The sequence below is a fragment of a genome, unplaced genomic scaffold, assembly GCF_019419815.1.
Source record: "Pyrus x bretschneideri cultivar Hongxiangsu unplaced genomic scaffold, Pyrus_bretschneideri_v1 Contig11, whole genome shotgun sequence".
Taxonomy (NCBI): Eukaryota; Viridiplantae; Streptophyta; class Magnoliopsida; order Rosales; family Rosaceae; genus Pyrus; species Pyrus x bretschneideri.
The window spans coordinates 8,189,645-8,259,780 of NW_025999402.1; the positions used below are offsets into that span (position 1 = coordinate 8,189,645).

General features: G+C 37.3%; 7 protein-coding genes across 10 annotated transcripts; 4 read left to right on the forward strand and 3 right to left on the reverse strand.

Annotated features, from left to right (window-relative positions):
* Window positions 1-16,465: 16,465 nt before the first annotated feature.
* On the forward strand, window positions 16,466-17,572 carry LOC103961355 (aspartic proteinase CDR1-like). Its single transcript, XM_009373898.2, has one exon. It carries the CDS (start codon window positions 16,466-16,468, stop codon window positions 17,570-17,572), a length of 1,107 nt encoding a protein of 368 aa, XP_009372173.2.
* A 508-nt stretch (window positions 17,573-18,080) lies between these two features.
* LOC103961342 lies at window positions 18,081-22,107 on the reverse strand. Of its 2 annotated transcripts, none has more exons than XM_009373885.3 (2): window positions 21,693-22,107; window positions 18,081-20,660 (listed from the first exon to the last, which is right to left on the reverse strand). In XM_009373885.3, exon 2 carries the CDS (start codon window positions 20,539-20,541, stop codon window positions 18,316-18,318), a length of 2,226 nt encoding a protein of 741 aa, XP_009372160.2. In that variant the 5' UTR covers window positions 20,542-20,660; window positions 21,693-22,107; the 3' UTR covers window positions 18,081-18,315. The 2 variants fall into 2 exon arrangements, with proteins under 2 accessions (XP_009372160.2, XP_009372162.2); XM_009373887.3 differs by having other exon boundaries at window positions 18,081-20,670.
* A 2,521-nt stretch (window positions 22,108-24,628) lies between these two features.
* Window positions 24,629-27,568, forward strand: LOC103961341 (myosin-binding protein 1). The gene is made up of 4 exons (XM_048577203.1): window positions 24,629-25,222; window positions 25,405-25,503; window positions 25,627-26,940; window positions 27,007-27,568. Exons 1-3 carry the CDS (start codon window positions 24,739-24,741, stop codon window positions 26,916-26,918), a joined length of 1,875 nt encoding a protein of 624 aa, XP_048433160.1. The 5' UTR covers window positions 24,629-24,738; the 3' UTR covers window positions 26,919-26,940; window positions 27,007-27,568.
* Window positions 27,569-28,137: 569 nt separating this feature from the next.
* Window positions 28,138-32,739, forward strand: LOC103961338 (phosphoribosylaminoimidazole carboxylase, chloroplastic). Of its 3 annotated transcripts, XM_009373880.3 has the most exons (16): window positions 28,138-28,478; window positions 28,607-28,822; window positions 28,933-29,044; window positions 29,303-29,365; window positions 29,483-29,621; window positions 29,709-29,764; window positions 29,908-29,981; window positions 30,119-30,266; window positions 30,402-30,575; window positions 30,728-30,815; window positions 30,903-31,019; window positions 31,423-31,520; window positions 31,622-31,739; window positions 31,829-31,923; window positions 32,114-32,220; window positions 32,311-32,739. In XM_009373880.3, exons 1-16 carry the CDS (start codon window positions 28,249-28,251, stop codon window positions 32,402-32,404), a joined length of 1,929 nt encoding a protein of 642 aa, XP_009372155.2. In that variant the 5' UTR covers window positions 28,138-28,248; the 3' UTR covers window positions 32,405-32,739. The 3 variants fall into 3 exon arrangements, with proteins under 3 accessions (XP_009372155.2, XP_048433161.1, XP_048433162.1); XM_048577204.1 differs by lacking the exons at window positions 28,138-28,478; window positions 28,607-28,822 and having other exon boundaries at window positions 29,479-29,621; XM_048577205.1 differs by lacking the exons at window positions 28,138-28,478; window positions 28,607-28,822 and having other exon boundaries at window positions 28,982-29,044; window positions 29,499-29,621.
* Window positions 32,740-32,766: 27 nt separating this feature from the next.
* On the reverse strand, window positions 32,767-36,358 carry LOC103961340 (putative GPI-anchor transamidase). The gene is made up of 10 exons (XM_009373882.3): window positions 35,977-36,358; window positions 35,258-35,299; window positions 35,015-35,159; window positions 34,698-34,927; window positions 34,363-34,420; window positions 34,128-34,205; window positions 33,884-33,972; window positions 33,686-33,767; window positions 33,111-33,302; window positions 32,767-33,018 (listed from the first exon to the last, which is right to left on the reverse strand). Exons 1-10 carry the CDS (start codon window positions 36,153-36,155, stop codon window positions 32,878-32,880), a joined length of 1,236 nt encoding a protein of 411 aa, XP_009372157.2. The 5' UTR covers window positions 36,156-36,358; the 3' UTR covers window positions 32,767-32,877.
* Window positions 36,359-37,875: 1,517 nt separating this feature from the next.
* Window positions 37,876-48,778, forward strand: LOC103961337 (myosin-11). Its single transcript, XM_009373879.3, has 38 exons — window positions 37,876-38,344; window positions 38,995-39,123; window positions 39,302-39,445; window positions 39,557-39,702; window positions 39,790-39,946; window positions 40,077-40,135; window positions 40,282-40,441; window positions 40,543-40,692; window positions 40,779-40,915; window positions 41,009-41,155; window positions 41,256-41,357; window positions 41,526-41,583; window positions 41,694-41,795; window positions 41,977-42,014; window positions 42,220-42,346; window positions 42,426-42,596; window positions 42,766-42,897; window positions 43,001-43,110; window positions 43,217-43,277; window positions 43,480-43,657; window positions 43,774-43,979; window positions 44,092-44,211; window positions 44,441-44,539; window positions 44,753-44,974; window positions 45,181-45,320; window positions 45,580-45,691; window positions 45,768-45,815; window positions 45,919-46,170; window positions 46,275-46,430; window positions 46,524-46,730; window positions 46,837-46,980; window positions 47,146-47,216; window positions 47,316-47,415; window positions 47,494-47,550; window positions 47,667-47,723; window positions 47,816-47,896; window positions 48,033-48,115; window positions 48,392-48,778. The coding sequence occupies exons 1-38, from the start codon at window positions 38,342-38,344 to the stop codon at window positions 48,513-48,515; spliced, it is 4,590 nt and encodes a 1,529-aa protein (XP_009372154.2). The 5' UTR covers window positions 37,876-38,341; the 3' UTR covers window positions 48,516-48,778.
* A 3,313-nt stretch (window positions 48,779-52,091) lies between these two features.
* LOC103961336 (GRF1-interacting factor 1-like) lies at window positions 52,092-55,739 on the reverse strand. Its single transcript, XM_009373878.3, has 4 exons — window positions 55,433-55,739; window positions 53,490-53,566; window positions 52,864-52,948; window positions 52,092-52,753 (listed from the first exon to the last, which is right to left on the reverse strand). The coding sequence occupies exons 1-4, from the start codon at window positions 55,511-55,513 to the stop codon at window positions 52,346-52,348; spliced, it is 651 nt and encodes a 216-aa protein (XP_009372153.2). The 5' UTR covers window positions 55,514-55,739; the 3' UTR covers window positions 52,092-52,345.
* Between the last annotated feature and the right edge of the window lie 14,397 nt (window positions 55,740-70,136).

A 70,136-nucleotide genomic window follows, 5' to 3' on the forward strand; every position in this document is an offset into this window, starting at 1 on the left:
TTGCTAAACCAATTAGAAAAACTCACAGATTTTGGAAAATATAAAACTTATTGAACTTTTGCATGCATGAAAAATGTAACAAACCATGTGATTAATGAAATAACCCAATTTTTTTTTTATCGATTTCAAATTAGAAAAAAGGAAAATCAAATAAAAATAATAGCGGGCCCCTTTACAAACCACAGAGGAATTCCGTCAGCTTTAGTATCTCGAATATAACACCGCCCTTTCGCAAAACCAATTAAAAATCTGACTATCTTTTACATATTTTATGAAAAATGTTGCTAAACCCACTCGTCGTTTCCTCACCAACTTCATTTTTCACCCACCAAAAAAAGTTGAAAGAATAACACTATTTTCACACCAACCATCATACCTAAAATACCCTAATGTGATACCAGCGCTTGACACCTCAACTCCGCTGCAGTGCTGCACCGATTCCCAACGCCCAACCCAAGTCCATAACAATCATAGCACCACCATGGCAACAAAATTCCTCACCTCCACCCATTTTCATGTTCCCTGCATAGTCTGGGTGTTTGAATTTTCTATGGATTTGAAGGATTGCAATGGAATTCAATGAGTGGATTATGTACTTTAAAAATTTAGAAAGAGGGGAAATGAGAGAGAAGGGAGGTGAAGCTAAAGATGAGGTTGGGGTTGGGATCAGAGGCAAATAAGGGCATAACTTGGCGAAGCTAGAGATGAGGTTTTTTAAGGTCCTTTTAAGTCATTTTGCAAGAGGATAACTTGGTACATAAAAATATTATTTAATAATCGGTAGAGAGATAAGATAGAGGTGTGAGAATAATAGTACTGTTTGCGAAAGGTAGTAATAACATTATAAAATTTTGAAATCTTTTCAAATAAATGTTTTTAGTAAAATCAAGTTGGAGAATGCCTATTTTCCTTTGACAATTTTTCTTGTGTTATTTAGCAGATGAATACATTGAATAGGTTGGTTGTTTCCCACAGAAATCCATGATGCTTGCTTTAGATTTTGAACTATAAAAACAATGGATTATTATTAATAGTGTTAAGAATTATTTTTAAGGTGTCACCAATTTAAAAGAGCTAGGGTTTTTGTCCGTGCCAAAATTTCATTCTTCAACCTGATTACAACAAGTACCATCCTAGATTCTCTATGTTTTCTTCCTAAACTTTTCATTGCCTTTGGAAACTAATTAATTAATTAAGCTTTGATATGATGTTAATAAATAGCTGGCCAACAGATTACATAATCCTTTCAATTTCTAGTGGCTTAGTGCTGTATTAGTTGCGTTTAAAGCACGGTTTTAATTTCAAAACCGTTGAAATTGGAGCTGAAATAACGTGGGAATATTTTCCCAACATCACACCCTTTACAAAAAATTTGAGAAAGTTCCTTCATTAGGAATCCAGACCAAACTGGCCTCTCCCTTCATTCCTGCAGAAAAAACAATTACCGTCCGGAACTTTGTCCTTAAATTTTCGTTCAAGCAGACTATAAATATCGACCTCTCTATCTTTCAGTTACAACACAACCTTAGATATTGTCCTTGGTCACCACATCTTTTCCTTCACTAATCTGTTGTTTTTCTGTAGTTCAGTCACTCGTATTTCCAAAATTTGCTCCCTTTTCGAATTTCTAACATATATCAATGGGAAATTGTCAAGAAAAACCGCAAGCGTACGAATTTCCGGCCTCTACTGCTCCAAACGCTTCACTTCCGAGTCATGATAATACTCGCAATTCGAATAGTAACCAGGTCAAACTACCCAATGTGTCTGGAGCTGAAGCTGCACAGACTGGAATGGCACGAGTGCACAAGGTACAGATGAGAATGGAAGACAATGATGATACATTTTCTGACTTCATTAACCGCACAAAATTTAAGAACAGAGCTACAACCTCGAATGCTGGTATCAAGAAGGCTGCATCCGCAGCAGAAGGTGTTTATGAAACAAGGCAAGAAGATAATGCATATGATATGTTTACGGATTTTGTTAACCGCTCTAAGTCTAAGATTAGAAAGACGTTCAGCGTCAGAAGCAGAAGCAACACCTCCTTAAAGAAGTAGGAGACTCAAAGTCTACAACCATATGCATGGTGGTGATTGCCGGCATGTTCACGCGGGGATTGTGTGCTTTCTCTCTATCTCCCTTTTTAAACTTTTGTCATATTTACGTCCTGGATACACAGGTTATGTGACGTTGTCGAATTGTCCTGTATGCATTTCTGAGTCAATAATAAATTATATCATTTTTCTTTCATGTGTTTCTAAAGCCCATGTACTATTATAAATATGCTCTTTTCGAGCAATTTTAGCTAATGTATGAAACGATGATGTTAAAATGAAGAAAGATCCCATCCCACAGGGATCTTTATTGTGCATATAAATCATGTGATCCAGGAAAGTGTGAATTCCTAAAGGTGTGACTTCTATATGCATTGCAGCAAGCTTCAGACAGTTTTTGTCCCAAACCCTTGACATTTGGCATATATTTCTTCACCTCTTCGAGAGGCTACAATTTAAAAGGCCAGACTCCTCTGCATCTATATTTTTGTATGCGCAAATTGGACCGAGAAAATAGAAACTAAATCTAACCTAAGCAACGCAGTTGCTGGATCCCATTTTTGTGAAGAAATTATGCGCTAAGAAGCTGGGCATATGATTCCCATCCATCACTTCAATTGTAGAATATTTCTCCTTTATGAACAGTTTTTTACCATTCAGCCAACGTGGTTTTGCCTTCGTTTCTGTTTCTATTTTTCAGTTTTCGGGCAAAGACTGCAAAGACTGTTGGGCTTAAAAAGAATTCACTACTTTGGAGATGTTTATCTCACAAAGAAGAATGTAATGCAGGGGAATTGATAGACAAGAGAAACAAAGAACACTCAAAGTATTACACAAAATTTTTATTCACTCACAAACTAATACAAGGGGAAACACTCAAACACTCTTAGAAGTTTTGTTGCTTCTTCTTTCTTCTTACTTGACACTCTCACTTTTTACTACTTGCTCTCTTGGTTGTTACAAATGGTGTGGATGCCTTCTCCTTTTATAGCCATGGATGGAACCTTGGAGAAGCATGGAAGCATCATGCTAAAGATATCTAGATAATTCTACTACCTTCCTAAGTTAGAATTATCTACACTAATCTTGTATGTTGGTGGAATCCTCACCATTCTTCTAGACTCTTCCACCAACTTGAACTTTGCTAGAATTCTCTAGCATGTGCAGGGATCTTTCTTTGCGTATGGGCCGGATCAATTATCTTTGGACCAAGACAAGATTACAATTCAACAAAGACATGCTTTCAAGATTTCTCATTAATTCATGTCTAAAACTTATTACAAGCTTGCTCAATTATCTTCTTACATACCAATGGGAAAGGGTTAGCATATAGCTCAAACTCAAAGCATTGTTGTGCAAGAAAATCTTCAGTTCTCCCAACCCAATTTATAGATTGGCAACAGTACCAACTCATGTTTCAGTGCTGGAGACAAGCAAGACTGAGGCAAAGATGACTTCACCAACAAGGTTCTCGCTGGGTCGAGTTGAGAAGCTATCAACAGTCCAAACTAGAGCCACAACTTATAGAACTGTAAGTTTGACATACAACGATGCATTATCTGACGACATTCATCGCGCATAAATTAAGATCCGAGCTATCTGCAATGTCAGCTTGTAAAAGATTGCCTCCAGACCAAGAGATGATGGATATTGGATATGATAGAAATAAAGAAGACAGTGCCTGAGTGCCAAAGATACATTTTTAAGATTATATAAATCGTGCAAAGATGAGGATCAGAAAGACATCAAGTCTTCGAAGCAGAAGGATTATCTTTTTCAAGCGAGAGTAAGAGAGTGAAAATTAACGAGGGAGCTCTAATGATTGCTGACAGGATCTTCATTTACAATGACAGCATCCGTAATGACTATGGTTCTACTTTAAAGTCTTGATGGATAACTTAGTAGGAATGGGCTTGGATAAGTCCGATTTCTGGCCTTAATTTTGTGTTTACTACTATTGGAATTATATTTACTTCCTCTACATTTACTAACACATACTGCAGGCAAAAAGCATATGGCTATCACACTTCAATTCTTAATTAATCCAGTTCTTGATTATTGAATTAGATTGATTAGGGTTGATGTTATTTCCTCTCTTTATTTTTCTATTCCTGACTTTTCCGATTCATAACTTTCTCCACTTCAAAACAATATGCCATCAATGAAGCTTGGCCATACTATGGACAAGAAAGAAAAGTTCAATGGAAGGAATGACGGGAATAATTTGGTTGCAAAGTTAACTACTTAGAACATTTCCAACCCGTGGGTTAAAACTTAACATTTTTAACCCAGAAAATTTATGTTTTAACTTAGAAACAATTTTTTTCCTCCGACCATTATGGGTTAAACTTTTAGCCCGAGATTATTAAAGAATGAATTTAGGATAATTTGTTTCTTGTTAAAGTAACATTTAAAAAACAAATTATGTAGACTATCCTAATTTAATTTTATGAACATTTTAACCTAAAAATATTTAGATTTCGATAAATATTGAAAAATCACTAAATCGGCACCATATGAAACTCGTTAAACACTACGAAAAAATATAAAACACATAATATTTTTTTAATTACTTTAGCTGTTGGATTTAAATTTGGACCGTTAGATTTCTTTATTTATTTATTTTTATAGTTGGATTTGATCAAATTAGTTCTTAGTCATTGGATTCAATGAATTTATAAATATAAAACTAATAAAAATATACACATATGGTGGGCTAGCCCCACTAATACAAGGGGGAATCCTGAGCTAAATTTGCCTTTGAAATGAGTTTTAGGTTTTAGCTCATATTTGTCCCAAGGGTAGGAGCAAGTTGGAATAAGTCTATAACCTAAAATTTGAGTTTTACTTTAAGGGTTGAAGTAGGTCTTAACCTATGAGCATGCACTAGGTTGACAGAGATGAGTAGAATTCATCCATGCGAGGTGACAATATTGTTGTATGAGATGGTAATTTGTATGTTTCATCTTAGGGCTGCTAAATGCTAATGTGAAATTTCTAAGGAGTAAGGACATATTGATTTTGGCATTAGGGTAGTTGGGAAACATCTTTCTAGGAAGGAAATCTTTTCTGTAAAATCAAGTTAAAATGTCTTTTCCCTTACATAATTTCCCTTGCGTTCTAGATCACAAAATTTACTCATTTAGTGTATATTATTTGTTGAGAACAACAAATTTTAAACTATATACTCTAAACCACGGGTGGACACATTAACAGACTGCCATGGCGAATTGGTCTAACTCACAAATGTACCCATTTAGAGTAAATGAATAGGGGTTGGTGGTTTCCCAACCGAAACCCACTATGATTCTTTCGGATGGACTTAAACAACAAATTAAAGCTGTGCGCGTTATTCAACATAGAAGAGCTAGGTTTTTCTGGATATATCGAGTTTCGTTATTCAACCTGATTCCACATACGTACCCACCTAGATTCTGGATCTGCGCGCCTATATACTTTTCATGCTTTTGGAAACTCATGAAGCTTCATATAATGTAATACAGCTGGAGAACGTCATAACCCTTTCAGTTGCTAGTGCTGTATTAGGTGTATGTATGTGTTAAAGCAAGACGTTATTTTCCAAACCAAAGAAATTAAATCGGAGCTGAATAGCGTGGGAATATTACCAAACATCACATCCTTTACAAAGAAAAAAGAAAAGTTTTCCTTCATTATTTGGAATCTAGACCAAACTTCTCCCTTCATTTTTTTGCAAAGGAAATTAATTTCCGTGCAAACAATCACTCCTAGCTAATTACACATGCAGACTATAAATGATGATTTGTGAGCTATCCATCTCTCACAACTTAACCCCTTAAACTGTTAAGAAGTTTTCAGCAACAGTCTAGTCACAACACCTTTTTCTCCACTACCCATTTAGTCAGACAGTTTATACTTTTCGTCACACTTTGATTGTGACTAAAAGGCTTCTAGCGTCTGTACCCTCATATTTTCAGAAGTTGCGCCGGTTTCGAGCTTCTTTAGGATAGCAATGGGAAATAGACAGAGTCAAGATGGATCCAACTCCAAGAGTGTTTGTGAGAAGATCTTCAGCTCTCTCTGCTCAAATTTTCAGACAAACCAGCACGCACACCACAAACAATATTCAGTTCCGGCCTCTTCTGCTCCAAACACTTCACTGCCAACTCATGACCATACTAGCTTTTCGAATAGTATCCAGGTCAAACTGACCAATTCGTCTGGAGCTGAAGCTGCGTCAACTGGACTGGCACGAATGTCCAAGGCAGATATGAGAATGGAAGACAATGATGCATTTTCTGACTACATTAACCGCACAAAGTTTAAGATCAAAGCTATGTCCTCCAATGTCAGCATTGAGAGGGTTGCCTCCATAGCAGATGATGCTTATGAAACAAAGCAAGAAGATGATGAAGGAAACATGTTTATGGATTTTATTAAGCGCACTAAGTTTAAGATTAGAAAGACATCCAGCATTGGAAGCAGAATGAACATCTCCTTTAAAAAGTAGGAGACTTGCAAGGTCATGTTGAATAATGGTGTGGTGATTGCCAGCATGTTTGCTCGCTCTCTCTCTCTCTCTCATATTTCTGCCCTGCTTGTGATGTTATGAATTGTCCTGTATGTTCTTCCTGAGTTAATAATACAGTTAATACTAAATAATTTTTCTTCATGTGTTTTAAGAAACCTTAGTGAACATACTAAGTAATGACGGTAAAATGACAAAGAACTAGTCAGTTTTACTCATTTAGGGATCTTTAATATGCATAGAAATCATGTGATGCAGGAAAATGTAACTGAAGTTAAAGAGTTCCTAAAAGTCATGACTTTTAACTTCGAAAAGGAAGGAATCAGATAATAAGTTTCGGATAAAAGGAAAGACTTGATTATGATTGAACAAACCAACACAATGTCTTAAAAGCTACAGCTTGATGTAACATATATACATTTCCTCCAATAAACTAAGATCCATCCTCAGGAAAATGACCGTATCTGAGCTAGTGTTTAAACAAATTTATCTCTAAAGTGCGTATTCATCTCCATTTTCGTGTGCGCTTATTGAACGAAAGAATATAATCCAAACTCAGCTGCAGACTTTATCTGATTCCATTCAGACAATGAAACATATCTATATTCTAGTTTGTCTCTATAATAATGATCGAGAGTTTGGAAACCAGTAGCAATAGGGTGCGCTTTACTAAGAAATTAGGGGCAAAATAAACTGGGAATATGATCCCATACATCACTAATTCATTTCCAAAAATCAGAAAGTTCTCCTTTATGAAGAGCTTTTTTTTACTATTTTAGCCAAAGTTTTCCCTTCATTTCTACATATTTTTTTAGTTTTCGAGCAAGCATTGCAAGAACATGCTCTCAAGATACCTAACTTCTCCACCTACAAATAAGTTTAAGGTCTCTCTTCTTTCTATTAAAGCCAGCGAAAAACACTTCTCCAGCCATTCTTCATTAAGCTATCAAATTATTTCATCTCCTAAAAACCAAATGGGAAAGAGTCAGCATAGCTCAAACTCCAAGTGTTTGTGCAAGAAAGTCTTCAGTTCTCCCTGCCCCATTTGTAAATTGACAGCAGCACCAGATCATGTTTCAGTTCCGGGGAAAAGCGAGCTTAAAGAAAATATGATTCCAACGAAAAAGGTTCCTGCTGAGCCGAGTCATGCCAAGGCTAGTTCAAAAGTTGAGAAGCAAAAGTCCAAACTAGTGCCACAACTTACGAAAACAAATAGGACAGTAAGTCTGGGTTACAATGATGCGTTTTCCAATTACATTAATCGCGCGAGACTTAGGATCCAAGCTATGTCCAATGTTGGAATGGAGAAGATTGCCTCCAGATCAACAGATGATGAATATGATGCAAAGAAAGAAGACAACGCAAAAGATGCATTTTCAGATTATATAAATCGTGCAAAGATGAGAATCAGAAAGACATCAAGCATTGGAAGCAGAAAAATTTTCTCCTTCAAACGAGAGTAATTAAGGAGAGTGCAAATAAACAAGGGAGATTTGACGTATGTGTTAAATAATGATTATGGTTATGCTTAAGGTCTTCATGTGAAAAACTTAATAAGGTTGTGTTGGTGATTTGAAGTGATTATCTTCCTAGTTTGTTTTCAAGCTTAATTACCGTATCATTACTTGTAATTTCTGTATTCCTCTGAATAATATGGTGGTTCATTTTGTTTTTTATTTGAGATTTCACTTTGTGGTTATAGATTTCAGCCTCGGGCGTTAAATCAAAATCTTCAGGTTGATTTTATTTAGAGCAAAGCTAATGTCTTCTGAATAATATAATGCCTAGAGAAATTTGGAACATGTAATATGGTGTGCTTGGTGGATTCCACTTCATTTAGAAATTAGGGGTAGAGAAAGCTGGGAATATTATCCAATCCCACACATCACTTCATTTGAAGAAATCAGAAAGTTTTCCTTTATGAGGAATTTTACTATTTCAGCCAAGGTTGTTCCATCCATTTCTGCATATATTTTTAGTTTTCAAGCAAGGATCAGAAGGACATTTGCGCGCATGCTCTCTAGTTTCTCATTGCTTCATCTCCTAAAGTTACAAAAAGCTTGTTCATTTCGATTTCTTGAAAAACCAAAGGCAAAGAGTCAGCATAGTTCAAAATCCAAGTATTTCTGCAAGAAAATCTTCAGTTCTCCTTGCCCAATTTGTAAAATGGCGGCAACAGCTTATGTATCAGCCGCACAGGAGGAAAGGAAGACCAAGAAAAAGATGCCTCCGCCAACAAAGCTTCTTGCTGAGCTGAGTCACACTAATGCTGTTTCAGAAGTTGAGAAGCAAATCCCAAAGTAGAGGCACAACTTACGAAAGAAATGGGACAGAAATCTGGATGACAGTGATGCATTTTCCAACAACATTAATCGCGCAACAATTAAGATCAGAGCTGTATCCAATGTTGGCATGGAAAATATTGCCTCTGGATCAACAGATGATGGAAATGATACAAAGAAGGAAGACATGGCGAAAGATACGTTTTCAGATTATATAAATCGTGCAAAGATTGTTGGAGAGTTGACATTTGTAATTAACTTAGTTACCTGTTTGGGTCCTTGTAATCAGGATGTAATTAGGATAGATATTATTTGGTGTTTCTTTCCTTGTAAATCAATCTTGTACAATATATATTTCCCTCCTTGGTGAGAAGAATAATATCAGAAAATTAAACCCCAAAACAAGCCCTAATTAGCATGGTATCAGAACAGAGATCCTAGGATTTCTGCTCAGCCCGTTCCCTCAAGCAAACTCGGCCCTCCCATGGAGAACCTACCACCACTCCACGATGGAAACAATTTCATCCTAACCGATCCTACCCCTATACTAAACACTACTACCCTAACTGACCCTACCATGAATCCTCCTGCTTCGAGTTCTTCCGACATGTCTTCGGAGTCTTCAGGTAATTATGGTTATGTTTTTAATATGAATAATTGTGATTCTCAGTTCGATTGGATTATTGACTCTGGTGCCACATATCATATGACCTATGATTCTACTGATTTAGCTTGTGATACTGTTCCACTTCAATGAAATATTACTAATGCTAATGGTGTCACCTCACCGGTAACTGGTGCTGGCACTGTACACCTCACGCCTACCCTCTCTTTGCCGCATACACTACTTGTACCTTCACTAAAGCATAAGTTGATGTCTCCTGGCCAAGCTATTGAGCAATTGAACTGTTGTGTACTATTGCATTCAAAGTTTTGTCTTATTCAGGATATTCTCACGAAGGAAATAATTGGTCGTGGTACTAAGAGGGGGGATCTCTATTTTGTGGACGATGTCAGTACAGGACGGGTCAATCTCGCCTAAGGAGCCGTTGATCATAAACAGCATCAGATATGGTTATAGCATCGCTGTTTGAGTCATCCGTCTTTCAGTTGTTTATAGCATATGTTTCCGGATTTATTTGTTGGTTGTTCGGTTTCAGACTTTAAATGTGACACTTGCGTACTTGCCAAGAGTCACCGTGTTTCTTATCCGTTGAATTCTAATAAAAGTGCTATTCCTTTTGGTCTTGTTCATTCGGATGTTTGGGGACCATCTCCGATTACTACTTCATCTGGTATTAGGTGGTTTGTAATGTTCATATATGATTGCACACGGATGACATGGTTATACCTTCTTAAGCATAAAACTGATGTGTTTCTGGCGTTTATGACATTCCACACCATGGTTCATGCACTGTTTTCTACTAAAATCCAGATTTTGCGTTCTGATAATGGTGGTGAATATGTTAATAATGATTTTACACATTATTTAACTAATCACGAAATACTCCATGAGACTACTTGTCCTCAGACTCCTTAACATAATGGGGTGGCTGAGCGCAAAAATCGCCATCTATTAGAAACGGCTCTATCGTTATTGATTGGGGCGGATGTTCCTTGCTCCTCTTGGGATGTTGCTCTTTAGATTGCCACTTACTTTATCAACCGCATGTCATCCAAAGTATTGAATTTTCTTACACCTTTGCAAGTTCTTGCTACATTCGTGCCTTTACCGTCCGTTTGGTGCTCCCACCGCGAGTTTTTGGATATGTTGCCTTTGTTCATCTACATAAAAATCAACGGACAAAACTTAACCCATGTGTTATCCGTTGTGTTTTCATGGGGTATGCACTACTTCAGAAAGGGTATCGTTGTTACCACCCTCCTTCACGTTGGATGTATACTACCATGTATGTTACTTTTTTTGAGTCTGAGATGTATTACTCTCCGGCTTCTTCCAACCCTTATCTTCAGGGGGAGATACGGCATGACAAGCAGGTTTGGACCATGGTTGCTACCACTGATCTTCTGCTGCACTATTAGCCGAGCCTGCAGTGGCTACGGTGCCAGCCCAGCCAACAGAACCACCATCCCTGCCCACAGAACTAGTGGCAAGCACGGCAGTGCCATCCTCACCCATGACAATAGTGCTGCCACTTGTCGATCTTGAGACTTTTACTGATATTACTCCCCCTCGTCTCAAAATATAGTACCACTAGATGACCATACTCCAGAGAATATTCCTGAGGTAAGATCTACTATCCTTATTGATGTATCTGATGTTCCGAATTATCAGTTACCTTTCAGGCACAACCGGGGAAAACCACCCAATCGATATTCACCAGAAACAACAAAGGGCTCTAAATATCCCATTGCCAACTATGTGTCATCACATAAATTATCACAACCCGGCAAAACTTTTGTACAACAAATATCCGATGATAGCATACCAAGTTCATTGAAGGAGGCACTATCTGATGATCGATGGACCAAGGCAATGGAGGAAGAAATGGATGCACTTCAGAAAAATCAAACATGAGATTTAGTTCTGCTACCCCGAGGAAAGAAGAAAGTGGGATGTCGATGGGTGTACACCATCAAGTACAAAGCTGATGGGTCGATTAAATGATACGAAGCACGATTGGTGGCCAAGGGATACACTCAGACGTATGGTGTTGATTATACAGAAACATTTGCTCTGATAGCAAAGATTAATACGGTAAGAGTGTTAATTTTGTTGGCGGCTAACTTGGATTGGCCATTACAGTAATTTGATGTGAAAAATGTTTTCTTACATGGTAATCTTAAAGAAGAAGCGTATATGGATATTCCACCTAGTTATGCATCAGTTTCACAACCCAGAATGGTGTGTAAGTTGAATAAGGCATTGTATGGATTAAAACAATCACCTCGGGCATGGTTTGGTAGGTTCCGAATGGCTATGAGGAAGTATGGGTTCAGGCAGAGCAATTCCGATCATACACTTTTCTTGAAACGTCGAATGGGTAAATTGACGGCACTTATTATTTATGTGGATGATATGATTGTTACGAGTGATGATAAAGAGGAAATCTCAAGCCTGAAAGATTACTTAGCAACTGAGTTCGAGATGAAAGATCTTGGTGGATTGAAATATTTCTTGGGTACAGAAGTAGCTCGATCTAAACAGGGTATATTTCTATCTCAAAGAAAATATGTTCTTGACTTGTTAGTCGAAATTGAAATGCTTGATTGTAAACTGGTTGACACCCCTATAGTCCAAAATCACCATTTTGCCCTGCACCCTGATCAAGTTCCCACTAATCGAGATCGTTATCAAAGGTTAGTTGGGAGGTTAATTTATTTATCTCATACCAAGCTTGATATTGCATATGCAGTAAGTGTTGTTAGCCAATTTATGCATTTGCCGAGTGATGCGCATATGGGTATGGTTGAACGCATTTTACGATACCTAAAGTCTGCCCCAGGTAGAGGCATCATGTTTTCTAAGAATGGTCATTGCCGGATAGAAGGTTATACCGATGCAGATTGGGCAGGGAATATTACTGATCGACGATCCACATCGGGTTACTTTACATTTGTGGGGGGAAATTTAGTGACTTGACGGAGTAAGAAACAGAAAGTGGTTGCTTTATCAAGTGCAGAGGTGGAATACAGAGGTATGGCAAAAGGAGTATGTGAATTATTATGGCTTCGGAGGTTACTCAAAGAACTTGGGTGTCCTTCAATGTCGGCTTCAAATTTGTTTTGCGATAATAAAGCAGTGATTGATATCTCACACAACCCAATCTAGCATGATCACATGAAACATGTGGAAGTTGACAGACACTTCATTAAGGAGAAGTTGGATGAGAATATTATTCAAATCCTGTTCGTAAAGTCATAGGATCAATTAGCGGACATTTTAGCTAAAGCTGTTGCCAGTCAAGCGTTTTACAACTCTCTCGTCAAGTTGGGCATGAACGACATTTATGCACCAACTTGAGGGGGAGTGTTGGAGAGTTGACCTTTGTAATTAGCTTAGTTACCTGTTTGGGTCCTTGTAATCAGGATGTAATTAGGATATGTATTATTTGGTGTTTCTTTCCTTGTAAATCAATCTTGTACAATATATATTTCTCTCCTTTATGAGAAGAATAATATCAAAAACTTAAACCCCAAAATAAGCCCTAATTAGCAAAGATGAGGTTCAGAAAGACATCAAGTTTTGGAAGCCGAGAGGTTATCTCTTTCAAAAGAGAGTAAGAAGGGTGAAAATATACTGCGGAGCTTTACAGTTAGCTTAGAGGATCTCAATCTACAATGACAGTTTCCATATTTATGTCTATGGTTCTGCTAAAGTCTTGATTAATAAGGGTTGTATTGGTGATTCCAGTGATTATCTTCCTAAAATTAATTATTATCCTTTAAAAAGTAGGTATTCGAGATTTAACTTTGCGGTTATAGATTTCAGCCTCAGTTGTTAATTCAAGATCTTTGTTAGCCGGCAATTTGGTATTAGATTTTTTTTTTTTTTTTGGCAGCCATGAGAAAAGTGAATTGATTACAATAGCTGTGATTTTCAGACTTACATGATCATGCATGAAGAACTTGTAGAACATGCATATGGTTTGAAATTAAAGAACAAAATTCAGCAAAGGACGATCATGTTCTACGACTAAGTGTTTCATTCACAAGCTGGTTTGGTGTCCAAGCTGCTTAAGCAGATTGCAAACGCTTGGAAAGAGGACAGCGGGTAGCGATCGATAATCCAAGGTGAAGATGTCTTTTTCAATCTTTCGATTCTTTCCACACTGTAGGATTCTCTCTTGCTCTTCAGCCAAAACATTGTGGGCGGATCAACAGCTGCCACAAGTTGGATTTTTTTAACAGAAGCCAGTGTAACACGTCCTCTAAAGTTAAGGTACCAGCGTTGTAGCTGCTCATGCCACCTAGGAGGCTTAATTATTTTTCAACACCTGTGATTCTGCACCAGGGAAGCGTCACCAAAAAAGCATCATGACTTCAAGGAAGAAAGTGAATTCTTCTTGACTATAAGCTAGTTTAAGGTTCTCCCAGAATAATTTTCCTCCAGAAAGAAAGATAATTTTGAACTTTCAATTATTTATAATTAGTGGAATCACTATGTTTTCGCGCATTTGTAAGAATCACGAAATTAACAGATTCGTGCACATGTTATGTTGTGTAAAACTGATGGAGAGCATCTAAAATGTCGTCAAGTCTTTGTGTTGCGTGAAGCGTGCTTGCTAGATTCGTGAAGATAAGGACGCATTGGGTGGGAATATGATCCCAAACATCATATCACTTGAAAAATATGAAGAAGTCTACTTTATGGAGAATCTTAGCCTAATATGTTTCTCTATGGTTTCTTTCGTCCAACCCTTTAATTATTTTACCCAACAAAAGCTTTCTTACTTATATCTCTTCTCTTCCAAACATACAACAAAGTCTCCCGTTTTTTATTTAGCAAAGAGAAAAAAGTTCAGACTCCGATGGCGGGGGGTGAAAATTTTTTCAGCTCATTTGTCTGCTGTTCTACTCGTCAAGAACATGATGGTCATAATCATAGCTTCTTCTATCGCCAACAAGGCCCTGTCCCTGCTTCTCATACTCCAAAACCTTCACTATTAACCCACGATCAGAAAGCTAAGAAAGCTAATGATCATAAAAAACCCATGTCAGAGGTTCAGAAACAGGCTACCAACGATGGATTTTCTGCTTACATTAAACGCACAAAGATGAAAATCAGAACTCGGACGAATTTGGGCGGTTGGAATAGGAGTGCCTCTAACTCCAATTTAGATGATGTACATGTACATGTTGCAAAGAATGAGGATCATACCAGGGACATATTTTCAGAGTACATCAATCGTGTCAAGATTAAGATCAGAAAGACGACGACTGGTTTTGGAAGCAGCAGAAAGAGTTTCAAAGGAGAGCACGTACGAGAAACTGGGTAGCCTTGATCAGTAGAAAATGTTGATGAATCCTGGTATTAAATGTTGGTATTCCCCCAATAATTTGTTGTGAATTTGGTTTGTCAAAGTTGAGAATGAAAAAGTTATTCCTGGGAAATAGCTTCTTCAGCTCAGTTGTCTTGTACTATATATATACACTATAGTTTGTGTTCATTAGGGTTACCGGAGGCTTGATTTCTCAAATTCTCTCTGAATCTTACCCGTTTTCGGTTTAATGGACATGTTTTGTTGTGTACTTGTCTGATTTAATTGGTCGAGTTTTAAAATATTTTTCTCTTTATTTTGCATGCTTAATTTCATGCAACTAATCAAAATAATCAAATACAAAGTAATTTAAGGACTTTGACACGAGTGCGTAGCAACTTTATTGAAAGAAAAAAAAAGTAAACTTCTTTAGCTGATGAACAAGGAAGAAATAGCTAATGAACCTAAAAATTAAACAGAATTTATGTGCTAGCAAATCATAGAGAAGCTAGCTAGCGAGGATTTTGAAATCAATGGTCACAGAACCTCATGAACTGAGGAGCGCCTGGTGTTTGTAGAGGGTACCATTTGTAAAGCCTCGTATTTTCAAGTGTGCATTCAACTTCCTCACTCATCCCTTCCACTTTTCGCCTGTGGAATTCCTCTTCCTCCTGCATGCGTCTCTCCTTTTTGCCTACTTCCTCCTTGACAAACTCCGTACAGGAAGCCATCCTTTCGGCCTGCAGATAACTCCTCATATTCAATCATCTCATCCGCTATCCTTTCGGACAATGCCAGTAAATTCTAAAGCTCTGATTGGAAGTCGGCTGTTCGATTGCTGACATAGGCTTATGAAGTTGTGAACCGTTTGATGACTTAGGAGATGAACGGTTCTGATTTTGACTTGGAAGAAAGTAGCTAACTAGTATTTCCATTTCTATATACGATTGGGACTAATTTTCATGGTTTGTTGCATCCACTACGATCTTCTCATATCGGTAGGTGCAGCAAATTTTGATTGGAAAATTGAAGTTCTTTAATCTTTGAGCACGTACGTAGAATACCAGCCTTAGACGGCCATATATCCATGGGTAACTACCAGACTATAATACCAATATTTTCATCATATATAATAGGCATAAAATAATAGGGTATGTGGCTAGAGATTTTATATTTAATTAAACGCTTACATATTTTCTAAATATTAAGGAATGAAATCGAATTATTAGTAGCTAGAGTTGAACCTTGTCATATATTTTAGTAGGTAATCCAAGGCCAGTATTATATAGAGAATAAGCAACATTAATACAGGTGATCCATGAAAATCCCTGTTGATTTCTATATAGATGTACAGGTGATCCATGACGATCCATGTTGATTTCTATATGGATTTAGCCATCAATACAAATCTATCACCTTCTACTCCCGTTTATATTGCATGTATCTTTGCAACCAATCTCATCGCACATCTTCTTCTCTCTCTCTCTCTCTCTCATGGCACCTATGAGTTATTCAACCTTTGGTGCAGTGACTATTCTTTTCGTTTTTCTTGTATTCCAATCATCATCAGCAAGTATCAATGGAGGGTTCAGCGTCAAACTTATACACCGAGACTCACTGAGTTCACCCTTCTACAAAACTCATCCAAAGAGCTTAAACAAAGCCTTTCGACGTTCCATGAGACAGACATTCTATCCAAACAGCGCACAATCACAAATAACAGCTGACAATGGGCACTACCTTTTTAAGCTCTCCATCGGAAACCCGCCATTGGATGTATATGGCATTGCTGATACAGGCAGTGACCTAATATGGACACAATGCGCACCATGTCCCGGCTGCTACAAGCAGATTAATCCGTTATTCGACCCAACAAAGTCGTCAACGTATAAAGACCTTTCTTGTTACGCACAAGAATGTCAAACAATTGGCACTATTACATGTTCACTTCGACACGCTTGCAATTACACTTATGCGTACGGAAGTGCTGCTGTAACCCAAGGGATCCTATCGAAAGAGACGATTACCATAACATCCACCTCAGGGAATGCTACTTCTCTGGAAAATATTGTGTTTGGTTGCGGACATAACAATACTGGGACTTTTAACGAGAATGAAATGGGTATCATTGGCCTTGGAGGAGGGGACCTATCCCTTGTTTCCCAATTGAGTCCCCTTGTTGGAGGCAAAAAATTCTCATTCTGTTTGGTGCCATTTCACACTGATCCTAGCATTGAAAGTAAGATCAGTTTTGGGGAGGGTAGTGAAGTATTTGGAGACGGTGTGGTTTCGACGCCTTTGGTCACCAAAGAAGACAAGACTCCATATTTTGTAACCCTAAAGGGGATTAGTGTTGGAAATAAGTTTGTGCCTTTTAATTCATCGGGCGAAGTTTCTAAAGGCAACATGTTCATGGACACCGGCACGCCTCCAACCCTAATTCCACAAGATTTTTATGACCGTTTGGTGGCGGAAGTAAGGAGTCAGATTCCGATGACGCCAATTGGTGATGATCCAAGTTTGGGAACTCAGCTTTGCTACAAGAGCAAGACTAATCTGAAAGGGTCAATATTGACTGTGCACTTTGAGGGTGCTGATGTGAAGTTAACAACAATACAAACATTTGTTCCACCAAAAGATGAGGTTTTCTGCTTTGCAATGCAAACTGTTCCTTGGGATGTCGGTATTTATGGTGGATTTGCTCAGTCAAATTTCTTGATTGGTTATGACCTGGAAACAATGGTGGCATTTTTCAAGCCAACTGACTGTACGAAACATCAATAGATAAGTTAAATTACATAATAATAAAGGTTCTTTGACCACGATCGTTATCTAGTATTTCATGTTTCGTTTAGTTCTCGTTTTAAATTGGGTGTAGTCAAGGAGAAATTCTTGGGTTCGGCCACTTGTGCCATGTCACCAGTTCGGCCATTCTCACAAAAGAGGAAAATCTTTGTATATGATCTCACCCAACTCCACATTTCTCCCACTTGTTTGAGTCTTCTGCCCTATACGGGCATCTGCTCACAAGAATCTCTCTTATTAAGTGCCCTACAAAAAGAGCTGAGATACGAGCCAACATGTACAACAACAATCAAACCTTATCCTACTAAGTAAGGTCAGATGTATGAATCTTAAAACACCACTGCACTAGAGTTTGCACCAAATCTTCCGTTAACCCCAAGTACTCCAACATGTGTTAACAATATTTAACACTGCAAGACTTATTGTGCGTTGCCCCCATTGACACGGCAAAATCTCAAGTGCAACCAATGATAAAAACATCATGATCTCACAATCAACATTGAAAATTATTGGCGCTAGTAACATTCATATTATGACTGCAGATAATAAGCCTTGAGGCACATAAACTTGTACGAAATACAGCATCAACTAGCAAAGACTACATAACTAATTACCGATTTAACTAGCAAAGATTACATAAATAATCACAAAGCGAAAATTCCTTTTTAAACAAACGAGGGACGGACTCAGATTGCACGCTAATAGGCAAGTAGTGACACAATCTATATGGGAGCCGCACAAGTCGTCCTAAAGTGGCCGGTTTGATTGCACCGACTACAATGCACAACTCGCTTCACACGGCCACGGTCTTCTGCTCGAACACGCTTCTTTCGCGGTCGTCCTGGTGGGCGGAGTGACTTAGGTGGGTTGATTAGAACATCAGCAGCCATGCTCGCATTTGGATCTCCCTCGGATAACTCCTTCCAGAGGGACTTGTCTGGAATAGGATGTATTGTTTGTGAGTATGTCTTCCGATAGGTTGTGACTGTGAAGCAGCTCTCGGTAAACCGATTGACTTGCTGCCGGCAAGATTTAAGTGCGGCAACGGCATGTGCACATGGCAAACCATAAAGCTGCCAGCCACGACAAAGGCAGCAACGGTTTCGAATGTCCACTATGTTCGTCCCTTCATGGGATATAACTTCAAATTCAGCCTCGTTAGCACGAAGGACCTGATAAGTACGTGCACGCTCTTCAGCCTCCGCAACACGGCTCTCTGCACTGGGCACAAGAATCGATGTCCACTGCATACTGACCTCTCGACGCTCATTGAACCAAGTCATCAGCTGCCTTCTGATAAATTCCATCATCTGAATGATTGGAAGCCCCGACGCCTCCAATATCCAAGTATTTAGAGATTCGACTATGTTAGCTGTCAAATGCCCAAACCTTGTTCCCTCAAAATAAGCAGTAGCCCACAAGCGAGGTGGAATTCGCCTAATCCAAAATGCAGCATCTTGTGATATCTCTTCAATCTCCAAAATTTTTGCTTCAAATTCTATAACAGTGAGAACCTGAGCAGCCTCCCATAAAAGATTAACAAGCATTGTATTGTTAAACTCTTTGCGGAAGCTATCAATCAAGTGGCGCATGCAAAATCCATGAAAAGCAGTAGGAAAGTTTGCTTCAACTCCATCTACAATGCCCTTCTGCCTGTCTGATAAAATTGTAAGCCTAGGCATGTTTTCTGTATTAATCTCAAGCAGATTATGAAGTTCAGAAAGAAACCACATCCAGTTATCATCATTCTCTTCAGCAACAACCCCGAAAGCCAAAGGAAAGAGAGCACCATCACCATCAAAACCGGTCGCAAGAAGCAAAGTTCCCAGATACTTACTTTTCAAATATGTCCTATCAAGTCCAAGGAGGGGCCGACAAGCATTCAGGAAACCATAAATTGATGCCTGAAATGATATGAAGAGGCGCTGGAAGCTGTTATCATTCGGGCATGCATAAACAGATGCAATACTCCCTGGGTTTGTCCGCTTAAGCTGTTCACAATATTGTGGAAGCAATCGATACCCTTCTTCAAAGGATCCACGCATTGCAGCCATGATACGCTCCTTGCCTCGCCAAGCTTGCTTGTATGATAAGGTGATACCGTGAACTCGGTGAATCTCCTCCAGTATCTCCTTTGGCTTGTAATTAGGGTTCTCTCTAAGCCGTTGCTCCACAGAATTTGCAACCCATTGAACTGAGGCTTGCTGATGGCCAAGATGGGAAATTCCTCCACATGTATGATTCTCATGGATGGTCCTGATTGTGAAAGTTGGAACTCCGGGAAGCTTTGCGGCATGAATACGCCATGGGCATCCCTCAGTGGCACATTTAGCAGTGAAGCGAGTTTTGTCAGATTTAATAGTCTGCATTTCAAAGTGTAAGGCAATAGCTGTATCCCTCAATGCTCTCCGGCAGCTCTTGACATCAGGGAACTCTTGCCCGACTGACAATTCATAATTGGGATTTACAAGCGCCATACGGGCCTGAATCACAGGACTGGGGCTGAGTGCAACTGCAAAATCAGATTCCTGGATACTCAAACCATGGGCAGATTCTATCCCCATTTCATTATTTTGATCCATAGACAGTTCCATATTTTCATCAAGTTCTTGGTTCTCTGAGACAGCCAATTCATTGTTCTCTAAGACCATATTATGGTTCTGAGTAGAAAGAGGCATTTCATGGTCATCATGATTAGGTTTCCGATCCACACCTAACTCATTATCATGCCCATAGCTGTGATCATCGTTCCCTTCTTGGTCATGGCTCTGTCCTAAACCCAATTCATGATCAGCATGCCCTAAACCCAATTCATGGTCGTGGGCCTGTCCCAATTCAAAATCATGATTTTGCCCAAGGCCTATGTTATGATTGTGGCCCAGTACTTGCTGATTCTGCCCAAGTGCTAAATTGTGACTTTGCCCAAGCATCAAATCATGGTTAGCCATTAAAGAAGTCAATCACACTGTATTAAGTATAACAAAGACGGCAACAGCTTCGCAGCCTCCCAAAGATACAACCAATTTATAATTGGAAGCACTGCCTTTCAAACTGTACTAAAGCATGCCTACAAAGCACTATAACTACGGTCAGTAATGAATCACATACCTCTATCGCATCAAGCATCTACTCTAAATCCACACACATCTCCATCACAAGAAGATATTACAATAAATTTGGAAAATATAAATAAACACTTAGCAAGACAAACACTCAGCAATTTCTATACATGCTTGCACTTCTAAAATCTGCATGCCTCCAAAGCAGTAACCAGCTAAAACCGTGACCAGAAACAATGTAATTGAAAACACAAAGATGCCAAGAGAAACGAGAGGGGGAAGAGAAAGAGTGCAAGAGAGGAAAGCAAGTAGAAGAAACTTATATATTTGTGCGCCAATTGTCGTATAATACCACAAAATATACACACACACACAACCCAAGCTATATTCTAAAAACTGCAAAATAGTACATCCACAACTTTGAAACAAAAAAGTGCCACGACATTTTACTTTGAAACATTTAAAACATCAGCTGTGGCTGTTGGAGATCAAAACCAATCAAATAAAACAAGTATCTCATCTGCTTGTGCTGTGAAAAGGATGAAAACAAAGGAAATCGAAAAGTCTAACCAAGCCCTGCACATTCAGATCTCTTACAGCATAAGCATCACTCGGGCGGCTCACCAATACCATGGCTATTAACTAAACTGAGCTTGCATTCTTTAAAACCAAAACATAATTTCAGCATAAAAATCCATACTTTTTACTCACCTGTTCTTCGAAAAAAAATTTCGATCCACTGAAAATAAGTACTCTAATTCAGTACCTCCTGCTTCATACAAAAGCAAAAACCACAGAATGAACACATTTATTTTTTCAATCATCATGGACATCAAAGCCAAAGCAATAATCTTTCAACAAAAAACAATCGTTAACCCCAAATTAACAGCAAAACAAGCTAAATTAACACAACCCATTAAAGAGCCACTCAAGAAATAAACGATCATATTCATTAAACTTTCAAAATTGAAAAAACTCCAAACAACACAGACTCAATTAACGAAAAGCTCTCAACAGTGGAAAATCAAACAAAAGGGTACCTGAAATTTCCGAAAACCCTAGCTCCAGACCCAATTAAATCGTACAAATTCATCTTCAAAATCGACCCAATCAACAAAACCACGAACTGGATACTGCTGAAAACACCAAGAATCCAAGTCCCGAGGCGACGGAAGACGGATAGAGCTCGAAAGTCGAGGTCTTGGAATTGCAGGAAGAAGAGGGACGGAGAGTGCAGAAAAGAAAGAGGCGAAAAACAGCGACAGTTTGAAAAGATGGAGTGGAAGGAAATTGGCGGGTAAATTGCGAAGAAAATCGTGAAGGGCAAGAAGGAGAGGAAGAGAGATTGGGAATTACAGGGGCAGAAGAGGCAGTGTATGTTCAGGGTTGAGAAGGGAAATACAGGTACGATGGAATTGAGAAAAAAGAGGGCATTTAGGTCAAAGGAATTGGGAATTGATTTTTGGAATTACTGTTTTGCCCTAATTGGTTTATGGAGGATTTGCCTTTTACGGAAAGGCAAGCACACTCACAAGAAAAATAAAGTAATTGTTGCAGTATGAACGCGTACTCAATATAAACATTTGAAAACGTTATCGACATGATATATCGAATCACATGTACGGTCAAATAATTTGTACACGCGGGTTACTAAGTGGTGTGATAGCACTTAAAGGAGCTTATTGTAATATTTGATTTGTATAAATACGACAATTGATATGTCATTTGCTTTTGTATTCAATATGTGATGACTTAAGAAAAAACACTGGTAGAATATCTTATTAATATAAAATTAAAATGATGAATTGCTTTGATGATTAGGGTCTTTTAATTCAAATTATTCATTGTTTATTTAGTGAACGATTAAAATAATTTATAGTAGATAAACTCAAAGATAAGTTCTATCGATTTTTATTGTCACAAACAAAAAATTACATTAATTTTAATGACCATTTTAGCTAAAAAACCAAATAAAATTTTACTTGTTTCTTTGATAATTTTGAGATAAAACAAAATTTCCCTGGGAATCTTTGCTGTTCATTTTTTTTTTGGTGGGAAAATCCTTGCCGTTGATTCAAGTCCAACCGAATAGCCTATTTAATTTAATTTTTTTTTTTTTTTTGAGTTTTAACGAAACACTACCGTTACTGTTCACTTTAACGAAAAACCATATTTGTACTCTAAAAAATCAATCATGATATTATTCACTTGCAACACATTTTTGTTATTTTCGTTAAAACTTAAAGTTTTTAAATTTTTTTTCATTAATTTTTTTTCTTTCTATTTTTCTTTTTATAGAGGGGACCTTTGCGTACGGTGTCGTTTTGTCCTCGATCGGCAGCCGACATTTTGGCGTCTGTCCGTCGGCTTTTGTTTCAACTCCCAACTTTTGAATTCTTGCGATGTGGCACGACAACGTGCGTCGTCAGATGTCGTAAAGCTTCAACCTTTGGGTTGATACTTTCGTCGCTGTCCCTCTCTCTCTCTCTCTCTCTCTCTCTAAAATTCTCTCTCACCAAACCCGTTATTCCTTTTTTGGTGTTTGCCATTAGTTCTGAAAAATTCAATCATTCCATTCCTTTTTTTGTTCCACCACATGAACAGGTCAGTTTCTAATTTCGTAGTTACCTGACCCAATTACAATAATGATCAGTTTTTTAATATGTTGTTATGTCATAAATATTTAATCTTTATATTATAATGTGGTCGATATTTGATTTTGGTTACGGAATTTGATTTCTGATCATTTTAATCAAAATTTCCCAAGTTATATATGATGATCTGAAATTTTTGTTGCTAATTGAATTGGGTTTTGGTTAAATATTGATTCTTTACGTGAACCGAGTTTCTGTTGTGTAAAATCAAATCTGCTTAATTAGATTGAATCAGGCCCTTAAACCTTCTGATGGGTATTGACATTTCAAGTGATCAAATTTAATTTCGAAATTAATATTTTGTTTTATTGCTTAGAATTAATCCTTGTGGTTGGTGAAATTGCATTTGGAATTTTCGATATGGGTTGTCTCAGAGTTGATCATCTGAGATGAATTGGTTAGTGCTTGCTGCTATGAACTTGTGCTTTTCAGGCCTTGACCCTTAAAAGTAGTTTCTGCTTTTAATGGAAATGTAAGCTTTTGATTAAGTGGGTTTTGATCCTGTTGAGAAATGAGATTTGGGGCATTAGCAATTGGTTCGATCTGCATGTTATCGATTCTTTTGATTTCGGTTTTTCTACGAGAAATGTGGTGTGTGTTCTTAAGAATGTTCTGTTTATGCATGTCACTTGCTTCCCTTTTTGGTTGTTGGTTTAAGATGTTTCCTTTTTCGGGATGATTTTGTTATGTTTAGATTGCTCCTTGCTGCCCTCTCAGCTAACAGGAGTTGTAATGCAGGCCTGAATTCCGGTGCTAAACTAGCTGTTTTGGTGATTGTTCTGAGTATCCTGAATCTCCCTTGTCCGTTGCGGGAGATGTTGCTGGATTTCACCTTGGATTACTGATTCCAATTTGAAGGACTAGTGTTTCCTACTCTGAGCACATGGCTGCCTCGGGGACTTCATCTGCATTGACGCAGAAAGCCCCCCGGGATTGGTCTGAAGCTTTGGTACACGCTCTTTTTGAATGGCTGCTGATTTCTATGCTGTTTGTTTACGCCATATTCTCATATGTTATTACAAAGTTTGCTTATTACTGTGGATTGCAAGCGCCTTGCCCGCTGTGTTCAAGAATTGATGATGTTTTGGGCAAGGAAAAACTTGGTTATTATTGGGACTTGTTCTGCGGAAATCATAAGTCAGAGATTTCTTCGTTGGTTCTTTGCCGTGCTCACAATAAGCTTGTAGATGTTCATGGAATGTGTGAAAGTTGCCTCTTCTCATTTGCAACATTTAATAGATCCAATGCTGAGACTTGCAGATTACTGGTGGGTAAGTTGGGGGATGATCCTAAATTTGATTTCGATCAGGACCCTTTACTTTGCTCTTCAAGGAGAACGTTGTGTTCTTGTTGCAATCAGCCATGGATTTCTCAGGGGCATTCTCAAAAGTTGATTCAGACAAAAATATTTAGCGCTGATGCTGAACTTGATATGCCCCTATCTCGTTCTATTGAATATAATCAGAAAGAACCGAGGAAGGCACGAGATGAATCATATATGTCAGCAAGAACCACTCATATGATAGAGAATGGGATTCACCCTATATCTCATGTCCGATACACAGAACTCAAGGTTAACTCTGATACTGAATCGGAAGTTCATTGTTCTGACAATGATGATGCAAGTGCTTTGATTCATGAAAGAGACAATCCCAAGGAAGATAAATCAGCTCCGAGAGATCCAGTATCTGTTCTCAAGCCTTCAATTTTGGTCTCACAGACACAAGTTGATTCTAAGTCCCATGGTAGTACATCTGTAGCATCTACTGTTGCTATCGGCCATGGACTGGAGGAACTTAACTGGCAACAAGTTGGAAGCAAGGCTGATCTCCCTTCGTCAACTGCACCCATCGTTGACAATCACCCTTCATCATCAAATGCAATGAAACCCCCAATTGAAGTATCAAAACAAAGAAGTGAGTTCGGAACTTTTTTCAGTTTCCTCTTTTCCACATTGTCTTGATTTCGCTATTTTTTTCTCTTTGAATTCAACATATTATTGATTTTTGTATGAAATGCTTCTGCATTAAGCACCCATTGTTTACTGCTGTAGATTAACTTTACAATGATCATTCTTTTCTGTGGTGGTTTCTCTCAGTTGATATTACCGGAAATCATGAAATCGATCAAACATCTGTGGTGGAATCTGGGGAATTGTACAAGGGAGAAGTCATGCCACTTACAACATCTGAAACAGGTTTGGAAACAAACCTTGTTTCAAGCAACGCTAATGAACAAGTAACCAATGTTCTAGACCTTGGTGATGCTTATAAACTTGTTGTTGTTAGTAAAGGAAGGCATTTGTCTGGTGTGGTTGCAGAACAATGGATTGGGAAGGACTCTTCTAAAGTTACTGAAGATTTGAAGGTCTTGCTGTCACAGTTGTCTACAACTCGAGGGCTTGAGCAATCAACAAGCGCAATGAGTCCGAGATTGTCTACAAATAGTGGAAGTGCAATGAGTCCGAGATTGTCTGCAAATAGTGGAAGCGTAATGAGTCCAAGATTGTCAGCAAATAGTGGTGATTTGAAAGCTTCGGATACTTCCAATTATTTTGGAATGCAGATACATAACAAGAGGATCTCACTTGAAAGAAATGAGTCTGGGCTGTCTGTGGATGGGAGCATTGTCAGTGAAATTGAGGGTGAGAGTATGGTTGATCGATTAAAGCGTCAAGTTGAGCATGATAAGAAAATTATGAACGCTTTGTATAAGGAGTTGGAGGAAGAAAGAAATGCTTCTTCAATCGCTTCAGATCAAGCAATGGCCATGATTACAAGACTGCAAGAGGAGAAGGCAGCACTCCGTATGGAAGCACTCCAGCAACTAAGAATGATGGAAGAGCAAGCCGAGTATGATAATGAAGCGCTGCAAAAGACAGACGACCTTCTTGTCGAGAAGGAGAAGGAAGTACAAGATCTGGAAGCGGAGCTGGAATTTTATAGGAATAAGTATCCCAATGAATCGATGCTAGATAATCTGGCAGAGACAACCGGTGATATTCAGGCAAGGGATATTGGGGTTGTTCATTCCGAATCAAGCAGCATGGAACATAGTTCAAGTGTACATAAACATGTGGATAATGGAAAGCCTCATACACACAGCAAAGTTGAAGGAGCCGCTACGACTTTTGGTGACAAGGATGGTAGTAGTGTAAAAGCTACACTTTTGGATTTCGAAGATGAGAAGATACAAATCTTACAGTATTTAGAGAAGTTAGAGAAGTCACTTTCTTTGTTCTCTGCCAATGGGGTAAACTCAGATTCGTCCAAAGGTGATTGTTCTAAAAATGGAGGTTCCCAAGAAAACCCTCTGTCAGTGCAACATGAAGTGTCTGTATCATCGTCAAATGACAAGGGACAGTGTGAAATTCGTTGCAGTGGGCCAAACTCCGCAGATCTCTGTCAAGTAACAGATTTAGCTTCTCTCCGGATCCTGAGTTCCAATATGATCAAGAGGTTGAAGGCACTGGAGGCAGACCGAGAGTTTCTTGAACACACGATTAACTCACTTAAACACGGTGAGGAGGGACTGACGTTCATTCAAGATATAGCTTCTTACCTGGGAGAACTACGACAAATCGGGATAAGAAGAGATCAAACATCAGCTTGAGTATGTAACGCCCTAACAAAAAGTGAGTTCAGTAATCAAACATCGTACTCTTGCCAGCATATCTTATACGTAAATTGTTCTATGTCAGGTGGCATGCTTACATGACATGATCTTCGAGAAGTTAGAAGGCGGGTACCTGTTTATCGAGTCTTTGGATTGAATAAATTGAAGAAGAACCAAGAGACAAAAGGAACGGAAGGACCAGAAAACGAGAGAACGGGAGTTTGAAAATCACTACCCTCGAAGATTTGGCGTATCATGTGTACAGTAATACTTGCTTTTTTTTTTTTTTCCCCTCAACAGTCAACAAAAAGAAAATAGTAGGATTTGAGTCCCTCCCTTATACTATACAGTTGGTCGTTTTTCTCCCTTCGCCCGCCTTTTTTGGGGTCTGAGACCGTCTGACATATTTCACATTTTACTTTGGAAATATGTAGATTTGGTGAGCTTTTTGTTTTTATTTTTGTTTCTTTTACTAATTGAGTTTGAGTGGGAGTTTGTTTATTTGGTAATATTCTTCTTTTTTTTCACCATTTTTTGCTTTTAATTTTTAATGGAGTGGATGAGTGATTGAAATGTAAAACGGGTGAATATTGTGTGTAAACTGTCAAGTATCAATAAGAAGATTGATGTCATTCCATTTTGTGCAACCTCATAATTTTTTGACCTTTTATTTGTACCCATAATTTATTAATAATATACCTATTTGTCTTTAAAATGGTACCATTTTGTTATATGTAAAATGTACCCATTGATTTTTTTGTATGAAATGTACCTATTATATAGAACATATCACCTTTTTTTGTATAAAATGTACCAATTTTTTGTATGTAAAATGAATCGTATAAAAATTATCAATTTTTTGTATGTAAAATGTCATTAATATAAGTAATGACAAATCATAAGTTTTATTTAAGTATAATTTCTTTTAATATTTTCAACAAATTATGGATTTTATTTAAAATCTCTTTAATACAAATAACTACAAATATCAAATTTTAATTTAAAAATTATAATAACCTACATAGAAATGTATTATTGCATTAATTTCAGAGATTTCAATCAAAAATAAAAAACCACAAGGTTTCGATCAAATAACAAAAATAAATAGAGACCGCATCCAAAGTTACAAAAAAAAAAAAAAAAAAAAACTAACGAGTAAGTGTGAGCGTCACGTGATTTAAGTAAAAGTCCGAGAGGTGGGGTCGCACTATTCTACCTAGCGTTATTCATCCCTTCGAAGGGAGCAAGAACGAGGAAGACAGAGAGAGAGTGTGTGGAGAGAGAAACGGAGAGCGCCGCCGTGAGGTTTCGGTTTTCTCTCTATACAATGTTCCAACAGAGCTCTGGCTGCTGCGACTCGCTCTTCGCTTCGCCGGAGTTTGGGTTTAGGCCGTGTTTGGCTGCGCCGAAAACGAAAAACGCATTCTCCTGCTCCATGGAAAAGCACAAGCTTTTCACTTCTTCTTCTTCTTCTCTCTCGCTCAAGCAGCAACCCCAAACGAAGCGCAATCCTGTCCTGGCCTGTCGAGCATCACGTGACCCTCACGTGATTAATGGGTAAATGTTCCTTTCCCGAAATTCGTTTCAGTTTATGTAAAGCAACGATTTTTAACTAATTAGCGTTTGAGCGCTCGTGCATTGTATTTGAATAAATATGTAGAAAATTTGAATATTTTGTTGTGCAGGAAAGATGATGTAGCTGTTCACGGAGTTGCTGATGTAATTGTTGGTGTTCTTGGAGGAGGCCAACTGGGTCGGATGTTCTGCCAAGCAGCTTCGCGAATGGCGATTAAAGTGATGGTCTTGGACCCACAAGAGAACTGCCCGGCTAGTGAGCTTGCCCATTATCATATGGTTGGAAGTTTCGATGATAGCGCGACGGTCCAAGAGTTCGCAAAGAGGTGAAGATTCTATGTTCTTGTAATCCAATTTTGTGTTGTGTTGTTTTGTGTTGTTTCGTGTAGTTGGAAATGATATGTATGGAGTGTAATCGTATTTGTGTGGTAATTAGATGTGGAGTGCTGACTGTGGAAATTGAGCATGTTGATGTGGAGACGTTAGAGAAGCTTGAGCAGCAAGGAGTGGATTGCCAACCCAAAGCCTCTACAATCAGAATAATTCAGGTTTGTCTATTCCTTTCGATGTTGCTTTTTATTTTTCATCACTGCGTTAATGCATATGAAAGTTAGTATGCTACAAATAGTAATCCATTTGGACAGATTGGTTTATGTACAGAGTTTCGTTTTTCTTGAGGAACATTCACATTTAGTCATAAAATTTTATCCTTGTATTGACATGTTGCACTAACTCGACATTCCATTTATCGCTGCATTATTATTTTGTAGTGTGCTAAGCGTTGGCTCATGTTTTGAATGTAACAGGATAAGTATCTCCAAAAGGTTCATTTTTCGAAGCATGATATTCCGCTTCCTGAATTCATGCAGGTTTGTTACTCATTTATCTATCTGATTGAAGTATTACCATACGTGATTTTGTGAATTTGATTTCTATTAGAGAGTGCAAGATTATGTATTATTTACTGTAAAATGTGGCTAAGGCAGATAGATGATCTTGAAGGTGCCAAGAGAGCAGGGGACCTCTTTGGCTATCCTCTTATGATAAAAAGTAAAAGGTTAGCTTACGATGGACGTGGAAATGCTGTTGCTAAGAGTGAGGATGAGCTTTCTTCTGCTGTGGCTGGTAATATGTTCGTCAAAATGGATTGTTATTGGCCTTGATTCAACTAGTTGAGGCTATGTGGTTTTTATAGTTCTAACTTTGTTCCAGCTCTTGGAGGGTTTGATCGTGGCTTATATGTTGAGAAATGGGCCCCATTTGTAAAGGTTGGTTTCTAAAAGTTACTATGAGACTATAAGCATTGTTTGATGATTTACATTGCCACACATTAATCCCCAACAAAACACAATGCTTCTGAGTGAGTTCATAAGAAAGAAACTTCCTTACATTTTTGGCAATGTAACTGTAGGAGCTGGCTGTTATTGTCGCAAGAGGAAGAGACAATTCTATCATGTGCTACCCTGTTGTTGAAACAATACACAAGTAAGCTGTAGATTAAGTTTTGAACTATCTGTCAGCAGCCAATCTTTGATCTTAATTTGCTCCAATCTGTTTATTTAGACGATAATATGCACATAAAGCCGGATGAGTTCATGCATGTTTGGGGATCTGTTTTGTAGGGAAAACATTTGTCACATTGTAAAGGCTCCTGCTAACATGTCATGGAAGATCAGAAAGCTGGCCACTGATATTGCATCCAGAGCTGTTAGTTCATTAGAAGGTGCTGGTGTCTTTGCAGTTGAGTTGTTCTTGACAAAGGATGACCAGGTAGCAATCGACCTCTCTTTAACGACTTTGCATTATGGTTATTTATTCGTGATCAATTGATTGACGTATTGGAATTTTCTCTTTTAAAAGTCTACAGCATTCAACTAAGTTAAGCATGTATTTACTTCTTGTCAGATTTTGCTAAATGAAGTAGCTCCTAGACCTCACAATAGCGGTCATCACACAATAGAGTCTTGCTACACTTCACAGTATGAACAGCATTTGAGGGCTGTTGTTGGTCTTCCACTTGGTGATCCATCAATGAAAACTCCAGCTGCAATCATGTACAATTTACTTGGCGAAGATGAGGTGACGTTCTATTCAATTCTGTGCAGATCACCATCTGTTAGCACTTATTTTCTGATTTTAGTTCTAAACAATGTATAGTTATCACTGTGGTCATGAAAGATAAATCAGTTAATCAAATGCTGATGGCCGTCATGCCTCTTTTATGCATTCAGGGGGAACCTGGTTTCCTACTAGCTCAGCAGTTGATTGGAAGAGCATTGCGTACTCCAGGGGCCACTGTGCATTGGTATGATAAGCCAGGTTAGATTCTGCATATGTTCATATTACATCGTCTTATTTATTTCGGAGTCATACTCAAGAATCACCTATATTTTTATACTGTGGCAGAAATGCGGAAGCAACGGAAGATGGGTCATATCACCATTGTTGGACCTTCCCTGGGAAACGTCGAAAAACTGCTAGAATCGATGCTAAATGAAGAAAGATTGGATAGTCAGTCTGCAGGTAGTTGTAGTAGAGCGGTTTCACATGATTACAGGTCCTATGTGGTTATATGCATTAACCTTAGGTGGCTTCATTATTACATCCACTAGTAAATTTCAAAAAATCACAAATCATTATTGTGGAAAATTTATTGTAAATTTGGAAGGGTACAAGGGGAATGAAAATGGTTGAACTTTATAAAGAAGTCTAGGGCAAGAAAGGCAAGGCAACCACACTATCGGCAATATTGATCTTGTATATTTTGTGGTGAGTCCCTTCCTTGTGCCCGTAGCTGCACCCCTTCGAAAGACCAAACTGTATAGATTCCATTTTCATTTCATTGTACTTCAATAGTCTTGGCAATTTTTGAAATCTTCGTTATCTTCAAATTCCGTTCATGTTGCTTTCCTTTTTCTGGATGCAGTCACACCGCGTGTTGGTATCGTAATGGGCTCTGATTCAGATCTTCCTGTTATGAAAGATGCTGCAAAGATTTTAAATATGTTTGGAGTACCCAATGAGGTTTGCTTCTCACATGTTACTGTTTTCTGTCAAATGATCACCTGTTGAATGTGAGCTATGCGTTTAAGTACTATATGATGTTAATGCGATATAATTTACAGGTGAGAATAGTTTCAGCACATCGAACTCCTGAATTGATGTATTCTTATGCCTTGTCTGCTCGGGAGAGAGGCATTCAGGTCATCATTGCTGGTGCTGGTGGTGCTGCTCACTTGCCAGGCAAGTCACATAAACTGTGCTTCAAACAAATTCGTGTAGTGCATTATACATTCTCTGGGGTTAATTGAACTGACGCATGAGTTTTGCAGGCATGGTAGCTGCCCTCACTCCTTTGCCCGTTATCGGTGTCCCTGTGCGTGCTTCTACATTGGATGGAATCGATTCTCTTTTATCCATTGTGCAGGTACATATTATTTCACACTGTTCTGCTTTTTCTCCTATAAATTTACGCTTTGTTTCATTTTTCACTTCATTGCTGCAGTTTTCTGTACTCTGTTTGACAAGAATGGTATGCGGGTTCGGTTCTGTTGTTGCTACTATTGAGTTCTTATGACTTATCAGGAAGTTATTTTGTATTTGTGTTGATTATGCAGATGCCGAGAGGGGTCCCAGTTGCAACAGTAGCTGTAAACAACGCCACCAACGCTGGTTTGCTAGCAGTTAGGATATTAGGTGTTTGTGATGCCGATCTAGTATCAAGGTTGGGTTCTGTCACTTGATTGCGTCTGGAGATTAAATTTTTATGTTCGGTTGCCTGCATTTTCTAACGAGGTAGTTTACTCGAGTGCAGAATGTCCCAGTATCAAGAAAACACAAGGGACGAAGTTTTGACAAAGGCGGAGAAACTACAGAAAGATGGATGGGAGTCGTATTTGAATCCTTGAAGTCGAAGAGACAACAAACATCTGTTAAATTTTTGGAGTTTCACTTTCTCTTGAAGTCCACAGTTTCCTGAATATGCTATCCAACAAAGATGTCCAGGAAAAAAGTATCCGACAGCTGATCGACGTGCAGTAGAATGAATAGAAGCATGTTGTTGAGAAAATGCGGAATGTTTTTGCCTACGAAAATCGATTGAGGTCAAACCGGGAAAGAAGAAAGAGGAGAAGACGACTCCGGCAGGGGGGCAGAAGAAGCCTTCTATTGATATGTTTATGTCAGCATAAGATATGTAAAACCGTGAAACATTCAAACTAATCGATTGGATTTGCATCTTTAATTGCCAAAATCACCATCCCACAGCAAAAAAAAAAAACACCGTTTCATTAAAAACATAGAGACCTACATGACAACAGAGACATTAAGGACTGCATGCTTTAAACGGAACACGTTACTTGCATCAGATACACCGAAACCTTCACCAAGATAACAACGTGGGAAGTAGCAGCAACGGAAGCATTACTAACAAGCTGTACCGCACGAAGGAATCAACGTCTTCAATTTTATCAACTCGGTCATTTATAGTTTTCCACAATTGTCCGAAAGCGCCTTGTTGATCCTGCAGCATTCATTGCTTGTCATCGTAACAGTGTAATAAAAATGCGAGGACAGAGGTTTCTAGATAATCATAACGGGAATATTAAAGGGCACCTCAATTTTCAGGTCACTGATACGATCCTGTCTGTCTGAATCGGCCAAGACTCTTCTTTCGTTGTCATTGACTGATCGATCAAAGGGCATCTTGATTTCGGCTCTGCTTGAACTTGTTCTTGAAGGGGCTTTGTAAGCTGAATCAGTATGTATTGTTTCCATGACTGAACCGAAGAAGTTCGTCACAGCCACCTAGAGAGAGAGAGAGAGAGAGAGAGAGAGAGAGAGAGAGATTTATAAAACACGTTTAGCCCTCTCTCATATTGCTTAGGAAGAAACATTTATAAAACACGTTTTGATCCATGAAAAGGTCACAGAAAGTTTCCATTAAGAATAAAACAAAAACATTTGATTTTTGTCTTACAATAAGAGACACGCCAAACAGTATTATATTGGTACCAGTTGCAGGTTTATAAGTGCTTAAATTCATAACAAGGGGGATTAGTAAAAAATGGAAATTTATCCGGGTGTTGCCAACCGAAAAATGTAAAGAAAACAACTTGTCAACTGAAAAAAGGTAATGCAAGCAACTTCAGTAGCTTCAGATTGAGAAGACAAGTCTAAAAGTTCAATACCTCTTCCAGGTGTTGCTGGTATAGATCTGTTCGGTAGTATGCGGTTGACATCAACAAGCTTGGGTTATAGGAAGTGAAAAGACTGAAAAACAACAATCAAAGGCCACAATGAATATTTTGATTTTTGAACTAAGTTACACTACAAAAGTTCTGTAAAATTTAAAAGACATGAAATTTATTCAATGAGAAGAAATATACCTGCTCAATGAAGCATTATCGTACATATTTAGCCTCTCAAAGAATGCAAGGGTGTAAAAAGTAAAACGATCCACAACTGAAACACCGACCTGTATCAAGCAAACAATGTGATCAATATTAGATGAAAGTCGATAAGTGGTATCTAATACGCAGATCGAATATGAATCAAGAACATGGTATAGCATTCTCAGCCAAATGAACTTAAAGGTTTAAACAATGCTTTATGTCAAAAACTACAGCATACATCAGAGTCCAAGTGATGTGAGTATGAGTTCTCTCCTTTCATGCTACTTCCAATAGCCAAAACTCCGGGTGATTGAAGCTGCAAAACTCAAGATATCAAATTTGATTTAGAATAGAAGCATGTAAATAGAACAATTTCATCACGGATTTTAAGTCCAAAACAAGTGCAATAGGATATAGCTAAAAAAATTAGATACGTTTTTTTCTGAGAACTTCCTAAGAGGCAGACCACAAACCTGATTAAAGAGAGTGGCAGCTTGGCAAGTGTCCACCATTATCAGCAGCTCCTTGAATCTAAAATTTTGACAGATTATTATTCAGATGAATTCAGGATTGCCCAGTAGGAACGATCACCAAAATGGATAACACAATATGTACAACAGAAAAAAAGTGTCCCAAACTACCTCAAATAGATAGTTTCATAAGAAATGTGAACTACTGTATAAAATGAAAGAACTAGATGTAATTTTGTCATCTTATAATCATCTTCTCATTGTTGCCAAGATTGGAATGCAGAAAAATTCTTCTACAAATGTCAAAGGAAACAGCGGTAGAGGTAACAACTTCCAACCTATGCTTTTCTTTCATCTGTTTAACTGCATCTGCTAAATCAGGACTCTGGAGCTCTTCTGAGTCTTGAAATTTTAAAAACTCATCTCCTCCATGTCCTGTCATATACAAAAGGATGTGGCTTCCTTCATCACTCAAAAGACGCTTAGATCTTGGAACAGCATTCTCATGGCGCCCAGTCAATACACGTAAAAAGTTTTCAACCGTCACTTCATAACCGCGATAATCCACCTAATACATTCCTATTGGTAAGTTATTCGGAAAAAAAACATTTATTCAAACTAAAGTAAAAACCTAACCAGGATAAAGAAACCTTGCCTCAACATTATCTCCATACAAGTTGAGTCTGTGGTTCTCGTTGTTAAAAACTTGAGCAGGGTACTTGTTTCTAGCATTACAGGCCATGTCATCAGCCAGCATGAGTATTATCCTCTCATCAGGTATTCCAAGGCGCTTAACCGTCCTGTAAATCAAAAGAAAAAGGGGGCTAAAGTAACTATGACAGAAACGAAAAAAAATGACAGGCAATATGATCTAGGAGGAAATGACCTGTGTTCTTACCGATACAGGGATAAAGTGTTGGCCATGTGTCGATAATTAAACCTGAAGAAAAACATTGGGATAGATAAATCAAACTGGCATTGTGTAGAACTACAAAAGCCTGGAATAGGTTACACCCCAAGACTCATCACGATGATTAAGAGAATTTAGCGGCATATATTGATCCTTTCGAATAAAACCCTTAAGATGAAAATAGGAAACACTTCAGCTTTCTAACTGCCCCTTAATGTAGCCAAGACAAATAATCGAATATCTCTTGTTTCTTTCTAAAATAACACTGAATATGTGAATAGCAAAAACTCAATTCAGATTGAAAATATGAAATGCTGAAACATTATGTGGGTTTTATACAAGTTCAAACCTATAGCGAACTCGAATGAATTCGAATAAGGTGCATTTATACATCTACAACCTGAAAATAGCTATGTTTCACCTAGAACATAAACTCATCCGAAAACGAAAACTTAAAACGAAATGGTTATCAGAGGGGCTTTATTTTTCTGCATGATGGCACAAATAGAGCAATTAAACTAGAAATTATATAAACAAGCATGTCCAAAAAACAAAAATTTCAAAAAAATTAAGTTGCCAGAATAGCAAGTAAACAAATTTCGAAAAAGGGTATCGTTAATCACCAAAAACCGTGAAATGGGCACGATTTATTCTACCGAATATATCAGAATTCAAGTTGAAAACAGCAAATATGAAGTTTGATTTACCAGAATCGAGAGGTGCAGACCAGAACAGCCCAATTGTTAGTGTGCATAGTGGTCTCGGAAGATGAAGAAGCAAATGCCATGGACTTGCCGACGGTGCTCGGACCCAGAAGTAAAACCGCCGCCACCGCCAATGCCGCCGCCGCCGCGGAGTTGAAGAAAGTGCGCATCTTGCAGCGCATGCTGGAAATGGAATTCTTATGAATTTTGGGTTAAAAAGGAAAAAAGAATAAATCTTTGCCTTGAGCTCGTATGTAATCAGAGACCCAAATCTGTTAATTGCAAAAAAGCCTCGCCATCGGAGTAATTATATGTTTGCCGCCCGGAGATCAGCGGTCTGCATCTCACTCTTTCTTCTTCCTCCTCTGCTTTTTCCCTTTTTCTTTCTCGGCCGGTTGACAAGTTAAAAACTTGACCCGCCAAACCGAAACCCTACAAAACCCGGTCCGAGGATAAAAAAAGCCGGTCCGCAAAAAAACCCTAATTAAATTTTACAGGCAATTACATCTTACACTCTCTAATTTTTATCGCACCACACATTGAGATTTTAAAATCGTATTAAATCATGCCTTCTGGTTGTTTGCTTGATTTTTAAGTCACACTAATACCCCAACGACAGAATTCAGATTCTTGCCGAATCCTCTTTGTGAGGATTTTGAAGATCCGTGAATCATATTCATTTATCGTACATCGTATGGTTGAAATCATTTTAAATATTTTTATTTAAAATTAAATACAAACAGTACTTGACAAAAACTGATCGTATGGTTGGAAATCATTTTAAATATTTTTATTTAAAATTAAATACAAACAGTACCTGACAAAAACTGATCGCACGATGTACGATTTACGGATCCTTAGGATCCTCATCAAAAGTATCCGGAGAGGATCCTGTTGGACAGTGACATTATTGGAGCATTGGCTTCTCTTCAATCGATGTTTCATGTTCCCAAACGACAACTATAACTAGGTTTTCAGGCAATGTGAAAAATATTTTTTCATCCATCCACACAAGCAATGTGTAATCGCAGAAGTAGAATTTGAGCTACAAACTAGGTTTCAAGGCAATGTAGAAACAGAACCAGACCATGGAAACCATTCGAAACAAGCTAAACCTAGGACGCACGGACATGGTGGTTTACCTCGTATCTCGTATCTAACACATGAGATACGATACACGGTGAATACGCATGGATACACATTAGATGCATATCAGAGTCACACATATACGTATTTGACTGTCAAGATACGAGTATCCGATCTTCCGAATAAGAAGAAGAAAAAGATACTTGGTCGTGACTTTTCGATTCAATGGGATGACTCTCTTTTTAGTCTATGGCTCACTGAATTATCATTTCTGACGAGAAAAATGTTTGAAAATCTATGTCACATGATCCCTACCAGTGACTTGAGTTTCATTTAGATTTTTCTTTTTACGGTTTTAAGGAGATGTTCGTGTATATGTGTCAGACAATGATTTTGTATTGAAGAGACAAGCAGTGTGATAATTTATGTATGATTGTGAACTTGTGATTAAAGTCATGTTACCGAGTAATTTTATGAAAAACAAACTTGTGCTTGTGTTTCCTTTGTTTTACACGAAAAAGTTAAGATGGACAAACTCGAATTTTTCATGCCGACGTTAATTAACTGATAGAAACAAATACAGCGTACAACATGTACGCAAAAGAAAAAATGAGTTCGCGAAAATCATTTTCCAAACCAAAAAACATATTGGACGAGAAAGAAAATCCAATCCGTCAAAATCCGAAAGACCATGATTTCGATCCAACGGCACAAACGAAGAGTAACAAATTCTTACAATACATCCGGACACACAAGATTTGAACGTCCCTTGGACATGAAAGAAGAAATGTGACCGTTAAGGAAAGAGAGAGAAGACTTGGTTAGCAGCCACTAATTGGCGCGAAAACAGCGGAAAGCGAAGCGAAACAAGAGGTCCTTGTGAAGAATGTCCACTCCCTCAATCCACTCGATCCACATTCACTTCCCACACACACAAAACACACAGCAATCACACGAACAAAACTTTCCCACCTCGCAAATCGATCCATTTCCGTCCCCCATTTCGGTTTTCCTTCACTTTCTTGCCAATTTCCCGGGAAAATGGAGCTTCCTGCGCGTTGATCCGACATCCCTGACCCCCATCAAGCTTGATTCGCGTTTCGTTGCGAAAGTTTGATGCTTTCGAGAAAAAGGGTCTCTTTTTCTTATGGTGTCTGGTGGAGAGGAACACTTATCTGCTGGAGCTGGGAGCTGATGGTTGTTTGTTGTCACCCGGCTCAAATGTTTGATGAAAGTGCCTAATGAATTGATGAGCTTTGGATTGGCAGCTTAAAAGGATAAAATGGTATGTTGGGTTTCGGTTGAATTTTCGTAAATTTGTGAAAGTTTTTTTTTTTTCTTTTTCTTGCTTTAATTTGTAGACTAGATCAGGTTCCTTAAATTCAGGTTGAAATGTACATGCGGCCGAAAACTCGTTCCAGGGTATGAATGATTGTTACAGTTTAAGGAACTTCACTTTGGAGTTTTGCTGTATATCGAAATTGGGTTTGTTAATTACAAATGATTAAGTTTTGTTTTTCGATCAAAGATATGATTTAGTGCTTGCAATACAAAGCGGAACAATCGTTTAGTGTGTGGGTTAGTGCTAGATTGTGGACAGACTGGGAATCTGTTGCTTCTTCTCGAGTGAAAGAAACTCGAATGACACAATTTATGAGACAACTCTGAGTGAAGCATTGAGCAAGAGAGACAAGTGCACTTACCATCACACTATGCTTTTGGTTGTGGGGATAGCTAACATAGTCCTCATAGATAAGCAACAGAAATAGAACAAAGGCGTTGGCCACATAATAATTTTTCCATTTAGTTTTTGCCAGAATCCATATAAAAACGATTCAAATTAGTCTTCGGAAATGGTTATTGGTGAAATTTATGTTTGTGATGGCACTTCATCTGCATAACTAATACTATTCATTCTCTTATATCTTTCGATAGGGAACGCCAGTGAATATCATTGTAGGTTCTCATGTCTGGGTTGAAGACCCAGAATTGGCTTGGATCGATGGACAGGTGTCGAAGATTACTGGACAGGAAGCTGAGATCGAGGGTAGCAATGGGAAGAAGGTGTAAATCCTTTTACTGATACATCAAAAACTAATTTTATCACAACTGCAGATCAACCATTTCATCAGAAATTATTTTTATGATTTGGTCTTCGAAATTTGCTTATTTTACAAAACTTTCTAGTATTACATTATTGTACTCTAATGAGATTCCCGTTCATTTTTTTGGTGCTATTAAGATGGTTGTCAAATTGGCAAAAATATATCCAAAAGATATGGAAGCTCCTGCTGCCGGAGTTGATGACATGACAAAGTTATCTTATCTGCATGAGCCTGGAGTTCTGCAGAATTTAAAAACTAGATACGAACTTAATGAAATCTATGTACGCATTCCTCCCTTCATCTTAAAATACTTACAGAGTTTTTATTCAAATCGGGAATTCTTACTCTCTGTAATCCTGCAATGATATATGTCTCCATTGCTATCATGATAGACATATACCGGAAATATCCTTATTGCCATTAACCCATTCCAAAGACTTCCCCATCTTTACGATGGTCACATGATGCAACAATACAAAGGAGCACCACTTGGAGAATTGAGCCCTCATGTTTTTGCAGTTGCAGATGTTGCATATAGGTTACTTTCAATCCTATTATATATGCTATATATTGCTCCGTATATCAATAAACCAAATATTTAAAGTTAATACTTTAAACAAATCAGGGCAATGATCAATGAGGGAAAAAGCAATTCAATTCTGGTCAGTGGTGAAAGTGGAGCAGGTAAAACTGAGACCACAAAAATGCTTATGCGGTACCTTGCATTTCTTGGTGGCCGGGCTGCAACTGAAGGACGGACAGTTGAACAGCAAGTTCTTGAAGTATGATTGTTATCATACCTTTGACTAGCGTCGATGTTAAGCTTCACTCACTCGATATTATCTTCTTTATATCAAGCTCTATAAGTTTCTGATGCAATTCTTATGGAGCTTATTTCTTTTCTGAGTGCAGTCCAATCCAGTTCTTGAAGCATTTGGCAATGCCAAAACGGTTAGAAATAACAATTCTAGGTAAGACAATATCAAGTTATTACATGTTAGTGTCGAGTTTGTCTTAATTTCAGCAATTATTTTACTGGCATAAATTACTTTTCCCGAATTATTATCATGTTCTGATAAATTCACATCGGTATTCTCTTTGTTTGGTACTGGTGTAGTCGTTTTGGTAAATTTGTTGAAATCCAATTTGATAAGCAAGGAAGAATCTCAGGAGCAGCCATTAGAACTTACCTTCTGGAACGGTCTCGTGTTTGCCAAATCTCTGATCCTGAACGGAACTACCATTGCTTCTACCTTCTTTGTGCTGCACCACAGGAGGTAAGATCCTGTAGGAACAGTGATTTCGATCAAGACAATCAAAGTATTGCTGCAAATTTCTGTTCTTGCAACTTCTTTCTAATATTTGTTGATCCTGACAGGAAATTGATAAATACAAGTTGGCAAATCCTAAATCATTTCGCTATCTTAACCAGTCACGCTGCTACGAACTGGTTGGTGTAAGTGATGCCCATGAATATCTTGCCACAAGGAGAGCTATGGATATTGTTGGGATAAGTGCGAAGGAGCAGGTACAGCCTGTTCTTAATACCATTTAAACATGGAACCTAGAAAGACCGTCGTCTCACACCCCCTTTTTTCTGTCCTTCTCTCTTAGGAAGCAATTTTTAGAGTAGTTGCTGCAATTCTTCATGTCGGAAATATTGAGTTTACCAAGGGCTCGGAAGTTGATTCATCAGTTCCAAAAGATGATAAAGCGAAGTTCCACCTCAAAATGACTGCAGAGCTTCTCATGTATTTATTCCTTCGTGCTATTGCCCCCGTAGTTTGTATTCCAGATTGTTCACTTTTCATATTGTTATAATAGTGATGATAACATTACCTCAGGTGCGACCCTGATGCACTGGAAGATGCATTATGCAAGCGTGTGATGATCACACCTGAAGAAGTTATCAAGAGAAGCCTTGATCCTCAAAGTGCAGCTATTAGCCGTGATGGTTTAGCAAAGACAATATATTCTCGATTGTTTGATTGGTTAGTCAAAATCATCAAATTTACACCTGGTTTATGAAAAGCATAACGTAGAGTAAGGATTAAATGCTGATGTGATGCTAAGCTATTTCTATCTATGCAGGTTGGTGGACAAAATTAATGTCTCAATTGGGCAAGATGCTAGCTCAAAATCGCTTATTGGGGTCCTTGATATCTATGGTTTTGAAAGTTTTAAGACCAATAGGTAACAACTATTAAGTATAATACCATACTTCGAGTACTCACATATATATGTGCATTCTGTGTCTTTTTGAGTAAAAGAGAAACTGAAAATGCACTAATGATGACATTTCATATCCCTTTTGCATTGATGGTATTCCGCAACTTAATTTTAGCTTATCATCCTGTGCAGTTTTGAGCAGTTCTGTATTAACTTCACAAACGAGAAACTACAGCAACATTTCAATCAGGTAAAGCCTCAGATCATGTTGAATTCTTTAGCTTTCTCTACTTTTATCTTTTAGGTTATTATTATAACTAGTATTATTTTGTAAATTAAGTTTTTCCTGTATATTTTCAGCACGTCTTCAAGATGGAACAAGAAGAATACACAAAAGAGCAGATTGATTGGAGCTACATTGAGTTTGTCGATAATCAAGACGTTTTGGATCTTATTGAAAAGGTTATTCCTATTCCTTCATATACATCTACCTGCACAATCAGCCACCTATATGTATACTTATATAGTTATACACACACATTCAGATGATAATGACTTCTCGAATATTCATTATATTCGGTCATATTAGTCTACAATCAACGTTTTGCTTACAAGTTTTCACATATGATGTTTCCTTGCACAGAAACCTGGTGGAATAGTTGCTCTCCTTGATGAAGCATGGTAAGCTATTATTCTTCTGCTGTGAAAGTTTTCTCGTTCTTCCTAAATGCAATGCCGTCAATGTTTTCTTGAGTTCATTCCTCCAGTGTTAAGAATTTATTTCAGAAATAAAAATAAAAAGTTTCAGCCGATGGCAGATTGGACTTGTTTTCTTTCTTTTTTCTTCGTTCTTGCTAACTGCTTTTCTTTTCTTTTCTTTTTCCAGCATGTTTCCAAAGTCGACCCATGAAACATTTGCAAATAAGATTTACCAGACATTCAAAACTCATAAGCGCTTTATAAAGCCAAAATTGTCTCGCACGGATTTTACCATCGCTCATTATGCTGGAGAGGTAAATTAATTACGAAAGCAACTATTTCTGAAAGTATGATACTTATACATTTTGGATTTTAACTGGTAAACACTTGCAGGTCCTGTATCAGTCTGACCAGTTTTTGGATAAAAACAAAGACTACGTGGTTCCTGAACATCAAGACTTGTTGGGAGCTTCCAAATGTTCCTTTGTGGCAGGCCTTTTCCCTCCACTTCCAGAGGAGACAGCCAAATCTTCCAAGTTTTCTTCGATTGGCTCTCGTTTTAAGGTACTTTCATATTATTTTGGTGAGCACGAAGGTCAATTTAACCCTAGATAATCAACTATCAACCTAAAGCTATATGCAAGCTCTCGTGTGGTTTCTTTTATATTCTGCAATGTCAATTTATGCAGCAAGGAATTGAAACTTTAATTTTTCTCTGTTTTAAACGGTGCAGCTTCAATTACAGTCGTTAATGGAGACCCTAAACTCTACAGAACCTCACTATATTAGATGTGTAAAGCCAAACAATCTTCTAAAACCAGCCGTATTTGAGAACGTGAACATTATGCAGCAACTGCGCTGTGGTGTAAGTAAAAAGTGTTCCTTTTCCCTTCTACCTTCTTAAGAAAATTAATTTTAATTTTATTTATGTTTTTTTTCCAGCTGCTGCTGACAGTTTCCCCTTGTAGGGTGTTTTAGAGGCAATCCGAATTAGTTGTGCTGGCTACCCTACTAGAAAACCATTTTTCGAATTCATAAACAGATTCGGACTTCTTGCACCAGAGGCCTTGGAAGGAAAGTAAGTATTATCTCCTAGGATTTTCCGTTAAAGGTTTACTTAACATCTCAACTTTCTGATTAAACTTGGTGGATCTGCATTATGAGCCTGTTTTACTTGTGTGCAGCTATGATGAAAAGGTTGCGTGCACGAAGATACTCGAAAAGAAGGGTCTTAAAGGGTTTCAGGTAAAGTGAGGTGTTCCTTGCAGATTTGGAGGCCTCTAGTAATGTATATAATCGTTGTTTCACCTAGTATTTCCTCCAAACTTTATAACATGGACATAATCTGCAGTAGGACTGACGCTCATGCATATGGACGATATAGGTGTAAATATAGCTAATGGTCTTCATCCATTCACATACTAATCGTAGAGACTTTTTTTTGCAGATAGGTAAAACAAAGGTATTCCTAAGAGCTGGTCAGATGGCCGAGTTAGATGCACGAAGAACTGAAGTACTCAGTACTGCAGCTAAAACTATACAGCGGCGTGTACGAACCCATTATGCTAGGAAACGGTTTATTGCACTGCGACAGGCAACCGTAGTTCTGCAATCGATATGCAGAGGTGAGCCACATAAAAAATGTATTAGAACCAATGCAGTGCTACTGAATTCTTAGAGAGTATCTTAGCAGAAGGATGCAACTAATTTGTTTCTATGTTTGTTTGGTATTAACTTGTAGGAAGCCTGGCTTGCAGAGTCTTCCACGGCATGCAAAAAGAGGCAGCTGCAGTGAAAATTCAGAAGCACCTACGTAAACACCAAGCCAGAAAAACTTACAACAAACTCCATGTCTCAGTTCTAGTTGTGCAAACAGGTTTAAGAGCAATGGCTGCTCGTAAAGAATTCAGATTTAAAAGGCAAAGCAAAGCAGCAATTATTCTTCAGGTTGCATACAAAATATCCGGCAAGTTGCATGATTCATTTTATTATTTAACGACATGAAACTTTACTGATTTGCTATTGCCACTGCCAAAAAAAATGTACATGAAAACTGCAGGCGGTGTGGCGTTGTCATAGAGCTGCCAAATACTTTAAGAGGCTCAAGAGGGGTTCAATAGCTGCACAGACCCAAATGAGGGGGAAAATTGCAAGGCGGGAACTTAGGAAGCTCAAAATGGTAAGCACATATAGTTTTCGGTGAAACAATCATCAATCTATAGGGTAGTGACCAAGATGAAGGGGAATACATAAAATTTACTGTATAGAGGACGGAGCATATTTTCTTCCAAATACTGCAAATTATTGCCATAAATTGTATTATGTACACTTACCCCTTTCTAGCTGACATTTTAAAATCTTCTTCTTACGTATGTTTCTCTTTTTTCTTCCTCTCCAATTTTCCGCAGGCTGCAAGGGAAACAGGAGCACTTAAAGAAGCAAAAGATGCACTGGAAAAACGAGTGGAGGAACTAAATTGGCGACTACAGTTGGAAAAACGTTTAAGGGTAATTTCTATATCTTGCAGAGTAATTATGTTTGGCAGAGAAAATGCTGTGTGGACATCTGATGAATACTTTCTTCATTTCATGTCCAACCGCCAAAAACTACTATGCTAATGCATTGATGTACTTTCCACGAATGCAGTGAAGTTTGTAGATTATAATTTAGGTATTTTATGCATAAAAAATTCATGCTAAATATTCGTGTCATGTTTGCAGACTGACCTAGAAGAAGCTAAAGCACAAGAGATAACGAAATTGCAGAATTCATTGCAAGAAACGCAGACCAAACTTGATGAATCAAATGCATTGATTGTGAAGGAACGAGAGGCTGCAAAGAAAGCTCTTGAAGAGGCACCTCCTGTGGTTCAGGAAACCCAAGTTATGGTTGTAGACACTGCAAAAGTTGAATCTCTAACCGCAGAAGTTGACAGTTTAAAGGTAAGAATGTTCTGTCCAATAAACAGCACCTATAACACTATGTCTCGCATAAGTCTCTGGTTGCAAGACTTTAACATGTTTCGGACTGTTCTGTCATGTGTCATCGTCATTTATTTGTTCATATATGCAGCGACAGATTTTGATCTTTTCATTTAGTTCTTCTTGACCTTGGATTTTCTCTACCTGACATTGTCCCGCCTCACCAGGCCTCTTTGGAGTCAGAGAAACAAAGAGCAGACGAAAATGAAACTAAATATAATGAAGCTCAAACATCAGGCGAAGAACGATGCAAGAAATTAGAAGAAACGGAGAAAAAAGTTAGTCAGCTCCAGGAAAATTTGACCAGGTAATATGACACCTAAAGCATGAGTTTTCTGATGCAGAGCATCAAAATGCACGGCGTCTTATGTGCATTTGAGACGTTAATACGAAATTGTTCTTAGTATCTCATTCCAAACAAGTTTTAAACGTTCACCAAAAAAACAAAATGTATTAAACTTGTGTAGTATTTAAGTTCAAACCGATAAGTTATATTGGAGAGACATGAATTACCAACTCTAATTTTCGTGATGTGGTTTACTGAAAATTTAAACTTTCTTGATTAGGCTAGAAGAGAAGCTTACCAATTTAGAATCAGAAAACCAAGTATTACGCCAACAAGCTGTGTCCATGACGCCTAATAAATTCCTTTCTGGACGGTCCAGGTCAATTATTCAGGTAATTTTCAATGCAAAATATGGATTTCTATAATGTTCAAACGCTTAAGATTTTCTTATTGTTTGATAATTGGCAGAGGGCAGCTGAAAGTGGCCATATTCCAGGGGATGCAAAGACACCTCTGGTAAGTTTCCGTTGAGCTTCAAGTATTAACCTGCAAAAAAGGCAATGTGATGCAGTATTTTTTTACCTTTCACTTATGCTAATGTCCCGATGAAATGGATCAGGATCTGCATAGTCCTTCAGTAAACCACAGGGAGTCGGAATTGGAGGATAAGCCACAGAAATCATTGAATGAAAAACAGCAAGAGAACCAGGAGTTGCTCATTCGATGTATCGCACAACATCTTGGCTTTGCAGGGAACAGGCCTATTGCTGCCTGCATCATATACAAATGCCTTCTGCAGTGGAGATCATTTGAAGTTGAGCGGACTAGCATTTTCGATAGGATTATTCAGACCATAGGGAATGCCATTGAGGTTTCGAAATCCCATCCTTTAACCCTTTTGGTGTTTTGGTTTTCCGTTTATTCATTACACAAAACGAACCTCTTTTAACATGAATACTACCACTTGGAATTCAGACCCAGGATAACAACGATATCTTGGCCTATTGGTTATCCAATGCCTCAACACTTCTATTACTCCTCCAGCGCACACTGAAAGCAAGTGGTGCTGCTGGAATGGCACCCCAACGACGTCGATCATCATCAGCTACTTTGTTTGGAAGGATGACACAAGTAATTCATCGTCTCTTGGCAATATTGTATATTTGAATTCATAGATCTTCAATTCCTCGGTTGCTTCACATTTTTTCTATTGTTTTCCTCTAGAGTTTCCGTGGAGCCCCTCAAGGTGTCAATATCTCCTTAATAAATGGTGGAATGAGTGGCGGAGTGGATACTTTACGGCAAGTTGAAGCCAAGTACCCAGCTTTGCTTTTCAAACAGCAACTTACAGCATATGTAGAAAAGATTTATGGGATGATTCGAGATAATTTGAAGAAAGAGATTTCTCCATTGCTTGGATTGTGCATTCAGGTCCATTACATTGTTCATCTACAAACAAGAAAACAATTTACTGATAAAACAAATTTGTGCTTCCATGATTTTTCAAGAACGAGTACTAAATTTGTAACTTTAACAGGCACCAAGAACATCCCGGGCAAGCTTGGTCAAAGGATCGTCGCGATCAGTTGGCAACACTGAGGCCCAGAGAGCTTTGATTGCTCACTGGCAAGGAATCGTTAAGAGCCTCGGAAACTTCTTAAATACTTTAAAAGCAAATTATGTTAGTACTCTTCTACTTCTCAATATATCGATCTTTGCAGACCACTCCCTCTGTTGGTTAAGTAAACTTCAAAAGAAGTTGATTGTTACCACAGATAATGATCATACTCGCTTGATTTTGCAACGATCTCCCTCTTTCTCATACAGACATTGTTCCTTTCTACAGGTACCACCATTTTTAGTTCGTAAGGTGTTCACGCAAATATTCTCCTTCATCAATGTTCAGCTATTCAACAGGTATAAAGTCTAAGCTCAAATTTGAGGTTTCCTTGTTTGCATGCTATTTAGCACTAAAATTTTTCCTAATGTCTTCCATGTATTTTTCCATCTCCACAGTCTTCTATTAAGACGAGAATGCTGTTCGTTTAGCAATGGTGAATATGTTAAAGCTGGATTGGCTGAACTGGAGCATTGGTGCTATAAAGCAACAGATGAGGTACCTTGAATCTAATTCCTCTTTTAGCTGTGCGATAACTGTTATACCAACTGACTGACTAAATAAACGAAAATGCAGTATGCAGGATCAGCTTGGGATGAACTCAAGCATATTCGGCAGGCTATTGGATTCCTGGTATCGTTCATTTATCATATTCCATTTCGACTGCGAGTGTTTACCTTTGAAAATGATGAAACGCAAAAAATGAACAATTAGTGAAGTTGTCCTGAAATTTTATGCTTTCTATTCAGGTCATACATCAAAAACCGAAAAAGACGCTTGATGAAATAAGCCATGATCTATGCCCGGTAAGTGATGTGTATCTAAGGATACACTAAACATCTTTAAGTCTAGTAACCTCTCCCTTGAATCTCAGTTGACACAACTTGTACTTCAACAGGTCCTCAGTATACAGCAGCTATATCGTATCAGTACAATGTACTGGGATGACAAATATGGCACGCACAGCGTGTCCTCGGATGTAAGTTTTTATGGATGCCATTACTCAACTAGGTTCGAGTCATCTTCGTCACAAGACAGTAAAATAAATTAGAAACATAACAGCAAACATGCATCTACCAACTCACTCACACTTTTTTTTTCAACGGTTCATCTAGGTTATATCGAATATGAGAGTGCTGATGACAGAAGATTCCAACAACGCCGTCAGTAATTCTTTCCTGCTGGATGACGATTCCAGGTTATGACAACGTTTAAACATGTCTTGGCCGTTATACATCCTTTCTTTATTGACTCCTCCTCCTCTTTACATCCCGTTTCACTAGTTTTTCCTGTCAAACTGATATGTTCGTGTTCTTCTAAGATCTCGATTACTTGTTAATTCAGTATGCGTAAAATGAGACGTGCATCAAGCATGCATTGTTTCACAGTGCTTGTTATCATTCCTAAACATAGTTGTTTCCATTTTTACTTATAAATTCTGGCCATACGACTGACGCTAGCATTTACACTGCAGCATTCCATTTTCCGTTGATGACATATCAAAGTCGATGAAGCAAATAGACATCTCCGACATTGAACCACCTCCTCTCATCCACGAGAACTCAGGCTTTAGTTTCTTGTTGCCGCGCGCAGATTGAGTCTCGGTCTCTCTACGATGAGCCTGTAGCTGTTACTGTCAAGTAGTGGATTTCTTCACTCATGGGATACATTATGGGGTTGTGCATTGTTCATGAATCATCAATTCTTTGCCCCACAGATTTTCTTTTGGATCCCCACCAAATGTAAGTTGAATACGACAAACGTTTCTCCGACCCTAGCAAAGCAGGGAGTTGGCTTGGGATCGTCATTTTTTGTTGTAAAACTAGCTGATTTTAGGGAAAGAAATTAAAAGCTTAGTGCATTTTTTTTTTTTTCATTTAATTAATCAAAATTTTCAACCAAACTTTGTTATGGTAGTCAATAATCTCGTCCAAGAACTACATCATGAACTTATAATTTCAGTTTGAACGTCTTTCTGGTGAAGATAACGACCTGAAAAAATGAATGATTTACGCACGTCCTTTTTTCTTTACATGCTCTTTTTTTTTTCTAGCAAATGGATTGGACAAATCAAACGGAGTTCGGTACTAAAATCAAGAACTGTGCAGAAGATAAAAAATGATGTACGGAGATAACTCTCTTTTCGAGAAAAAAACTTCACTCTTGTGGGCGTGAAAACGACTCGTTAGCCATTGCGTGCTCCCATTTCATTGTACAAATATTTTTTAGTTGAATTCTTCAGGTTCTTCCTTTGTTGGTCAAATAACTTAGATCTTTGAACGTTGAACATTCAGATAAAAACTAATTAAAATATGTCGGCAAGTCTGACACTTCAAGCATCATGTGATTTTATAAATGGGAACTTGGAGACCCAAAAATTGGAAGATGAATGAACAAGAAATCTGAATATTATTGATCCAAATAAAGATGCTCCATGTCCTTATCCATCTAGAAATTTGTTTTCAATTGGCCATTGGAGATTGCCTTAAAGAAGGCATAAAACATTTTATTTTATTTAAATTATTTATTTAATGGGAATAGATCCGTATTTTTTTTACATTATTTTTTATATATGTTTTTGTGCGGCCTCATTCTGTAATATATTTTAACAATCTGAACCGCTTATCTTTTAGAACATCATTCATGAATCATCCTTACAAAAAATTAGATAAATCCAAAACAATTAAGACATTCATTTGTACTGAAGAAAATGGACGAATATGATTCTACAAAGAAACCTTTAATCCAAAGGTCATCTAGCTTCAAATTTGAGTGAATTTTGGCAGACATGATCTTTGAAAGTGGACGTAAAACGTGTGTTAAAAATTATATAAAGAAAGTGATGCCACAAATCCGTTATTATATTTAATTTATTCATATATTTAAATTTTTTGCTACAATGATTGTTGCTAATCAGAGACAAAGTCAAAGATGGAAATGTATAATTTTGTCAGCATTACTAGAAGGGGTTGTGCTGTGACAAATTGTAGATTTACCGCAATATAGTATTTGGCACGTGGTCAAATACTAAGAAAAAAATCACCTCTAAAGTCCACATTTTATCCAAAGTGACAAAATTGCTTTGCTATTTCCATTTGTTTTATGACCATGCGTTATTCTATTTTAAATTTTGATATACGAGAAAGAGGTTTGAATCCGAATGTTAAGGGGAGCAATTACGCTTCCTTGATCAATTGGTTGAATCCTGATCTGTAATTTCTTCTATACCTTTTAGTGTGTTAAAAAGGAGTTGCGGGGATTGAAGAGGAAAATGAATATTATTTTCAAATTTTATCCAGGTTGAAGGTAGAGTTGCGGGGATTGGAAAACGATAACTTTTCTTCATGAGTATTTTTTTTTTTTGGTAATGGTATGTGGCACTTAGTGTACTAAAAATGAATAGTTAGAATTTAAAATAAAAGATCTAACACTCGGGGATTGGAAAACGACAACTTTTCTTCATGAGTATTTTTTTTTTTTTTTGGTAATGGTATGTGGCACTTAGTGTACTAAAAATGAATAGTTAGAATTTAAAATAAAAGATCTAACACTCATAGAAATAAAATAGAAACGTTCGTAGCAAGAGTGCTACGTAGTATTGAAGCCACACCGATAAGTAACGCGTATTTTACTAAAAATTGACAAAAAGTTAAATAAAACAAATTTCCTCTTAAGATAATCTGGTTCTTTGGTCTCTCATTTTTTTTTTATAGAAATTATGTTTGTATTATATATGAGAGTAGCTTATTAGAAATCATTGTTTGCATTACATGTCAGAGACTCAGAGAAGCTTCTTAGCAAAGACTTCGTTTTATTCTAACAAAATTAAGATAAGTATATGACGATAGTGGGCTTTATAAGACTTCTTATATTATTTCGTGTTTTATCATTGCTTCAGTATAGTCTTACATAATAAATACATATTTTATACGGAACTCTCGTACTTTGTTTGAAAAAACCACTCCCTGTACGTATATTATATATATTAATATACAAAAATATATAATATATATTTGATATGATGCTGCAAAATTGGAATTAGACTAAAATATTAAGCAGCCATTTTAGAACTTGTTGACCATAAAATATCTTCTGCTGCATATATCTTTAAATCAACTTCTTTCTGTCCTACCTCACTTTTCCACATTTGTTTCTGTCCCATAGGTTCCTTCTTCGTTGCTTCCTCCCTTCAAGAAGCTCCACATACTTACCCTCCATCTCTATCTATATACATAAATATATATATATGCATGTGTGTGTATATATATATGTCAAAGCATATAACCAAGTAAACATAGATCACAGTCTTCTCTCTGTCTCTCTCCCCTCTTTCTCTCTGCAGAAAAAATGGAATCACTCAAAAATCATCACCAACAATCTCAGCCTGAGCAGAGCAAAAAACCCACCAAATCAAAAGCACCTATGATCAAGTACATCTCCAGCCCTATGATGGTCCAAGCCAGAAGTGCTTCTGAGTTCAGAGCAATTGTTCAACAATTCACAGGCCAAAATTCCAACACTGCCCTTGATGAAGATTGCACTACTGCTCATGAACAAGAACAAGCTAGATGGGTTACTTCTTCTAAATTCCAAGCTTCGAAACCCGGTACGATGATCAGGTTTTCGAACCACCCTCCGCCGGCGGCTGTTCTCGATCAGACGGATGAAAACAACTTATGGGAAGCAGTTGCTGAAAGCTTGAGCAGTTACCAACCTCCATGTGTTTATGTGTGATGAATTAGAACAGAGGACTGTTTTTGTTTTCTTTGGGACAGTTTAATGTGATTGTGATTTTCTAGTGCTCCTAGCAATTTTTGCACGTAGTGTTGTAAGCTTATGTTGTATTTCGGGTTTAATTCACAAGCACCTACATTTGCAGCGATCGCCACGTTGAAGAAAGTAAAAAGCTTCACATCGGAAAATTGACACACTAAATTATGATCTCCTATCTGTAACAAAACTTGTGTTGTGATAAACCCCGACAACTGATGTGTCGCACGTGTGACAATGTGCAAGCTAATTACAACATCAGACTATCAGTATTGATTAGTAGTGGACCGCTGATCCATCATCTTGAAATCCTGACACGACTCAAAGGCGGTTTTGTGTTAATATGGCCACCATATACATGGCTAGGAGGATCTCAGACTGATTGATTCAAAATAACCAACGAATCGAGCACGAAAATTTCGACATTAAAATGAAAGCGCATCAAGAAGATAGCCTACAAAAATTTACATGATATGCTACCATAACTGCATTGTCTCACTAAAAAAAACCATAGTTCAAGTTTTGAGGATAAACGCTCAAAGATAAAACACTAGTCCCTTAAGCAGCAAGTCTTTTTTCCCCTCTCTAATTTCATTTCCTCACCTAATTCCCTAAAGTTCAGATGCTAACAGACCAAAATGTCCATCATTTTCACCTCTTAATTCCCATCATCGGTCGATTTCAGGTAAAGAGTCTCACCCCCATCTCCGGGGTGGCTTCCAGAGCTCCCGCCTCTCCCATCCATATCTTGCTTACTCCCGCCAGCCATCCTCCTATGCATGTCTTCTCCAGGAGAGCTGCGTCCGTAATCACCAAACCCTCCAGCCCCAAGTTGCCCGCTGCCTCCAGCATTATTTCCCTCATTCCCGAGCATGTGAAGTCCCGCGCTTCCTCCAGCACTCATGGCAAATTGGCTGTGCAGGGCTTGTTGCTGTAGAGCTGAAAACGGCTGCTGGGAGTACATCATGGAAGAGCGCGCAGCCATGAGCGATTGTTGTGTCATCTGTTGAGCCGCTTGTTGCTGCATGTAATGCGCTCCTGGTTGCATCATACCGGTGGAAGAGTACTACAAAGCATTTCATAAAAACAATCAGGAAACATACAATTTTGGGACACTGAATTACGCGGTGATATGCCCTTCAAGTTTTTAAGTTCTTTGCAAATGAGGTTTTGTACCTGAGGATGCATGGTAGGAGGCTGGGGTTGAGAATCAGCAATGGCAGCCAGGTACATCAGATTCCGCTGTAGCTTTGCTTGGTTCCTGCAAGCAATTGCAAAAGAATTACTGACCTGTCTAGTGCTTTAAACATAACAATTCTGTGTTTTGACACAAGCTTAAGAGCTTGTCATAAGAGCCAGGCATGTGACAAGCTTATATCGGACTTTTACTATGCTAACAGGAAGAAGATGCTACGCCATCAGATGCAACCATGCTGTATCACAAAGGCATATATTGTTACCTATGTTCGTGCAAGTCAACTAAAAGAACTTTTCTGCACTCAAAAGTGGTTAAAAACGGCATCCATCACTTGCAGTAATTTAGCAGCATTCTTCAAAAAGAGACTTAATTTACGCTGCGATGAGAACTTACAACATGCTTCCTACAAAGTACATACATAGAAATTTGCCAAACTAAATGAATTCGTTAAAATCGACTGTATCCACTAAACTAAATTATGTGTGCTCATATTTCCAATATTCTACACAAGACGGTGTAAATTTACAACATTCAGCCACAAAATAGCACTCAGTGATAACAAAAGATATGCAAAGCAGCAGTTAAGTAAGAAATAAATGCTCACTCTGCACATTCATTCAGTTTCCCAGAATTTTGGCTCTCAACAATCTTCAAGATCAACGATTTGTTCTCGTCCAAGTACTGCAGTAAAATTTAATTAAAGTAATTAAAAAAAGGATAACGAGAAGATAATACAGACCACAAGTGCAGTAAAACCAAAATGTTCTAAAATTTCTAGAGTAAGAAATGCACGATAATGCTAACAAACGGAGCCAAAATACGGTCATTACTAGTAGGTGGAACAGAACCAACAGTGCTACTCAAATTTATGAGAAAGACACAGTAAGGTACTGGGGCAAGTGACACAGTCCAAAAGACACTCGAAGAAAAAACAGACCTCATTGCTGTACAAAAGAAAGATTATTGGTCATTAGTTCCTATTACTACGCAAACTCTTGTAGAATCGACAAAAGAGCCGCACACTCACGTGATTCAGAACTGAAAACCGACACTGGAAACAGGCTCAATCGCAAGATGAAGATGTGACTTGTGTTAGAAACATTCAAGGGAACAAAATCCTGTGGAATTCGCTGTTTTGGCCCCAACTCAAAGAGAAGAACATGCCAAAAGAGTACCTTAAGCAGATTTCCTTAGTTTTAAACCAATCCATAGTTTCCATTTCGCTGAAACTACAAATAATTGATCTTTGAGTATGCTTACATTCCCTTTCTTTCTTAATTTCAATGCCCTTCCCAGACTAATTTTCTATTTGCAACGATTTTTTCGGTGCAACTCAGAAATCTAACTAGATCAAAAGGAGAACGATTTAAAGGAACTACCAAAATCTTCAACTTATGCCCTATAAAGTTGGTGGCACAGTAATTAGATTTTTGTTTAAAAATAAAACAAAAATCGAGATCTAATGGTTAAAAAGTCCGGAGTATCCTATAATTCGGAGCACCGTAGGATTTCTGCCAAAACAGATTCACATAATATAAATGCAATCAGTAAGAATAAAGCTAAAAGGTTCATACTACTAGGGATGCTATCATAGATTTTTCGAGATACCGACTCGCAAATGAAAGAACAAAATATTAGTTCACTAGTGACAACTAATCAAAATAGAACCAAATCACCATTCTTTCACTCAGATTGCAGCCAGAAGGCCCCTAAATACACTCATGATATCGATTAAGCATACAAAAATGCTCGATGATGTGAGCTATTACTATTTCCACCAGATAGAACATGGAAGAAACAATATAAAGAGAAGAGATCCGGAGACCAAGGCTACCGGATCAAGTGATCCAGACCTTTCAAATTTTATCCAACGGTAAAAAATTACTACAGTTTTAAGAGATCAAAACAGGTAGGCCGTTAAATGAAATTTGAAAGGCCCATATTATTTGATCCAGTGGCCTTGCTGGAAGAGATTCGGTCCAATATAAATAACATAAGAGCAAAACAAGATAACCAACATAAAAGAAGCAAGATTGGGAGGGGAAATCGAACTCGGGACCTCGGGAATGCTCTTAAGCAACTAAAGCTGCAAGCGCCTTGTATTCTCAACACCCATTTAAATATCACTAACGTAACCGAACAGAAATATGGTAACAGAAAACTATAGCTTGAGGAGATTATGAATTGTTATGTGTGGGAAAATCAAACAACAAAAGCCCATGAACGTTCTGAAGCAAATATTAATCTGCATGAAAAAATGGGATAAAAGAAAGTGCTTGGATAAACCATATTAAAAAGCAGAAGAAACAAGCATTCATACAAGTTCATACAAACCAAAAAACAAAGAAAAATCAAGCAAGAAATCATTAGCCTATCAAAAATCCATTAGAGCTCAGAGGAAAAGGGTAAGTTTAATTCTTGTAAAATAAATAAAAGTGGATACAGAAAGTGGCAGGAGAAACCAAAAACCAAATGGAAATGCAGAAGCAAAGCAGCTGAAGAAAAAAAGAACCCAGCAAAAAGAAGAAGAAGAAGAAGGAGGAGGACCTGCTGAATGTGATCAGTAGTGACGTTGTTAGGATAATAGGCTGCCATCATGGGCTGCATCTGCATCAGGTGCTGCTGCATCTCTCTTATATATGTCTACTACCTCTCTGCACTGCTCCTCTACCACAAACAGAAAGACACTTCTCTCTCTCTCTCTCTCTCTATAACTTTCTCACTCCTAAAGTATGAACAGGGCTTTTTTTACAGAGTTGAGAGGCCACACTCACTGCGAAGGGTGCAAGCAAATAGAGAGACAGAGTTTTTGATCGAGGGATACCTTTGCCGTTTATTTTCTTCTATTTTTTATTTTTTTCTCTCTGTTCTTTCACCCTCTCCCCTTACATACAATGACACTACCACCGCACAGAGATATAGGCACAGAGAGAGAGAGAGAGCTAGTGGATTATAAATGATGGAAAAGCGTGCCCTTTTGGGGTTTTGCTTGGTTTTGGTTTTCTGGGTCAGTTTCCTTCTCTCTCCCCTCTCTCTCTCTTGTACACGTCGAGGAGAGAAATTTACAACCACCGCTAAGCATATAGCTCAAGTCCATTAGTTTACAGTGTTTTAATTTTTTTCACACGTTACTGGCTGGATGAACTGTTTTAGTGACTTGCTCAGTGTAGATGAGCTGAACTTAACCATGCATGATTGAATTTAAAAATGACTATAATGGCAACTCGTTGGAAGTATGCAAATTAAATTTAATTTTGTGTGATTGAGTTAGAAAATTATCACAAATACGTATGATTGCAATGCACAAATTCTGTTCAGTTGGACATTTTGTCAAGCATGTGGTGTGCATGTTGTCCTCTATTGATCGACCCAACTGAGGTCTGGTTTGGTACTGAGGTGATTCTGAAAAAAACTGGTATAAAAAAAAACTGGGAGTTGTTTTTGTGTTTGGTAAACATTCAGCTTCAGCTTTTTTTCACAGTTTTGGGTGAAAAAAAAGCCAAAACAAGAAGCTGCAAAACCCAACTTTGAAAAACTGGCTTTTTTCACATATGTTTTACATAAAAGTTTACCAAACACTATAATACTGCTTTTTTTTTTCAAAAGCACTTTTACAAAAAAGTTTACCAAACACTCTGCTGCTTTATTTCACAGCTGCTTATTGTTACAGCACAGCAGAAGCAGCTTTTTTTCAAAGCACAGCAATACCAAATCAGCCCTGAGTCCTCTCAAGACCTCATGCCAAGTGCTATTAGATGTGAACAACATTTCATCGATATTAGGTGAGCACAAAAGGGTCTCGTATTAGGCATTCGAAGGATCCTTAAAGGACCTACTCTAGCTGTTTCTCTAACCTCCGAAGGGTCCTGGAGCCACTCGAGTCCCTATATGAATCTGCCCCTGTATATCGATATAAAATATCATCACAATAATATCTAAGTTGAATAAGTTAGCCTTTTGAAAAAATGTTGATGCTATCATCACATTTACATATCGCTGATTATAATGTCTCAGTTATATCTTCGTTTCAGCTAGATTGTACTTTCACATTTAACATGTAATTAACTTACGCTATAGTTACAATAACATGCTCGTTACAAAGTAACTAGGGTAACGTGACCTACCATAAAAGACAAAATGGATCAAACATGAAGATATGTTAAATGTTAATAGGATTTTCAATAGGTGACAGGTCACAACAATGTCTGTTGAGTTATTTGGAATCACAGCTCGAATCCAAACTCTTGCGGTCTCTCATATTAATGTTGATGACGTATTGGCGTTGTCAAGAGATTCCATGAAGGCTCCTTCCCCTTGCATGAATGCCCGCGCTCTCCTCTCCAGATGACAGGCACGTGATCTCACTTGCTTGCCTCCCTACTTTTGTCTGCAACCGCAAGTTCTGCAAGCGGCAGCAAACCATTGTTCTTTGGATATTTAGCTGCACATTAATTTGGAGTGTGGTGCGTCGCCAAAACTGGTAAAACAATATGTTTACTGGACTGGCAGTGATTAAGGAGTTTGGCGTTTAGCTTTGGATGGACAGTTCTGTAGTAAACTCATCTGTAATCAAGTACAAGTACTGAGATTTAGCTTATTTGGTAGGATTTTATGGCATTTAAGAAGATATTATATCCTGTAACCAGTGATATATGTCGGTCTTCTGATCTTTCTTTATGTATATGATTTTGTGTCCAACTCTCATGTTATTATAATTGATATTCGGTTCGTTTGAAAAATGTTTTTAAATAATTTAAAAAAGTTTTTAGATAAAATATTTTTAAATTTCAAAAACACTTGATGTGTTTCGTGTAAAAAGTACTGAGTTGATTAAAAATACTTCACAAACGAACATACACATAGACATATGTATCATAGAATAGGTTTTCTCCTGAAAACGAAGTTACTGCATCGACTGACCATGGAATTTGTGCATGTGTTTTAATCATTTCCATTTAGCTAGGTAAGAAAATTTACTGTAAAATGTCACAGCTAGCTGACCTGACAGCACTACCATCAAATGCACAATAATTGAAGTGTAGATATTTGCTGAACTACTCGACCAGCAACTTGAATACCTCAAAGGAAGATATTTATTTGCTTTTATCTCATATCTCAGTTAGGCCAACTCCAATCCATGAACTAAAAACTATAATGTCCCTTTTATTCTCCTCCAATTCATTCCATTCCAAGTTTTAATTTGGGCTTAAAACCTAAAATCTAAAAAATAGATAGAAATCGGCCTAGATTTAGCCTATAAAATAGTGTCGGCCCCACCAGCACAAGTGAAACTCGACGCTTGAGCACCAGAAGCCCTAGGAGACGCGTGCACGCGGGCGACATGCCAAGGCTGAGACCGGCGTGGCCCCACCCACGTGGGCATGTTGGCCACTTGTGCTAGAGACCCAACGGCTATTTTTAATCCAACGGTTGAGATAAATAAGCCGTTGGTTGATCCAACGGCCTACATTCAATTTATTTATTTATTTATTGAATCCGACAACTGAGATTGAATATAATCAAATCTAATGGTAAAAAATAGATCTAACGGCCCAAATTCAAATCCAACAGCTAAAATAATTAAAAAAAAATTATTTAAATATTTATCAGAATTTAAATATTTTTAGGTTAAAATGTTCATAAAATTAATTTAGAATAGTCTACATAATTTTTTTTTAAAGTTAATTTAAAAAAAAAACTTAAATTCATTCTTTAATAATTTGAAGTTAAAATTTTAGGCCAAAATAATTAAAGTAGAAAAGCTATTTCTAAATTAAAACCTAAATTTTTTAAACTAAAAAATTTAATTTTTAAATCAAGGATCGAAGATGATCTTAGTAACTAGTCGAATATCTAGAAGAAATGTATTGGCATCTGCATCATTAAATCCTGGAAATTATAATCTCGCTAGGACAGGGACCCCAAAGAGTTCACATGCCCCCTGTACTCTGATGTCCTCCCCTCCTTTCCAACTGTCGTATCTCTCCCTCATTAGGCCCCTCAATGATTACCAATGCTAAACCTACTTTCAAGAGTTGTCCCTCTAGCTATACACCTCCAAAGGGAGAGCATCTAACCATCTTAAAAGTTTATAGAAAGATCATTCTCTATTCTCCTAATTTCTCTATTATTTCATATTCTCCTATAAAAATAATAAGACAAAAAGTAATGTATAAGAGGAGAGGATGAAAGCGAATGAAAATAAGAGCGTAGAAAATCATCCTCCAACTTTATAAGGGTCAGCTGGGCAAGTTCTTTTGAGGTTGTTGAGAAGAGTTAAACATGATAGTACGAAAGGAGAGCATTGTGCCATCTAACTGTCTTGAAAGGGACATGCTAGGCAGCTTCACTTTGTGGGCCTGGGACGAGATGCTAAAGTTAGATTATTTCAAGCTAATCGTGTAGTCATGTGAACAAATTAAAAGACATTTTATCCGGTTCAAGGGGGTACTTTCTTGATCGCCTTATTCAAAGATCTAAAAAAGAAATGACTCACATCCTTCACGTTTCATTCATTTGTGCAGAGGCATATTTTTTCCTTTAATGATTTTAGATTTTTTTTTGTTCGGAAAGCGTAGAATCGTGAAAAAGAGGAGTTCATTCTCATCAATTCACTCCGTGATTGATTTACGAAACTTTATACTTATGATTGGAATCGTTCATTTATGAAGCATTTTGTAAATATCATTTTTGCAAAAAAAAAAAAAAAAAAAAAAAAAAAAAAAAAAAATCAATAAAATATGAGACTATTTAGTTAACGAATTGTTAAAAAAAATGTATAGATTCGGTAAAAAGTATTAAAAATCATCTATATATTTGGTACAATTGATTGACTAAACAACATTTATTTTAATTGATTTTTAATATAGATAATCTTTACAAAATATATATATGAACAGTTCTAATTATAAACACAAAATTTTATAAATCAGCTATTCAGTGAATTGGGGAGGAGCTCCTCCTCATCCCTGAGAAGCCAAGTATGGATCAAGTTAAAAAAAAAAAAACACCATCATAAAGGGTTAGTTGTGCACCTTCATTTTGTGGTTGTGGGATAGAAAGTCACTGAACCATCAACCATATGATGCTTTCCTTAGAACAGTAACAAGTTGCCTTACTTTCTCCAGCACGTGGAGAAAAACTTACCTAATAGACTAAATTAGATGTCAAAGTACGAATATTTCAAAACAGTCACACATTGTTGAATCGTGAAATCCGAACACTTGTCATATTACATGTCTCTACACTTTACTTATTTTTTTAGGAGAAACTTGATGTAGGTCCAATTTTTTGAGCCAATAGTAGGAATAGTCTAATTTATTAAAATAAGTCCAATTCCTTAAATCTTATTATTTTATTATCAATAATTATCTCTTAAATGATAAGATTTATTATAAAAATCAAATTTCTTCCTAATTATCTCGTTGATTATTTATTTATTTTGTTCTTTCTTGTTCTTTATCCCGTTTTAAACCCCATTTATAGATTTTAGTTTTTATTTTTATAATCAACCTATATCATAGGTTAATTATATTTATCTACCTATATGACATTCTTTTTTATAATCAAGTAAGATTCATGTGTCTTGCTTTTAGATATATTATGTTTTTTCTACCTTTTAGTTAAGTTTCATATCTTACTTATAGGTATGATATACGTACATTCATATATTTGTTACTTGAGTTAGGGTAGAATGATTTGCAGATAGATTTATGTCAATATATTATTATTTTGTTATACGATATTAATTATATTTTTTGGGGTTGAAAATTCATAATATTAGAAGATTTTTTAATATTTTTAGAAAATAGAAAATGAGCATTAAAAAAAACAAATAAATATAATTAGGTAATTAGACTCACTCCTAAAAATCATATATGTTTTTGGACCTGGATCTAAAAGTTCTTTTTTTTTATTGTTAAGAATTAAAGTTATAATTTTCGTTATGATAAAAAGCTAGGTCATATGAATTGCTTTACTTAAAGAGGGACCCCAGAGTCCCCTGTGGTGTTGGAAACTTGGAAAGAACAGGAACATGTTATTGGGTGAATAAATAGTGAAGTCAAATCATGAAGGAGATGGATAGATAGGTAAGGTTGGTGGTGCTCCCAACTTAGCTAACATAATTTTCGTTATGATAAAAAGCTAGGTCATATGAATTACAGTGCTTTGCTTAAAGAGGGATCCCAGAGTCCCCTATGGTGTTGGAAACTTGGAAAGAATAGGAACATGTTATTGGGTGAATAAATAGTGAAGTCAAATCATGAATGAGATGGATGGATAGGTAAGGTTGGTGGTGCTCCCAACTTCGCTAACATGATGGGTGGTTGGGGTGTCTCAATTGATTTGTGTACTCATAGTCCAATCCTGTCCTTTCCTTTAGTCCTTACCTTCTTTTTTATTATTTTCACTTCCATGCTTTTGCCACCTTTGTATATAGGCTCCGGGGCTTGTCCCTGACCCTTCCTCCCACTCTTCGACCCGTGATTTTAAGTCAGGGTTGACCATTACAACAATGCATCAATGACGAGTGCTGGTTTTGATTTGTTCATGCTTTCGGAATCACAGAAATATGAATGGTTTGAATAAGCTCATGTCAAAGTGACTGATCTACCATTTCTACCTCATGATATTTGGTTTGTTTATTGCTATTGTACAAAAACTATGATAACCATTAGGGGATTAGGCATTTTGACTCTTGCGAGGCTATATCTCATAACCAGAGATATATCCTTTGTATTTATTTAGTCCTCAATATTATCATGTAATTGTCCCAAGAGATATAGACACAGTAATAAATCAAAATAAAAATGTTAATTTGGAAATATTCAAATTAATTGCACATTATCTTGTATTATAATTTTCTAACACGATAATACGGTGATTAATTTGAAATAGTGGAACTCTCATATTCTCATTGTAAAACTGGAACTCTGATATTCTCATTGTATAGAAGTAAGTTACTGACAAAAACCCTAGCCTATAAACGATTGGTGGTTTGCTGCATTTGAACAGAGATATCAACCAAATTACAAACCCTAATTTTACTCCATAATTTGATCTCGTTTTTGTTGTTTTTTACTGACGACTGAGGAGGAGTCAGAAGGGAAAAGTTGTGGAGGAGGATTAGCCTTTGCCTTTGGACTTGTACAGAGGTCGAATTTTACTGGGCTGGCATACTGCTACAGAAGACTCCCACAAACTTCAAACCATATATACATACTTTGACTCTGTACTTTATTTTCTCAGGATTCCACTCGGCCTTTCTGGTGATAAATATTATTTTGTCTCCTGTCCGGATCCCACAAAGTTTGTTTCCTCGATAACAGCCACATGACCGTATCTCATCTTATTATATTAGGGTTTCGCCAGATTAGGGTTTGCTAATATATATTTTATTAGCCCAGTAATCGCCAATGACGTGATGGAATTACACCAGAATTTATATATTTATACAACTTACAACTTACGAAGCACAAGATGATTATCCTAATCAAGAATATCTGGTCTGGTTCCATTTGCAAATACAAATTAAATAAAACTTAAAGTAATTAATTAATAAAACACAGTATTTAAGAATAAGATTCGTGCACAGTTGTGTAAGGTTAAGAGTACGTAAACAGACCAAGTCCAAAAACCTCCGTTTTATGAGTATCTGCAATACTGTTTCTTTAAAGATATAAAAGAGTATATTTAGAGAAAAAATAAAAAGAAAGAAGAAAATTGAAAGAGTATCAAATTCAAGGGAGAGTAGTACTGCTCTTTGTCACTGCAAATATTGATTCCTTTATATCAAACCCTAGCTAAAAGCTGTAATTGATATTTTCGGACCAGGATCCTCTCCTAATCTAAGGATGAGGATCCTCATGACTAAGGGATGTGGGCCGTTGGATGAAAATCTAATGGCTACAAACAGGGGATCCTTTTAAAGTTATAATATCCAACGGCCCATATCCCTTAATCATGAGAATCATCATCCTTAGATTAGGAGAGGATCCTGATCCGATATTTTCCTCAACTTAATTTACTATGAAGAGAATCATCAAATTATTTTTTGAATAAAGTTGAGGTTCTACCATAAAACCAATTGACAATATAAAAAGTAGCCCAACCTTTTATAAGCTCATACAAGGTCCATTCTCCCATCAACGTGAGACTCATTCTCAACACGCCCCCTCACGTGTGGCAAATTTGCAAGCCTAACACGTGAACAACACAACGGGATGACGTGAAATATGTGTAGCCGTTGGGCTTCACATGTGAGACAACCTGCTCTGATACTATAAAAAAAGGTTGAGGTTCCACCATAAAACCAATTGGCAATATAGGGACTATCCCAACCTTTTATAAGTCCATGCAAGATCCCTTCTCCCATCAATGTGAGACTCATTCTCAACATTCTTTTAGTTTTTCTGTTTTGTTTACTGTAAATATTGATACCTTTATATCAAACCCTAGCTAAAAGACAGACTTGCATAGAAGCATTCAAGCATCAAAATTGACTTCCCATGCAATGTTCAAGGCAATCTGTACTGGGATGAATTTTTTTTTGTTGGAGTATTATGAATTTAGGATGAATATGGATGCTTACGTAAACACTAGGAAGTGCCATATTTATGGGGTGCGACACACAATAACACTTCATACCAACACACACATTTGACATGTTAGAACTCAACTACTTAATTTAAGTCGTTAGATATATTTGTCAACATTAATCTGTAGGTGCTCAAACACATGTGGCTGGTTTTGCAAAATGAAGAATGATGGTTGTCATGACATGACTCAAATACAAGTCCGAGTTTGTAATAAGAGTAATGCTAGACCAATTTTTATACCAAACTTGCAAATCACATGATGTATCACTAAAATGAAATAAACGTTAATCTATACTTATGTAGTAATCCAATCATCAACAATCACATACATGATTTACAAAATATGTTTAAAAAGATAGTCTTCTTAGCATTACTCTTATAATAAAAGTTGAATTTGAGTTTTGAGTTTATGTTGCAATGGAAAACCCCTAATTTTATATTTTTACGTAATTTAAGATTTGAGTCTTTTAGTATCAGAGAACGCTTAACTCATAGAGATCACATAAATTTCTAGTATTAGCATTGGAAACGGCAAGTATAACAACTCATATAATCACATGATCTTAGTCATTGATATTGATCCCCTATTATTTTATTTTTGTTCATACATTATCCATATATGCACATTCACTCGTTCTAAATCATGCATGCAATCGTTTTAAACAATTTCGATGATACTCTCGTTGCTTTGTTCTCCTCCCCATAGCCTTGAGTGGCTGAGGATCCTTAAAGGTTCAGTTGTTTACTGAAGTAATAATTTAACCAAGCCACCAGCCATTTGTTTAGAATTGAAGTGGTGGGAGGTGGGATTGTGGGAGTCGAAGCACATAGAAGAGGGTGCCAAATTTTATGACTAGGTTTTGCGGTCAAAACGACAGCTAAGCTGCTGCAGAGACTGTTCAATATGACATGCACAGTTCCACATGTCTGTAATTTTTCGGCTTGAAATGTCACACCACATTCCCATTTTCGCACAGCAATCCCATGGCCATTGGGCCCTAGCCCATGGAGAGATTTTTTTTAACGGGATTGTATTATGCAATGTTAATATTTTACTTGTTATAATATAGATACATGACATAATCGTATTAATGGTAAATGTAATTGTATTAGAAAACAGGCGAATAACAGTTAATATGCCATGAAACTATAGTATTAATAAAATGACGTAATAGTCAGACTACGTAGAGCGTCGGCTGAGTCCATTTGATGCGCCTATGGCAGGTTGACTTTTGTCAAAAGGTTCGAGATTTGTAGCTGGGTCCAGATGTGGTTCTTTAACTTGCGACTAACTGTTTTTTAATGCGGCGTCGCTCTTTCATTTGACTTGGCTTTTGTTGATGTCGAAGACTCTAGGGCAGTATCCAACGTCCTATGGTTATCCCTTTGACACTCCTTGGTCATCACCAGCAGTATAACGACGGTCATGGGATCATATAATCAAAGTATAATGTTAATAGTTAAATGCACCATGATATGATATAGGGGTGTGTTATCCACACATCCCTTTTTACTTCTTACACACTTCTTGTTAATTTATGTCTGTTGATCTTCCTCAATTCATCCAATCCGACGGCCGAAAATTAAAAAGGTGTGAGAGAAGTAAAAATGAATATGTGGATATCACATCCCTATGATATAATACTACATCAGAGGGTCACTTATTTCGATATGATAGTCAAACTGAAATTATTATATGCTTGTAGGTCCTACAGGTGGGGGCAGGACCCTTGCCGAGCAAAACTTGTAATTATATGGTACTTTGTTTTTTTTCCCTGTGCTGCACTAACCATGTGACTGGCCACAGAAGCATGTCCCATATGTTTGACACACTGTTTTTGGTAGGACACACACAACACAAACTTGCTTTTCTTGCACATAAAAATGAAAATAATGTTTTCAGAGGGGAGGACTTATTGTACAACTGCAAAATAAAGCTTTCAAGTTTCATTCCTCATGGCTTCGAATAAAAAGAGATAAAAAAGAGAGCCAGTTTTTTCAAATTTTTTATGCTTTTTTCGTGAATGAGAGGAGTCTCCTACTACCTGCACCAATGAGTCGATATGAAAAATGGCAGGGGGAATCTGTAACTGCAGGCAACAGGTCCTTAATTTGGCATCGGATATGAGAAAGTGAGATTGTTGTCTATGGGAAGGAGGCACAGACTGTGAAGCATCTCATTCTCAGAGGACTAACAAGATGGAACATATATGAAATGAGGCAGCCAAAAATGTTTATTAGGGAGAAAAGAAGTTTCTTTTGAAATAATTTCTTTATTTTTTTATTTTTTGATTAAGTTAAGCTAATTAGTCGGGTAAGAAACTTATAATGAAGAAACTAACAAAGATATTCTATATTGAGAAATATTCAAATCAATTACCTACATCATTGAAGACGTCCTTTTTTGGCCCAATCAAACATCAGTCCACCATATAAAAGAAAAGAAAAAAGCCCTAAATTCCTCAATCGAACAATGTCGCTCAAAAATTTCTATAGAGAGGTACCAACTATTGTCACTACAATACTGTCAATGATTTTCTCCACCGCTTATACGAACAAAAATACCTCTTTGGAAGTTTTGGTGAGCTCTTGGGAATTTGTGTCAGAATTGTCGACAAGCCATACATGTGATCTTCGATGGTATCTTTGCTTTGGGTATTGTTGCTCGCTTGCGGTGGAGCAAGTCATTGATATGTAGGAGTTTGAGACCCTTTTGTTTCACATTGGTCAACAGTATTTTTTTACTAGCCTTTATATAGGCTTATTCCTTCTTCTTAGTAATTAGAACTTTGACCATTTGGAAATGAATTGAAAGCTTGGGCCTTATGGTTGTGTGGATTAGGCTTGAATATAATATAGCCTAAATACAATTAATATTAATTAATCAAGACAAGGGGCCTTGGAATTTAAAATTAATCAGATTCATTAATTTTAATTTTCGGATTAAGTTTTTTAATTAATTTATTAATTAAAAAACGTTTTGATTAAAAGACACATCTATTAGAAAGAGTTGTACGTTTTGATTAAAAGACACAGCTATTAGAAAGAGTTGTACGTTTTGATTAAAAGACACAACTATTAGAAAGAGTTGTGTACTTTCAAATACACTGAACATGTATTTGAAAGGGTGTGAAACATCCTATATATTTACAATCACAGTATCCAAGTTAGTATCATTTTAATTTTTTGTAATTATTGTGTTATTGCATTCTGTATTGCAAGTATTTTTTAATAATAAAGTATAAGTATTTTGGTTCTGTATTTCTGTTATTTTATTATTTCTAAATTCTTCTCCAACATGATAGCGTTTGGTAGGTACCCTTCTTTTGAAATTTCTAAGTGACATTGTTCGAATGATAGTTTTTTTTTCTTTCTTTTCCACGTGTGATGAGATAAGCGGGAAGGTAGGAAAAATAAAAAGGCAAATTATTATGATAAAGAGAATCAACATTTCAAAGTATAACATTTGTAAATAACTAAATACCAAAAAAATGTGCAAATGGCCCTTTATCACAGTGGTGGAAAGGAGTTGAATCCTTGCATGACGGCCTGGGTTCAAATTCCGTCAGTGATTAATCTAAAATCTAATATAACAAAATCTATGTGCGAAGAACACTACCCAAAAATAAGAAGAAATTCAATCGATTAACATGACAAAAACTGTGGTTTGAATCGCTGATCTTTTTTGGACCGTTAGCAGCAGCAACAAGATAGGCCCATTTCCAACCATTAGAGCTTCCACTTACAGCTAGACCAAATCGAAAGAAACAAGCCCAGAAAAATACCCCCCATCCCACCTCCGCATTCAGGAAGTAGTTAGAATCCAGTGGAGTTCTTGATGTCCTCACCAAAGGTTTGTTAAAGTTTGAGACTTTTCCTGGTTTATTTTGTGGGTTGTGTTCTTTTTATTGACTAATTTGAAGCACATTTTCTTTTTCTGTTTTATTTTTCATATATTTTTGTGATTTTTTATGTGGGGAAGAGTCCTGGTTGCATTGTATGAGCACAATGAGAAGCCTTCCTCTGCGCTTGAGTGAGTTCATTTCTTTGACCCTGTGATCTAAAATTTGTTTGAGCCTAGATTCAAGTTTTAGATTTTTTGCTAGCTCAACCCAATTAGGCTAAATTCATATGGATTTATTGAATATTGCTCAAGAATTCAGATGTTCTTATTAGCTACATATTCTTCCACTTCAAAAGTTAGATGTTAGCTTTTTCGTTTTAAATCTCATTGTCATTGCACACATTTTTGCTCGTATTGTCAACCCTTACTATATTGTTTCTGACCAGTTTATAATACAACTAGAGTAAGTGTGAACCGTGTTGAGAGTTGTGAGAGCTTTGAACATATGATCGTTTGTATGCAACTAAGCGGTCAGTATTCATGGGGTTTAGTCGAAGGGGTGTGCTATCCTCACACCCTATTTTACTTCTCACATACACAGGTTAATGGTTGTTTAAACAATAAGCTTAATGAATGTATGAAAGTGTCCCACAATTATTATTTTAGGTATTAGATTGGAATAAAAAAACTTAATGTATAAAATATTGAAAACGAAGAAACTTCATAGTAGTATACTGAAAATTAGATTTGCATGATAAATATATGTGATTTGTATAGGCTTGGCGTCTAATAAACTATTATTTTATTGGTGTGGCATGATCGTAAATTTGCATACTCTTCATTTTGCACTTTATTCATGAATTTAAGCTCAGCTTGTGACGCTTCCACAACAATTTGACTTTGAGACGGGATTGGGCTTGTGGGTGACATTTTTGGGCCCAACAATAAACGTAGCCGTAAACAGAGTTTTGAATATGGGCTATGTAATGGGCTTTTGCACTCCCTTGGAAATTCGCCCAGGCTAAACCCTAGTTACCAACGCTGGTTTTAGGGATCAGGGAATCGAGATTGAGAGAGGCGAAAATGGCGAGGAGGAATTTCGCCCCCGGGGGGGGGGAGGACCAGCTCTGCGCACGTCTCATTTCTAATTCTATCCAAACCCTAAATTCCTCTAGACCATCAAAAACTTCACCACCACAACCATCAGAGACAGCAATTAATTGGAAATTAGCCGCCGCCCTTGCTGCTGCCACCTCCTCCGTCTACTACCCGTATTCGCTCCTTCACTACCACCCAAACCCAAATCTTCATTTTGTGCGACACAAGCACTCGGTTCCACTTCCAGATTAAAAGCAAATCTCCTAAAAACATGGATTGTTTGTCCATTCCTCTTCCCTAGTTTAAGGGTTGTGTTGTCGATTCCTTTTCCCTAGCTTAAGGGTTGTGTTTAACTTTCCTCCTTTTCCCTTGTTTAGGGTTGTTGTTTGTGCATTGGCCTTCTTGTGTAGTCTCTTACTCGAGTGGGGATCCAATCTTGAATTACATGTGTGTGTTTTACCCACACATAACAAAATTTAGGGTTTGCTTTTTTAAGGTATGGAATTTAGTTACCGGTCTAAATTAAGTTTAATGGTTAGTTCCTCTATTTTTGAACATTAAAAGTATCATTAAAAAGTGGATCGAGAAATAGTATCATTCAGTGTTCCAAATATTTTTATGCCATGACACACAAATAGAATGACGTGCGTACGTATACATTAGACAATCTTGTACGCCTTACCGAGGGAAACAAGTAATTAAATTAGTATTCGATATTAGAATGATACAAGCATGTACAATTGACAATCTTCTATGCCTTACTGAGGGAAACAAGTAATTAAACTGCTACTTTTTATCTGAATCACTATAAACATTTCCTACAAGAATAATGGGGTATGCTATTGCCGCAACATGGAATGTGTAACATGTGGTCAAGATATAATTCACACAACAACGCATCAATACCTGCTTCTGTCAATCCCTAAACCAAAATTAATAAAAATATTACTCATAAAAACTCAAATAAAAAATAAGAGAACAAAATCCAAATTCCATACCCTTGCTTTATGCTCCCCAAGTTCCTTGCAACATCTATGAAGTCAAGCAAGGAGTCTTCCTTGCTGTGATCAAATCCTGAATCGAATAATGTCTCAGACCTTTCTTCTACTCTGGAAATACAAATGTCTCATGAATAGTCTTTTCATAACTAATCCATGAAGCTTCCAGTTTTGCTCTAGCCGCCTTCACTAATGTATTCGGCCTGTCACAAAGTGGGCTCTACACTGATGTCTTGCAAGAGCATCATCCATCAATGATGGATGTTTGTCCGGCTAGAACTGGATTGTGTTGCTCAATTAAAGAGAAAACACACATTATTTTCAGTTACACTAATCAATATGAAATTAATGTCTTATAAATTAAGATATTTGGGATACTCACAATTTTCCAAAGACGACACATGTTCCCATGTCGTGCAACTCCGAAGAAATTTTGTCCTTAAAAATATCAATCAATTGTTGATCAAATGCTTGATATCCCATTTAACGTCACCACTAGTAGGTTCTTGCACAAGATATCTCTAACATGATATAACTACTACAACATAACATGATACAACAACAACAAAGAAGGCCTTATCCCACTAAGTATGTTAAGTCTCGAAATTTACATTACTAACAGTAGCAAGTTTGGAAATAGAAGATGGGGATATCTCGTATTAGTAGGGTTATACTTAACCCATGATTTTAACTAATTGTCTACTCTGGTTGTC

Bases quoted from the DNA above. Each gene is read 5' to 3' on its own strand.
- LOC103961355 (XM_009373898.2), top strand. From the start codon at position 16,466: ATGAGACAGACATTCTATCCAAACAGCGCACAATCACAAATAACAGCT.
- LOC103961342 (XM_009373885.3), bottom strand. From the start codon at position 20,541: ATGGCTAACCATGATTTGATGCTTGGGCAAAGTCACAATTTAGCACTT.
- LOC103961341 (XM_048577203.1), top strand. From the start codon at position 24,739: ATGCCCCTATCTCGTTCTATTGAATATAATCAGAAAGAACCGAGGAAG. The intron at 25,223-25,404 runs GTGAGTTCGGAA...GGTTTCTCTCAG, and splicing joins TGAAGTATCAAAACAAAGAA to TTGATATTACCGGAAATCAT. The intron at 25,504-25,626 runs GTTTGGAAACAA...GTGTGGTTGCAG, and splicing joins ACTTACAACATCTGAAACAG to AACAATGGATTGGGAAGGAC.
- LOC103961338 (XM_009373880.3), top strand. From the start codon at position 28,249: ATGTTCCAACAGAGCTCTGGCTGCTGCGACTCGCTCTTCGCTTCGCCG. The intron at 28,823-28,932 runs GTGAAGATTCTA...TGTGGTAATTAG, and splicing joins GTCCAAGAGTTCGCAAAGAG to ATGTGGAGTGCTGACTGTGG. The intron at 29,765-29,907 runs GTTGGTTTCTAA...ATGTAACTGTAG, and splicing joins AATGGGCCCCATTTGTAAAG to GAGCTGGCTGTTATTGTCGC.
- LOC103961340 (XM_009373882.3), bottom strand. From the start codon at position 36,155: ATGCGCTGCAAGATGCGCACTTTCTTCAACTCCGCGGCGGCGGCGGCA. The intron at 34,206-34,362 runs GTTTGTGGTCTG...TGAGTTTTGCAG, and splicing joins CTGCCACTCTCTTTAATCAG to CTTCAATCACCCGGAGTTTT. The intron at 33,303-33,685 runs GTATTGAACTTT...CTCTCTCTCTAG, and splicing joins ACCAGCAACACCTGGAAGAG to GTGGCTGTGACGAACTTCTT.
- LOC103961337 (XM_009373879.3), top strand. The intron at 42,015-42,219 runs GTAAGCTATTAT...TTCTTTTTCCAG, and splicing joins GCTCTCCTTGATGAAGCATG to CATGTTTCCAAAGTCGACCC. The intron at 43,980-44,091 runs GTTGCATACAAA...TGAAAACTGCAG, and splicing joins AAGCAGCAATTATTCTTCAG to GCGGTGTGGCGTTGTCATAG.
- LOC103961336 (XM_009373878.3), bottom strand. From the start codon at position 55,513: ATGCAGCAGCACCTGATGCAGATGCAGCCCATGATGGCAGCCTATTAT. The intron at 52,949-53,489 runs GTGAGCATTTAT...AATTGCTTGCAG, and splicing joins AAACTGAATGAATGTGCAGA to GAACCAAGCAAAGCTACAGC. The intron at 52,754-52,863 runs GTACAAAACCTC...AATGCTTTGTAG, and splicing joins CTCCTACCATGCATCCTCAG to TACTCTTCCACCGGTATGAT.